This window comes from Taudactylus pleione, unplaced genomic scaffold (assembly GCF_031769625.1).
Source record: "Taudactylus pleione unplaced genomic scaffold, aTauple2 ptg000848l, whole genome shotgun sequence".
Lineage (NCBI taxonomy): Eukaryota > Metazoa > Chordata > Amphibia > Anura > Myobatrachidae > Taudactylus > Taudactylus pleione.
In genome coordinates this window covers 411341-474100 of record NW_028285250.1, presented here as the reverse complement: position 1 = coordinate 474100, position 62760 = coordinate 411341, and the positions used below count along the sequence as shown (strand labels likewise).

General features: G+C 46.7%; 3 protein-coding genes across 3 annotated transcripts; 2 read left to right on the top strand and 1 right to left on the bottom strand.

Annotated features, from left to right (window-relative positions):
* Positions 1-18308: 18308 nt before the first annotated feature.
* On the top strand, positions 18309-35327 carry CENATAC (centrosomal AT-AC splicing factor). Its single transcript, XM_088458740.1, has 11 exons — positions 18309-18480; positions 19081-19247; positions 21018-21116; positions 22892-22958; positions 24181-24243; positions 26077-26141; positions 28939-29050; positions 29584-29614; positions 30410-30499; positions 32786-32918; positions 34987-35327. Exons 1-11 carry the CDS (start codon positions 18361-18363, stop codon positions 35048-35050), a joined length of 1011 nt encoding a protein of 336 aa, XP_088314866.1. The 5' UTR covers positions 18309-18360; the 3' UTR covers positions 35051-35327.
* Positions 35328-43176: 7849 nt separating this feature from the next.
* On the bottom strand, positions 43177-47561 carry RPS25 (ribosomal protein S25). Its single transcript, XM_088458753.1, has 5 exons — positions 47454-47561; positions 46751-46846; positions 46438-46621; positions 44733-44831; positions 43177-43246 (listed from the first exon to the last, which is right to left on the bottom strand). The coding sequence occupies exons 1-4, from the start codon at positions 47454-47456 to the stop codon at positions 44737-44739; spliced, it is 378 nt and encodes a 125-aa protein (XP_088314879.1). The 5' UTR covers positions 47457-47561; the 3' UTR covers positions 43177-43246; positions 44733-44736.
* Positions 47562-47673: 112 nt separating this feature from the next.
* On the top strand, positions 47674-61203 carry TRAPPC4 (trafficking protein particle complex subunit 4). Its single transcript, XM_088458752.1, has 5 exons — positions 47674-47906; positions 49057-49231; positions 57183-57286; positions 59654-59780; positions 60432-61203. The coding sequence occupies exons 1-5, from the start codon at positions 47732-47734 to the stop codon at positions 60508-60510; spliced, it is 660 nt and encodes a 219-aa protein (XP_088314878.1). The 5' UTR covers positions 47674-47731; the 3' UTR covers positions 60511-61203.
* Positions 61204-62760: the final 1557 nt, after the last annotated feature.

Here is a 62760-nt window from a genome sequence, read left to right as displayed (position 1 = left end):
GCGTGTGACGAGGTTAGCAAATTCTGAGTAAGGTCAGACCTTCTGTAGTTGTGCGTGAGGGCCCGTTGTGTACGCAGGACTGAGAGGTATTACGGATGTGAGAACGCAGTAGTGGGCGTCTCTGTGCTGGCTGTGCGACGGCTTTGCGATTGCGGTCATTAGCATATTTTCGCAGCAGACCTGCGTGCGTAATTGCAGACGCGATTGCAATAGCGTTCCCTGCTGAATCAGGCCCAATATGTAATCATAATACCGACTGCAGGGATTCCAGCGGTTAGAATGCCGACGCTGGAATCCCGACACCTGCCAGAATCCTGGTGCCAGCATCCTGGCGGTATTTGGGTTAGGGGGAGGGTTAGAGGTTAGGTACTAGGGGAGGGTTAGGCACTAAGGGGGAGGTTAGGGTTAGGCTCTAGGGAGGAGGGTTAGGTTTAAGCACTGGAAGGGGAGTTACCCTCCCTTCCCGGTGCCTAAACCTAACCCTCCACCCTAGGGAGAGGGGCAGGGTTAGGATACTGACCGATGGGTGTCTGTATCCTAACCCTGTCGGGATGCCGATGTCGGGATTCGGGCTGCCAGGATCCCGAGTGCCAGCATCCCGTACCCAACCCGATTGGACATCGCACGTTAACCATTTACCTACTGAATGGTCATTTTAATCTTCCATGCCACCATTGACAGCCGACATTCTCCAATCCCAGCTGTCAGTACAGACAACAGGCCTGATTCAGAGATGCATGTAGTGTCAATGCCGCTCGCAAGCGGCCAATATTTTAAGTCTGCACTGCACATGCGTCCCGATGGTTATCATTCTAAGACGCAGGTTGAAATTACAGGCAGACAGATGCAAATTTCGGTAGGCGTTTCTGGGTAGTAACTGGGGCGTGGCAAGCCAGACGCGTGCGAGTCGCAATCAGCAACTGCCTCAAAATTCGCAGAACCACTCACACCGGATCTCGTGTTCTGACGGAGAAACTACGTCTCCATAGGGCTAGTGCAATCTTCGATAGTGCATCCTAATACACACAGCCAGTGGTGGAACTCGCGGTGGCAATGGAAGCGATTGCTTCTGGATGCCAAATGTGTAGGGGTACACCAATGGGAGCAGACAGAGGAAGGAGTCTGGACGGAACAAAGCACGCTTCCCTGAGTCCCCACCAGGCAGGTCGGAGGCAACTTGGCACAACCTGCAGTGCCGCTGCAAACTTTACCCAGGACTTGTGCCTCTCTTTAAATTCACCTGGGCTCCCTCTCAGCTCTCTGATTGCCAGCAAAGAGTTTAGTCCGGGAATGAAGTTGGGGCTGACAGCATGACAGATGGTGAGGGTAGCAGCAGGGAGGGGGAGGACAGAGCAGGTGTGTGAATTTGGGGGGCGGGGTGGATAGCCATGCCGGGCCGTAACTAGGGCCGCAGGGCAGGGGTCGCTGTTTGGGCCTGTCAATTTTCTGTTTATAATCATTCTCACTTGTAGCTTCCTCTTCTTTTATCCCCGGCATCTCCTGACTGCTTCTATCGTTTTTTAATTAACACACACATTTCAAAATACTGTCATACCTGAGACTCAAACTGATCACCTCTCACATAGCAGTCAGACACCTTACACGTGGAACTATCTACCCCACAATTTCTATTAGTGAGTTCAGCTGCCGGCTCAAGGTACATCCATGGATCTCCCCGCTGCTGATATCTGCAGCACATACACTACAAGTAGCGCTCTTTCTATATCTTCAGTCGCGGGGGGGAGGGGTGTTTAGCTCTGCCTCTGAGGCCAAACAACAGCCACTGTACAGAGCAAAGGATTAGCACCGGCCGCTGCATATGCAAAGACGCGGCTGAGACAAAAGACGTAGTCGGGGCTGCGACTACATCCACCTCAGCATCAGAATGAGTGTCTGAAATCTGGTAACACTGGAGATAGGCGGGGGAGACACCCACTAAAAGGGTACATGGGTGTTGGTGTACACAACTGATGACTTGGAATTAGCCTTGTAACCCAAGGTGTAACTTTTACTTTTTTTAAATTACTGTTTACAAATATTTTGAATATGGGAAATAAGGGAGGAATTCAAGATAATAACATAATAACAGAAGTTCAAATTCAACGGACAACACCTCTAACACCTGGGACTGATCCTGGAAATCGAGGTTAGAGGACACCTATACACTGCAATACGCTGCGAGTGGTGTCTCCAGGGAGTGAAGTATCCAGCATATCTCCAAAATAAAATGATTAATGTGGCACATATTCAGAAGGATTTATAACAAGAGATATGGTAAGAACTTACCTTTGTTATCTCTGTTTCTACGAAGTCTATAGGGTCCACAGGGTTGACCTTGGGGTATAGGTTGGGAACCAAATCCGGGCACCACGCAGTTAAAGCTTTTAGCTCCCAGGATGCACTTGGGTCCACTCTCCCTATAACCCCTCCCCCCAGCCAGAGGCACCTCAGTTTGTAAGTAGCCAAAGGCCGGAGGAGGAGAGAAAAAGAAAGAGAAAACTGGAACACTCAAGAACCATTCTCACAGAAAAGGAGACGGGAAACCGGTGACCAGTAACACAGCCCATATGAAGCCAGGTGCGTCAGGGCGGGCGCCCTGGGGACCCTATGGACTTCGTAGAAACAGAGATAACAAAGGTAAGTTCTTACCATATCTCTTGTTTTCTACTTCAGGGTCCACAGGGTTGACCTTGGGGATGTCCCAAAGCAGTTCAACCAAGGGTGGGGACGCTCCTGTGCTGAGAGGAGAATCCGCCGCCAAAAAGGAAGCATCCTGAGAGGCAAAGGAAACCAATGCCTAGAACCTTAAAAAAAGGTGTGGACAGAAGACCACGTGGCCACCTAGCAAGGCAAAACAGCCAAGGCGCCACAGCGAGCCGCCCACAAGGGTTACATGGCCCGAGAAAAAACAAGCATCAACAACAGAAAGGCCTACCCAAGTGTAGGCCCCTGAAGAAGACATACGAGGCCATCCAGCCAACATTTGGCCATAGGCCGGCCATCCTTTCCTGTTAAAACCAGAAATCTCAGACCACCAATAAGGAGTCCGATTTCTGTAAGGAACTTGAACGGATCACATAAACCCACAGAGGCTGGACCACAGTCAATGAGGCCACACCAGCCGAGAGGACTGGGGACTGAATGGCCGTACTATAAGTTCCAGAATAATATGGAACCTAAAAATCACTAAGAAGAAACACAGGGCGAGAACAACTCACACCCTGACATGATGCCCTCCAGAAGAGGGAGCCACATGAGAACGCTCCCAATTCCGTCACTCACCTGGACGATATAAACACCCTGAGAGAAAGAGAGAGCCAAAGCAATAGACCATGTAATGGCTATCACAACCAGCGGTTCCATTGACTGTCCCCGGAGGGAACGAAGAACCACTACTAACTCCCAAGAAGGATAAATGGAAGCATAATCCAGAAAAACACTCCAAAGGATGAACTGGATACCAGAGTGGAGCAATTCCACATCTTAACCATACTGACAGTGTAGCGATCCGCACTGTCAGGAAGGCCATGCCGAGGGTGAAACCCAAGCCAGCCGGAAGGAATGCCAGAATATCTGGAAATCCTGGACACCGGAGGATCGTATCGACAGGTACGATACCATAAGAATTATGTATGATACAGTCCGTGGCAGATGCCAGCAAAGTCTGGCCTATCTGCTCTAAACATCTCAATGAAGACAGAGCCAGGGAAGCCCTAGGACCACAGTAGGGGCGCAGTCAAAGACAAACGATCCAGGTCTAGGGAAAAACAAGGACCCTGACACAACAGGTCAGATAGTGAAGCAGTAGGAACAGAGCATCGATGAGGAGACTCCGAAAATCTTAGTACCAGTGATGTCTGAGACAAACTGGAGCCCCCAGAAGGAAAGCCCCTCCGTCTCTAATTAAACTTCCAAAGACCTCGAGGAAGAAGGGAGACCGGAGGACACAGGTACACAAAGTGGAAGGACCACTTCACTGACAAAGAGTCACTGAAGGTAGCTTCAGTACTCCTAGAGCTGGACTGTAACACCGGCAATGTGTGATAGAGTCAGAAGGCCATAAGGATCAATCACCTCAGGGAGGCCCCCTCTGCTCACCAGGAGTTGAAACCTGGCTTGAAGAGACTAGTCCCCGGAATGCACGTCGTGACGGCTGAGGAAGCCCGCTTCCCAACGGAGAGCTCCCGGAATGAACACTGCAGAGTTGGCCAGGAGAAGACCCTTGGACTATGTCAGAATGTATGACATTCCTGTCATTGCCACCCAACTACCAGTGTTGCCTAGATGGAAGCCAGTGTTGTGACACTGTCGGACTGAACCTATTCAGGTTCACTGTGACATATGGGTTAGGCCAGAGTGAAGGCCCAAGACAGCCCAAAGTTCCAACAAGTTAAGTGGCAGGGCGGAAGCGACAGACGTCCAGCTGCCCCGAAACGAATGCGGACCAGACACCGTCTGTAGCAAAGAATACCCTGGACGAGATGGCCATAGCCACCCGGACAGAGACCGACTCGCCTCCAGAGAGAGCATCATCGTGCGAACAGCGATCCGATGAAAAAAACTTGATCCATCCGGAGAGGAGTCAATTATGGCAAGGCCTGGAATGTAACTGAGCACATTCCACCCTACCAAAAGGTAGACACTCTGGTAGACCGCGCATCACCAAGAGTAATGACATATGTCGACTGCGTAGACATCCGCACACTCCAAGTTGAAGAGCTGAGATCTTGTCTTACGCCAGAAAAATTCTAAGATTCTGAGAATCCAGCAGTGCTCCCAGATTAAGAATACCCTGTGAGGGATGCAGGAAGGACTTTTTCTCCGTTGACTACTTATCTGTGCCGAGAAGAAGCCACGGTTAGCCTGACCTAGCGGTAAAGTACCTCGGTGATCCTGCTAAAAGCAGGAGGCCGCCCAGATAAAGGAGCATTCGGATACACTGAACAGATGAACTGTCAGAAAATCCATAAAGCTTGTAAACCCCGGTGGAGTTGAGGACAGTCCCAACAGGCAGAGCCCGAAACTTGCAAATGTTGCTGTGGCACAGCAAACCTGAACCCCTGCTGATGAGAGGGCTCTGTATGTACCCGTAGGTACGTATCCTGAATACTCAGATATACCATAAAATCCCCAGGTTCCAAATGTCGGATGATGGAGCATGAAGGATTCCACCTGAGTCCAGGCACCCTTGGAATCTGATTCAGGGATTTGAGACAGAGTATAGACAAATGAGGACCAGTCGGTCACTGCCCCAGAAAGAAAGTAGAACAACCAGTCCCTCGCTGAGATAGTGAGGCTGCCCGAAATAGCTCTGCTTACCGCCAAGTCTGTATAGCTTTCTGGGAATGTAAGGCCCTGATCGTCTGAAGAAGGGCCCGTGGAACAACGCCTGTGAGGAGGCCGCCTGAGCAATGAGAGGCCGTTGAGAATCAATACCTCACTCTGGAATTCCCCAGATGTAGACCTGTCCCGTGAGGCTCAAGGTTTATCCTCAGGCGTAGAAGCAGGGTCATCCGTAAGTCCAGGATTGCTCGGTACTGGATATGGTGGCCCCCGTGGAGGCCGACAGCCTAGGAAAAAACAGGCCTTTAGGCTGACCCCGAGGACAAAAAGACTTAACAGAGTTAGTCCGAATGTAGTGGGAGTAGCTAAAGACAGTATCTCTCCATTAGTGATACTGCCAATGATGCAACAATCTTGTCAAGGTCAGGACCAAACAAGATCTTCCCCATGGAAGGAGTCTGCACCTCTGCTTTCCCATAACGTAGCCATAGGGTATTGCGGCGGATACAGTCGCAGCCGAAACCCTGAAAGTTAGAAGACCGGCATCCCATATAGGTAATCCCACACGACCACTGCATATTTTACGTGAGCGGCATAAGACATTTGAACCCCAGACGTGTTGGAGGGGAAAAACGTTACAAAAGCATCACCATGCGATGGCCATGGTAGGACGGGCAACAGGCCCTGAAAACGAGTACATTGATTTCAGGCAAAGCTACCACCTACGGATCCGTAAAATCCGTCCAGGCTGGGATGGGAGGCGTATTATTGCCTGTAATCCGATGATGAACATACAAATCCACCCCAGAAGGAGATTCCATTACTTGTGAGGACCCTCAGGGAATGGGAAACACTAGGCCTTTGTGACTCCTCGTATCTGGCGACAGCCAGACTCCCGCCATGAGATCCATCCGCTGGGCAGAAATGGGAAATGTATGATACAGGTGCAGGATCGACATTCTCTATATCCAGAATGAACCTGGCTACCAGCCCCAAAGCAGGGATAATAATACTTGAAATCGGCTCCCCCCATGTGAGAGGGAAAGAGCCGAATACACCATCCAGTTCACGGCAGAGCCACTGGGAAGTAACCACAGGGCGTATATCACGCCATTTAGTATTTCGTAGAAAACGACATCCACCAGGGTGGCCGTTGTGGTAATCCCTGCAAGGGGAATGACAGACCGATCTGGTATCGGAGGTAATTCATGTACTGTGAAAAATCCCGGCAGGGAGCGATAGTCTGTGACACAGGGGTAAACTGCAAGAAATTTAGAGATACCCCGAGTTGAAAAGGGCAGTATGGTGAAGTAACTCCAAGCGAGTGACGACAATGGGGCCCGCCCGGCGATCCTCAAAAGAGAGGATCCTGAGAAATAAACCGCCCTTTAAGGGGGTCGTGCAAGGGGCCCGGCACCAGATGGCGCCGCATACATAAACCTTTCTGAGTTAAAATCCTCCGCACTAATTCCTGCAGGCTATGACTTGCAGGATAGCAATAATGGGTGCAGTATCGTGTGCAATCTCCTGGTCAGATATATTTGACTATCTTGACGGAAATATTAAGCAGCGCCATACCGGTCCTGACTAACGCTAAGAGTAGCTGCAGGGACCCATTATCAGAGTATGCAACACACAGTTCCATCTAAAATATGGCAACGTGCAGCACGCAACAGTATGTGACAAACCTCACAAATATTAACAAGTATATATATGTGAGGTCTCAGAACCACCCCAGGTACACCTGTATTAGGGCAGATAAAGAAAAGGGATAGATATACACTGACAGGTGAGAGAAAAAGCAGACAGTCAGCACTAGCATAAGTCACATACAATGCAGACATATATACTGTACATACATAAGCATGACATATAATATACTGCACAATGTCGCTACATTCAACTGCCCAGATTCAGTGTCTGGGAAGGCTATAGCGCTGTGTACACTCACCCAAAATGGCCAGGTACGCAGGGGGACTGGGCTCACTGTCATCCTAGGAGTTCTGCAGCACCACCGAGAGATAATGGCCGCTGGAGACCTCAGAAGAAGCGTGGCCCGCAGAGGAAGCAGCTCAGCGATGCCAGACTGTAGTATTGAAAGGCGCGCTGAGCTGAGGGGAGGAGCCGCTAGACAGGGAAGGCTTCCTCCCCTGGCTAGCAATTAACCCCCCGGGATGCTGGCTCCCGCTGCCGCTATAATCCCTGGTGGGCTAGTGGACACGCGGGGTATGCCTCCATGGAGGGGGAGCCCGCCGCCACCGCTAGCGCCTCCGGTCTGTCCCCAGAGACCTGAGGCAATGGCTGCATGTAAACGCGGGTCACCGCAAGCGGTGACCACGCGACTTACCTGTCCCCGTCGATCCGGCAGCAGCCCAGGGAGTCCTCCAGAGCCCGGCTAGTACAGACTCTGGGGTCCCGCTGCGATCCCCAGATCTGTAGGAGCGGCAGCTTAGACGTCCATTGGACAGTCTGATGCTGCCGCTCTGAAGAGTAGTAAAAAATAATAAAATAAAACTCTTTAAAATAAATTATAAGCTTAGGGGCTGCTAAGCAGCCCCCCTGCAGTAACGGTGACCTGACTCCGGCCGGGCACCAGCTTAAACTGAGGTGCCTCTGGCTGGGGGGAGGGGTTATAGGGAGAGTGGACCCAAGTGCATCCTGGGAGCTAAAAGCTTTAACTGCGTGGTGCCCGGATTTGGTTCCCAACCTATACCACAAGGTCAACCCTGTGGGCCCCCTATGGACCCTGAAGTAGAAAAAGAAAATATACAAACTATTTATGGCGCCCAGTAGAGAACAATAACTATAGGAAAGGTAACTGCCAATTACAAAGGAGAAAACTGGCACTTCCACTAAATCAGGTCAGACCTGGTGCAGAACAGCACAAGGTGCTGTTTTGGGGAAATTTATAAAAAAAAAGAAGTCAGTGCAATTGTTATGAATATAGGTAATTTGAACATTCGTTCCTCATTGGTTTATTTTTGTATTTCTGTGCAAAGTTTTGTTTTTTTTCAAATCTACCCCAGTGTTTATTATCTGGACTGGATCTGGCCCTAAAATGTAGCAACAGACACTGCTAATCCCCTGGAACGGAGACCTTACAATGAGAGTGACATGACCTGTGTCTTTAGATACAGGTGCTGTCAGCAACACGCCTGCCTCTGCCTGGCCACTCCCGTTCCCTTCCAGGAATGGCCAATAAAATCCACACTCCCTATCCAAATTCGTTCAGCGTATCCCAGCGGTAACCATCAGGACGTATGAACAGACTTACAACATCGGCCAACTGCCCGTGGCTGCGTTCACCTCTGTATCAGGCCCAAAGAGAGGGAGGAACGTCTTGCTGGCCATAGACCGCAGGATTTTGGAGCCGACACGGAGGAGGGCTCGATAACACTACTCAACAAAATGTAAAAAATCCTCCGCGTCTGGCATGTGAATACGTGTTCTCGCCTAATTTGGGGATGCTGAATTCAGTGGACAATCACATTTTCTCTATCACGTCACATTTACAAGATACACATAAATAATAAGACCAATACCAGATATATAATCTGAAAAAAGATAATTGAAAATTTTCAATGAATCTCTATAGAATTGAAATATTCTCATCGTATTCATTTACAAAATGCTAATAAAACAACAGAAACGCTTAATAACGACAGAAACTAAACTTTAGAAACTCTTGCAATCCAAATGAGCCGTAATGTAATTGTTAATAAACGATAAAATGTAAAGTCGCTTTGCTTTAGGGAAATAGGATGTTGACGCTTTCTGTTTGTACAGTGGCCCTGATTCAGAGCCGCTCGTTAGCGGCAGTACGCTCGTTCCGAGCGATGTTCGCACATCTGCGCATGCGTACGGTTTTTAGTACGCATGCGCGAACCAGTCAGTGCAGCCGAAAATCGTTTGTACGCTATATAGCGAGTGCCTGCTATTTTGAGTGACAGGAGGAGGTGTATGTGGGTGGTAACAGGGGAAGGTGTTTGAAAACGGGGGTGTGGAATTCGAACGCAGGCGTGCTTAAAGGTCAAAACGGGCATTTTAAGGGAGTGCATAATTAATACAGCAGCGTCATTGACGTCACTTGGTTTTTTTTAACTCAGAACTGCTCGCAAAATAGCGGATGAAAAAACCAACCACAAGAATAGCGAGCAGTTCATACGCTGTTCGATGTACTCGATTAATCTAATAAATAGCAGACATGACGTATGATGTGAGCGGCCAGGGGGCGTTTTTAACAAAAAAACGAGCGTATGTTTTGCTCGCTCGTTCAGACTTAGAGGTGTGAACAGACCGCAATGTGCGAACGGATCATTTGAATAGCCACCCCTTGTTTTTGAACGTACGACCGCAAATAGCGAACGGCTCTGAATGAGGGCCAGTGTCTCATTGGTCTCTCTAAAGAGAAACCAGCAGTAGTCCCCCATCATTGCAGGGTCCCAGCGTCCTTGGTAACAATGCTCCATTGTCAGAATGTCTTAATGAAAACAATCCCCGTTTATCACTTACATTACCCGGGTTGTAAGGGAAAAAGCCTAGATGAGAATGTAAATAGTGAATTTTAAGTGATATTCTACAACAGGAATCGGTATGTATATACCGACAGACGGGATCCAGGTGGTCAGAATCCTGACGCCTAGATCCCGACAGGGTTAACATACCGACACTTGGTGGTTAGTATGCTAACCCTCCCCCTCTCCCTACCCTAACTCTCCCTCCCTGGTGCCTGAACCTAACCTCCCCCCTAGTGCCTAAACCTAACCTCATCCCTACCCACACCCTAAACCTAACCCTCCCGCCTTAGTGCCTAACCCTCCCCCACACCCCGCTACTTACCTTCGGCATCCCGGCGATCAGGATACCGGCAACGGGATTCTGACCGGCGTCGGTATTCTGGCGCTGGTAAGGTGAGCGTCGGCATCAAGACCACCAGGATGCCGAACGCATACCCTACAACCCATGTTATTGTACTTGTTCAATAGTTTATTTACGATGGACACGTATTTGGTCTCTTTCTGTTCCCTAAGAATCCACACACAGCAGCCTTGAAAGAGGACCAAGCAGCCGACTCAATTTAGCCTTACATATTTCATTGGTAAGCAGTTTCCTTATTTGGGGGCCAACAAATATGGTTTCATTTAGCTTTGCCTCGCTTAACTTCAGAAACTTTTCATTCAGATAACTGAGAGCCTGGCCTTCTTATCCAGAGTTAAATTTTTTTTTAATTAGGCCCAGTTAGGGCCATATTCAATTAGGTGCAAAAAGCCCATTTCTGCGGAAAAGTATTGCCGGTGACGTAATTTCGCCAGGCGAAAATTTATCCCTGTATTCAATTCCAAAGACTTTTAGCCACTGTGGAAAGTTAATGCATTGGAATAGGCGAAAAAGATTCGCCTATGAAAGCTGTCAAAAAAAGTGCAGAATTGGCGTTTTCGGGTGCAAACTTGCGGGAACCACCCTGCACCCTTGGGACAGCCCACCAAAGGTAAACTGTGTAAAACAAAAAGTTTAAAGAATACTTTAGAACACCCCAAAAAATACTTTGAAAAAGGGGGCGAAAAAGTACAAAGTTGGGGGACAAACTTAAAAATAGCGAGATAGACTGCACTCCCCAAGGATGTCCCAGGTGTTTTTAAGATTGCAGGTGCTGGCAGCAGGTGGATTTTTTAAGTCTTTTAAAACTTCCCTTAAGCAACTTTAAAATATGCTAGCACCCATTATCATTTACCCCAAATTTGCTGGGCCAACTTATTTTCACCCAAAAAAACCTGCAAAACGCTATTCTTTACCTCTTGTGCAAAGACGCTAATTTGCAGCTATTGACAGCATTTAAGTACCCCAAATACCTTCAGCAGGCCTATTCGGGGATATCTATAGTGATCCCCAATGTCAGGGAATCTTTTGGGGGGTGTCAGGCTGATTTCCCCAAATCTGACAGCACTTTTCGCCAGGTCCAAATTTGCCGGGTCCCGTTTTCGCCGATTTCTAATTCAATACGGGTATAAGCGGAGACAAGCGCATTACTTTTTCGCATGGAAAACCAGCGATGTCGGCGAAAAGTCCGGCATGAGAAAAGTACGGGACTTTTTGCACCTAATTGAATATGCCCCTTAATTTGAAGCAGCAGTAAAATTATTTTATGCTGCTCAACCAAAGTCTTCCTGATGTTTTTCTCTCCAGCACCACAGGATTCTCTATCTGGCCACTTCTTGGTGATACAGGGGTCTATTCATGAAGCAGTGAAGTGTCCTGATGATCTGAGAACAGGGCACTTCTCTGCTTCGTGTGATTCATACAGCAAGGTATCGTTAGAGAAGCTTCTTACTACTGAGTGCGTTTCATAAAGGAATGGAAAGCTCAGCTTTCTGTTCCTCTGCTAGTACTTCAGGATGGCGTAAGCAGCGTTGTTAGAGGAGAAGAGTGTCATTCCTGCCTTCTCCCTGTTCTCTCTTCCCTTCTGTGCCGGCAGCCAATTAGAGGAGCCCAGGGTATATGCATATCCCGGGTCACCTCCTGCTGACTGACAGCTGTTCCCTCTGAGCCAATGTCCATAGGCAAATGCAGGGGGGGGTTTCCGTCTGCCTGGAAACCCCCCTCCCCAGCACACACTAAGGGCCTGATTCAGAGCTGCTCGTTAGCGGCTGCTCGTTCGCTCCGAGCGATGTTTGCACAACTGCGCATGCGTACGGATTGTAATACGCATGCGCGAACCAGTCAGTGCGGCCAGAAATCGTTTGTTCGCAATATAGCGAATGCCTGCTATTTTGAGTGACAGAAGGAGGCGTTTGTGGGTGGTAACAGGGGAAGGTGCTTGAAAATGGGGAGTGGAGATCCGAACACAGGCGTGCTTAAAGGTCAAAGCGGGCGTTTTATGGGTGTGCATAATTAACAAAGCAGCGTCATCAACCACGTCAGTTGGGTGTCTTTTAGCCAAAACTGCTCGCAATATTGCGGTAGGAAAAACCAACCACAAGAATAGCGAGCAGTTCATACGCTGTTCGATGTACTCGATTAATCTAATAAATAGCGGACATGACGTATGATGCGAGCGGCCAGGGGGCGTATTTTTCAAATAAACGTCCGCATGTTTTGTTCGCTCGTTCAGACATGGAGGCGGCAACAGACCGCAAGGAGCGAACGGTTCATTTGAATAGCCACCCCTTTTTCTGAACGAGCGAGCGCAAATAGCGATCAGCTCTGAATCAGGCCCTAAGACCACAATAGAAATAGTAATATAATAGAATGTTACTAGTGCTGCATGTTCTTTTCAGTATCACAAATGAAATGAATAGCACCAACTGTGGATCTTTTAAAATGTAGAAAAAGGAGGGGGATTTAACCCCCTATTGTACCTCAGCACACTGAATAATACCTGCAACAATATATGAAGACTATATGGTCATAGAAATTCAGAGATATTAGTTGCATGCATTTGCAAATACATGGGAGGCTGCTGGGCCACGTCACGGCTTCTCTGTTACCAGCAGTCCCTAACACTAAGGGGTTCACGTCCGGGGCGCAGTGCACCCCAAAAAACGTCCAGCCCAGGACCATCCCAGGGCATCACACGAAAATGGAAAAAGAGCGACAGTGCAGTGTAAAGTATAGCTGTGTGTGAGTAATCATTAAGTGTGGAATGAGAGGTTAAAATATATGTGAAAAAATACATGAATAATAAACAAACATAAAAGGTGATGTGAAAAGCAACTATGGGCCTGATTCAGACCCACTCGCGAGCGGCTGTCCGCTCGCAAGTGGGTCGATGTTATGGACTGAGCATGCGCACGACGGAGGGCGCTCCGTCGTGCGCATACGCCAGACGCGACGAGCGAAGGAAAGTCCTTCACTCGTTGTGTCCGATCAAAGGGGGCGTGCTGTCAATGTTGATTGACAGCACGCCCCCTTTGGTGGGCGTGCCGGGGGCGTGCCTCCCTGACGGGGGCGTTCCCACGGGAACGCCTCCCGTCAGAAGCCGGCCCACTGACATCACTAGTGATGTCAGTGGGAGTGATTTTGGCTCTGATAGAGCCAAAATCACTCCGGAGCTTGCGGTTGAAAACCTCAACCGCAGGCTCCGGCTCGCAAATTCGATGGTCGCGATGGTCTCGACCATCGCGACCATCACAATGCACGCTCGTATAGCCTGTGGGTGGTGACCCACAGCTATACGAGCGTCCAGGAGGACGCTCCATGAAAATGGAGCCCGGCCCTCATTCAGAGCGTGCGCTCTGCTCAGAGCGTACGGCTCTGAATGAGGGCCTATGTGTATTAAGTGGTGATGCCCTGAGGAGGCCCAGCCAGACCAGTCCCAGGGGCCCTACGCCCAAACGCTCACCCCAAATGTAAAATATACCAATTATAAGGCCTCATAATAAAGGCACATATATAATTTTGTCAAATCTAAGGCCTCATGATAAAGGCCCCTTAGTGTTAGGGACTGCTGGTAACAGAGAAGTCGTGACGTGGCCCAGCAGCCTCCCATGTATTTGCAAATGCATGCAACTAATATCTCTGAATTTCTATGACCATATAGTCTTCATATATTGTTGCAGGTATTATTCAGTGTGCTGAGGTACAATAGGGGGTTAAATCCCCCTCCTTTTTCTACATTTTAAAAGATCCACAGTTGGTGCTATTCATTTCATTTGTGATACTGAAAAGAACATGCAGCACTAGTAACATTCTATTATATTACTATTTCTATTGTGGTCTTAGGGCCTGATTCAGAGCTGATCGCTATTTACGCTCGCTCGTTCAGAAAAAGGGGTGGCTATTCAAATGAACCGTTCGCTCCTTGCGGTCTGTTGCTGCCTCCATGTCTGAACGAGCGAACAAAACATGCGGACGTTTATTTGAAAAATACGCCCCCTGGCCGCTCGCATCATACGTCATGTCCGCTATTTATTAGATTAATCGAGTACATCGAACAGCGTATGAACTGCTCGCTATTCTTGTGGTTGGTTTTTCCTACCGCAATATTGCGAGCAGTTTTGGCTAAAAGACACCCAACTGACGTGGTTGATGACGCTGCTTTGTTAATTATGCACACCCATAAAACGCCCGCTTTGACCTTTAAGCACGCCTGTGTTCGGATCTCCACTCCCCATTTTCAAGCACCTTCCCCTGTTACCACCCACAAACGCCTCCTTCTGTCACTCAAAATAGCAGGCATTCGCTATATTGCGAACAAACGATTTCTGGCCGCACTGACTGGTTCGTGCATGCAACTAATATCTCTGAATTTCTATGACCATATAGTCTTCATATATTGTTGCAGGTATTATTCAGTGTGCTGAGGTACAATAGGGGGTTAAATCCCCCTCCTTTTTCTACTTAGTCTGACCCCTCCCTTTCATGCACCTGATGAGTACTGCTAGATTGATTGAGCAGCTGCCATTTTTGTTTGTTTGTTATGAGTTGCATGAAGGAGCCAGCATTAGTAGGGCATGCTGGTTGTAGTAGTGCTAGTTGGAGTTCCCAGGGGTGACTCCCAGATAAGCTGGCTCTCAATTTGGATGCATTTATGTATGTGCCGTTATCATGAGGCCTTACATTTGACAAAATTATATATGTGCCTTTATCATGAGGCCTTATAATTGGTATATTTTACATTTGGGGTGAGCGTTTGGGCGTAGGGCCCCTGGGACTGGTCTGGCTGGGCCTCCTCAGGGCATCACCACTTAATACACATAGTTGCTTTTCACATCACCTTTTATGTTTGTTTATTATTCATGTATTTTTTCACATATATTTTAACCTCTCATTCCACACTTAATGATTACTCACACACAGCTATACTTTACACTGCACTGTCGCTCTTTTTCCATTTTCGTGTGATGCCCTGGGGGGGGTCCTGGGCTGGACGTTTTTTGGGGTGCACTGCGCCCCGGACGTGAACCCCTTAGTGTTAGGGACTGCTGGTAACAGAGAAGCCATGACGTGGCCCAGCAGCCTCCCATGTATTTGCAAATGCATGCAACTAATATCTCTGAATTTCTATGACCATATAGTCTTCATATATTGTTGCAGGTATTATTCAGTGTGCTGAGGTACAATAGGGGGTTAAATCCCCCTCCTTTTTCTACTTAGTCTGACCCCTCCCTTTCATGCACCTGATGAGTACTGCTAGATTGATTGAGCAGCTGCCATTTTTGTTTGATCTTTTAAAATGTGCCAGCCAGTAATAAATACACCTGTGCACCAATTTGGAGATGTTGAAAACATGCACTGTTAGGGGTGCACTGCTATAGACCATCAATAGGGTTAATAATTAATACTGTATAATAATACACTATCCAGTACATAAGGAGACCAATATGTACATATATGTCCTGGGCAGTGCTAGGTTCTTCTGCTGCTCCCTCAGACTCCTGGACTAGCTCCAATGCTCAGGAATGGTGCTCACATCTGAAAAAAAACATTCTGCTGAGACAGTATGGCCCTACTGATGCATCTAATGGCTTACTGTGATCGCTGGTCCTGTATATGCTGGAATTATGACACACAATATACTTTGTATGACGCATATTAAAGCTGGATAAGTGATAATTATGCTCTATTCATGGCCTGGCCACACTCACTCTAAAATCAGGCATTTGGAAACCCCCCTCTAGAAATCCTCCGTTTGCCACTGATGTCTCCACCCCCATTCCCATTCCTACCCTCCTCTGTTCCTACCCCTGCTATAGAAAAGTGACCTGGCATATGGCCCCCCCCCCCATTCCTGGCATCTGCCCCCCCATTCCCACCCCTGCCAACATTATTGTAAGGTGACCAAACATATGCCTGGACACCTCCTCCTTACTGCCCAGTGCCCCTCTGCTCTACCCTTACCTACTCCCCTTACCCCTCCGCTGCCGCTGCCGAGATGACCCGGCGTATGCGCACAAACGCCACCAGATGCCGGCGCATGCGCAGAACTATAAAGAAAAACAAACAAACACAGAGAAAAAAAAAAGAGTAGTCCGGACCGCAGAACCTGGATATACCGCTTAGCTTTGCAAAACACGTAAGTGCATGAATTACTACGGAATCGGTATGGAATCCCGGCTGCAGCATGGCCGGCAGTTCGATTCCCGGCAACGGCAGCCCGACAGATCAGCAGAGCCTGGCAGCGGAAGCCCGACAGCGCTGGAAATCCCGATCGTCCCTAAGGAAAGTATAAACTAACCTAACCCCCTAACCCTCCTTAGGGGTGCCTAACCCTAACCCCCCCTTACCCTAGCATAACCCTAACCCTCCCAGGAGGGTGCCTAACCCTAAGTCCCCCCCGGGTGCCCTAAACCTAACCCTTCCCCCCCACGGCTGTCCGCTCGTGGCGCCCGGCATCCCTTCGATCAGGATGCTGGGTGCCAGTCTCCAGGCGTCGGGTAAATGTCAGGCGTCTAGATACAGACGCCGGTCATTTATCCCACACCGGGATAAAGCAGCCAGGAAGCCGGCTATCGGTATTAAGGTAGCCGGTTTCCCGACTGCATACCATTACTACTTATCAAAACTATAGATTGCATCGAAGTGATGCAATCTATAGTGATAAGAAACAATTCTATACCGCAGATCTTCATGAATAGACCCCCTAGTGATTTTTAGTGTCTCTGCTGTCCCATAAACACAGAAAACATTGAATGTGTAATATAGCCTGGCACATCGGGCACACAAATTGGAGTGTACCCAGCTTAAGCTAGTAAGTAGGCTGCCGCATGGAAAAGCAGCCACAGAGATGTCTGACTTAGAATCTGCCCCTAAATGTTCTAACTAGTCATTCGAGCGAACGATTTGCACGTTTATCGTGCGGTGTGTGGCCAGCTTTAGCATAACTTACTGTCTGTAATGTAGGATTGCAGTCAATTTCAGAGACCACTGTATTTATAATCTTGCTATCTTGCTAGGCAATGTCCTGCTGCTGTTTCTACTATAAAAGCCACGTATTATTATTGTTTGCTGCATTCTTGAGTGACCCTATGCACATGTCAGCCTAATGGAAATATGAAGAAGTGTCGGCAGCAGTTAATGTAAGAAGAGCGGACTTTATATACAGGTCTGATTGCAGACAGCCAAGGCTTGCTGCTTGTAGCATCAGGGCCTGATTCAGACCCGTTCGCTATCTGCGTACGCTCGCTAGATGCGTGTGCAAATTTGTCAAAGTGACGCTATGGGAGGCGATCGCTCGCCAAGGCATAAGCATGCCCACCATGTCCTAGCGAGCGGCCAGAGTACGCCTAATTGCACAGGCAGAGCCACCCACCAGCAACACGTCATCTCCAGGAAGTGTATTAATACATTGGTACATCGAGCACCATCGGATGCGAACGCAGTGCTTGCGGTTGCTTTACCCTTCCGCAAGCATTGCGAGGAAATCAGTGTAAAAAAATAGCAAGTGACGTGTACTGCGCTGCCTGTTAATTATGCACGCCTCTAAAACGGCGTTGAAACACCCAGGCACGCCTGCATTCGCATCTCCACTCCCGTTAGTAGTGTCCTGCCCGTTACCACCCACAAACGGCCTCTCCTGTCACTCATTACCCTGGGCTGCCTTTGCTGGGTGGGTGAGGGTTGCGATTGCAGTGTGTAGTTCGCGCACGCGTAGAATGAAGCATGCGCGTACATCGCCTGATTGCGAACGCACAGCGCGAGCGGTTCTGAATCAGGTTCTCAGTCACACTGCAGTGCAGTCTCTCCATAGTGATACACTATACCAGTGATTCCCAACCTCGGTCCTCAAGGCACACTAACAGTCCTGGTTTTAGTGCTATCCATGATTGTGCACAGATGGTTAAATCCAAATAACTGAGGTACTAATTAAGTCACTTCTGCTCAAGTAAGGATATCCCTAAAACCTGGACTGTTAGTGTGCCTTGAGGACCGTGGTTGGGAACCCCTGCTACATACACTGACTACAGCGGCACGGGCACAGCCACCAATCACAAGCTAGCCCACGGCCAGATGGGAGGAGCCTGGGAGCGGGAGAGACCGAGCTAATTCACTGAAGTCGGACTGATTAGGTCACATGCTACGTGGGCGTGGTTAGGCAGAGCCGGAAGCGGAAGTAGCAAGCTGTCGCCGGCTAGGGGAAAGATGGTTGTTTATCTGTGCACAGTGTGTCGGAAAACCGTCTTCTGCGGCAGGAGGAAGCATGCCTACGGGAAGGGACATCGGGAGCAGCTCGCCTCGGTGCTCCGTGCCTTCAGTGACAAGGTGAGTGTGAGACAGACTAGCCAATGTAATTGCTCAGCCTAACCATGGGACCAAACGCAGTCCTAGATGTCAGTGGGACTGTCCAGTTGTTCTTAATGGTAAAAGAGGAATATTGTAATTCTGTGCTGCTGGCTGGGTGTGCTGTGGTGTAAGGCAGCGGGTTGGGTTGTTGTCATGCAGAGCCAGCCCTGAGTACAGGCCATATAGGCGGATGCCTAGGGCACCATTGTTCTGGGTGGGGGGAGTTGGAGTAGCTGGGTGGTGCACTGGACTTGCAACAAAAGGGGGAGAGACAAGGTTCAGGATGGGGGCCAAAAGTGTCCCCTCGCTGGCTTGCTTCGCTCTCCACGCTATGGGCACGGTGGCTCGCTCTGCCACAGGTTTGTATTCCCCCTCTGTGCCCACGTGGGTAGTAACACTGGTTGTGGACCGTCCCTGCCGTAGTGGTCACGTGGTTGTGATGTCAGAGGGTCCATTTTCCAACTTGGATCTAGCAACTACCCTGTGGGGGTCATTCCCCCTGCACACCCTCATTGCCCCTATACTGTGCAGCACGGTGATGTGACTTGTATTATGCTCTCTTGTGTATGTCTGTTCCAGGTGTCCGCAGCACGGAAGATGATTAAAGTTGCCACAGTAGTGAGGTTTGATCCTCCGGAGCACGAGTGGAAATTCTGGTGTCCCTGTTGTGAGGAAGAAGTCCAGAGACACACAAGTGACGGCAACCTGACTGTACTCTATGGGGGGATGTTAGAGCACTTACACAGGTATAGCCATTGCTTTATGGTGCTGCCATTCTGTTCTTCTGCATTAGTAACTTACTTCAGTGAAGTTAGTGTTTAAAAAGAAAAAAAAAACAAAAACTTATTTCAGGTACTTAGTAGGTGTATGCTATTGCTTATGCTTGGTGCTTACTTTTTTTTCACCGTCTTTGAAATAACAGTTAATAATGCAGATTTGTCCACCTCTTTGGTATAGTATGTAAATGTTTTATATAATGGTCATTTGCTTTAAAAAGCATTCTACTGCTCAGTATGTATTTTAAGCACTAAGAAGGGTGGGGGGATTTTATCAAGTCTTGTAGAGAGATAAGGTGGAGAAGTTGCCTATACCAACCAATCAGTTTTTAAAAAGTCATTTTACAGACTGTGCTAGATAAATGACAGTAGCTGATTGGTTTTTATGATCAACTTCTCCACTATAGCTCTCTCCAAGATATGATAAATCTCCCCCTAAGTATAAAACACTCTTACATCCATTGTTTCCTTTTTGCCACCTGGAACCACAGATAAAACGGAGTCTGACAGACTTTGGTTATATGTACCACTTACCCTCTTTAAAGAGACTATATTCTGTCACACATCTACGTATCATCTGAAGGGTAGCTGTACTGACACAGGGCCTGATTCAGACCCGGTCACAAGCGCTGTGCGCTCGCAACCGGGCCGATGGTGGGCCAGTGCGCATGATGGAGCCGGCTCCGTCGTGCGCATGAGCGAGACCCGGATAGCAACGGGCGCTCCGGGTCTCGCAACAAAGGGGGCGAGCTGTCGATGTTGAGTGACAGCTCGCCCCCTTTGGTGGGCGGGCTGGGGGAGTGGCTGCCCAAACTGAGGCGTTCCCATGTGAACGCCTCCGTTTGGGGCGGCCCCACTGACATCACTAGTGATGTCAGTGGGAGAGATTTCGTCTCTGTTTAGAGCCAAAATCTCTCTGGGGCTTGCGGTAACTCGACCCTACCACAAGGGTCTCGTCGCAAGCCTGGTGGCCGCGATGGTCTTGACCATCGCGACCATCTTCCTGGCCGCTCGCTATAGCTGTGGGTGGTCACCCACAGCTATGCGAGCGGCCAGGAGGCCGTTCTAGAAAAAAAAAAAAATAGCCCAGCCCTGATTCAGAGCGAGCGCTCTGTCAGAGCATCTGGCTCTGAATCAGGGCCACAGTGTGTGCCTTTCTTCCTTCTAAAGGTAATGCTGGGTACACACTAGGATGACTGATCACTCAGTAGACTGATCCGCTTACAGAGTGGCCAATTGGTCAGCTATACACACTTACTGATCGGCCACTTGATGTATCTGGGCTGACATTTAAACTTGCCCGCCCATTTGTGACGTCAGTATTGATGGTTCCTGCAAGCCAGTGTAGGGGCGGTCGGCGGGTCGTCTGTACACACCAGCAGATGCACCGATATATCTTTCATATATTGGCATCGGTAGTGCTGCAAGGCTGACCTGATATATCTGTGAATGGCGTTGTCCAGGGACATATTGGGTGTACACACAAGGCCGATGCACTCGTGTTATATCGTTCATCGATCGATCGATATACCGACAAGTGTGTACCCAGCATTAGTTGGTATAGTGTATACCCAAATCTGATACATAGTATTTTTGTATAACCGTACATTCTAGATCACTATTATACAAATGCATTGTAACTATCCTCCCAAACTCCTGGGTGGGTACATTATGGGAGGTAGTATGATTAAGGCATTGTGATTGAACGCATTATAAATCTTATTTACATTTCTCTGGCAGGCCAAATCACATGAAGGCAGTGAACAAGTTTTGGTGGACACATCAGGCTGACGGAAAGCTTAAGGCGCAGTTTGTGCTCACCGGAGAAGAATTTGAAACGTGAGTTGTTGTAATTTTTTAAAAATTCTAAATTTGTGTATCTATTTTTATTTTTTTTTGCAAATTGAAGACCGAACACCTAGTTCTACAGTTGTGTGCGTTATGCCAGAGTTTATTGAGATGCATATTGTGGGGCAGATTGTTGTAAGCGCTAAGACCCGTTGAAGCCTCATGTGATGTGTCTGTACGTGGTGTTGCTGGGACTCACAAAATTGAGCAATGTTTCTGTACGGTAGCTTGCCCAAAGCTACAACAGGACCTTGCACTTACTTGAGGTTTCCTGTAAGCATTCACTTTAAGGCCCCATACCCATTTTAGGTTTAAACAGATGTGTTTACCAATAGGTCTGACATTGGAACCCATGTCTACTCATATATTTTTACTTGTGTGCTAGTGCTTTGCTTTGTGTCACAGGTGTAGGAATGCTTCTTAATCCATTTAATGTGTTGAATGCCATGAGGTCAGTGGATGGGCTTTTGAGAGCGCAAGTAAAAATGCTAGCTAACACGCGCAAGTTTAAAAGCATTAGTGGTTTTAAATTTTTACATGTAAGTCCGATGCCAGAAACTTCCTCCTCCTTTTATGGGTGGGGTCTCCTCCCTCCACCTGACCTGGTAGAGCCAAAGACTGGGTAATACAGTCATAGGGCGGAATTCAATTGATTCCTGCCCCCATCGTGCATGACGGAGCTATTCAATTCTTGCTCCTGTCGGGCACGATCAGCTGCCAGCGCTACATTAAAGCTCGCAGCCCCAGGGGGATGAGAGCCGAAATGTGCGAAAAGTGACCTTTTTGGGCACCCAAACATCACTTTTCGCGATCGCGCCCAGCACTTTGGTCGGGTTTAGCTGCTTTACGCGGCTAAACCCGATAAGCACGAAAATCTAATTGCATAGCGGCCCACGATCTCCTGTCACTTTAGACAGGAGATGCGGGCCGCGAAAACTATTGAATTCCGCCCATAGAGACAGAGACAAGGTAAAAATGGAGGCAGAGATGAGGGTATCAAAGAAATGAAAAACCCTTCATCGCTTGGCACAACAGCTACCGGCCCGGCAGACGGGTAATATGTTATCCATATAAAATGATGTATATGACTGCTAAAGCCCTAACTGTCCTGGAAATATAATTCGCATGCATATACTTTAAAAATGGCAGCTCAGGCCAATGGATGAATATGTGCAATCAGCAGCCCACACAGATGACCAAATCTGATGGCTTTGGGCACTCGGCTTGGGCATGGTTAGTACCGTTAGCCTATAATCACTATCTGCTGTCATCTAACAACCAGATTTTTAGAAGTAGTTGTTGTTGTTTTTGAGCCAACTTTTGCTCTAAACCAAATGACTGCAGACTTGGGCAGCTTTACTATAATATCAGATAAGGTAAAGTTTTTGAATGTTAAATTCTTAGTTGAAAATTGCGGTGTGGTTGCTTTTTGTTTGCAAATGTATTTAAGACTTGTCCAGTTTGTTGCAAGCACTTGACGAATATAAATTATGCCTTCAGTAATGCATTTGTCCAATCATTGGTTACATTTAATTTTATTTGCTTTTATACATTTTGGTTTTCTGCAGCGGTTCTCAACTACCTGCCACAGCCTACGTAAAGGTCTCTATTCTCCGTTCTTGTCCATTTAGTTTAATTCATATGGACGGATGGAGGAACTGCTGCAAACGTAACCTATTTAGGCTACCTGAGAAGAGGGTTGAGAATGATTGTGAAGCTTTGATGTTTCTCAACATAGACCACTTATACTATTGTTGTGCCAATAGGTTCAAGTCATCAGTAACCAAAGCACTAGAAAGTTATGAAGAAACCGAGGACATTCTTATTCAACAGGTGGGTACAAAATGGAAGATGACCAAATGCTCCTCTCAGTTTTGTGTGGTATTTCGGACCCAGAAATAGGGGTTTAAAGTGGACATAAAGTTGTTTTCCAACTTGTTTGACATAAACTGTTTTCTCATACTTCAGATAGCTGGGATAGGTCCTGGTGATGTAATAACGATGTTACTTGCCTTGTTCCCAGTGTCTGTCATTTCCACAGTATTCTGATACTCGTTCAAATATTTTATGTTGGATTCTTTTGTTTATTTTTTACATGATCTTTATCTGTGATAGACGCCCATTAAATCTGCTGCTTTCTCTTTCTCATACTTTTTATTCTTTTGTCCCCAAATGTGTATTCGTTGTTAGGATAAAGCAGATACATTTATGCCCATGCATCATAATGATTGTTTTTAATTAACCAGAGCCAGCAACCTCAGGTCAGGTTCTTACAATAATAACTGAGTACAGAAAAAACAGAGGGTCTGTTGTAATGGGTAACCACTGAGCAGTTACAGACCCTTGTAAGTTTTGTACACACTGGATGATATATCGATTCAGTGTTCTCCCCAGGCTGTTTTCTGCGGAGGATCACCTGGCAGAAACAGCCTACCCACCTTAAACTATAATTATACTTTTTTTTTTTTTATTTATTTTTTTAACTTTGCTGAAAATAGAAGTAAAGCACATTCTCTACATTTAAACTGTTTCCGTAGCCCTCATTAATGTAGATATGCTACAGTTTGCCAACGCTTTGCGTTCCTATTTACATGAATAAGGCAGTAGCGGACTAAAACTGTCAATGACCACTACGTGTATCCGGGACTAGTCACCCATTGAGACATTATTATCGAATATGCATTCTTTATTGCACATGTATATACACAACAAGTGTCATCCTTCAGGTAAATGTTGTTAACGGCAAGAGCATTCTCCCAAATTCATTGGAATATAAAACAAGTGCCCCCTTCCCGTTCCGAGCTTGCTTCTCTTGTCAAGGTCTGAATTTCACCATTGAGTTAAAACGGGAAAATTTTAGGGCCCTTTAATGTTCTTACTACTATCCATAATGCCCATATTATCTGCCACTGATATAGGTTACTTTCAGTGACATAGAGGGTAAAAAATGGTCATTGAGAATTGTGTGTGTGTGTGTGTGTGTGTGTCTGTGTATAGATGGATAACTTGCTATCTTTAGCATGTGCAAAGCCTAAATCGCTACTTTCTCTCTCAGATTGCTGGTCATATTCGGGAGGTTGAACAGACCAGGCTGGATCTATTACAGAGAGCCCTAGAGGTTTGTTATCCAAGATCCGCAGATCAGTATCCACATGAAATTAGTATTGGTCATGTCCCAATATAACAATTTGGCATTTTTAATTGATTGAGCTGTTGTGCTGGGAAGGAGATTAGTATAACAAGCAGTGAGTTTGAGGGTACAATATACTAGTTACAGCTATTGGAGTATTTTGTCTAGGTATAAACCAGCTGGATATATTTATATTTATTACCTATATAGGATATTTGTTAACCATATTAAGAGTTTACATCTAGCTGTACATATCTAACCATAGTATTTGCAATCAAGCTAATTCTATTTAAATTAATTACCTTATTCATATTCCCTTTTTGGGGTATCTTATTGCAAAAATGTTTTACCTCCTATGCCCATGTAATTTGTAATCTATATTTAGGGATTACTAAACCGAGAATACAAGTTTGATTTATCTATTTAGAACATACATCTCAAGTATTTAATATATGTAGAAAAGTACTCTCACCTAGCAGAATATCAAGGTCCCTTTTTTTTGGTTCCTCCTTTGTTACTTACACCGTATACTGTCCAGGCAGCTCATCCTTACTGGATGGGAAGTAGTTACAGGATTAACAGTGATGGTCGGTCACAAAATGCAGGTGCCGGCATATCATCTAGATTAATATGCTACTTACAGAATGTTAACTGGATCGTCAGTGCAACTTTGTAATCATGCGGGAAAAGCAGCATATTTATAGTTGCACTGACGATCCAGTTAACACCCTGTAAGTAGCATATTGGCGTTCTAACTAATCATGCGGGAAAAGCAGCATATTTAGTTATAACGCCAATCCAGAGAACATGCTCTAAGTAGCATATTAAGTTAACCTTGTCGACGCCGTGACTGACATTCACTATTGACATAGTGAATGTCGATCCCACGTATCCAACCCAATTGCATGGTTGCCGTGGCTGTACATCGACAGATGCCATAGCTTTGCCTGGACCTCTCAGGCTCTGAAGTGAAGTGGCGAAGATAACAGTGCTCTGGAGGTCTATCGTATCATCATGCTGGTTATGTGGGTATTATTATAGCCTGAGACTCGGTCACCCACCACCACCAGGATAACCACTAGTAGATTAACTTTAAAAGATGAGCAATAATGTTTTTAATATTTTTTGCAGAAATGAATAGACAGTACTTTAAAATTCACTTCTTGTTTAATCATTCGATAAAAATGTAATTTTGTATGTTTATGAAATGTCTATTTAGTTAGACTCTTCCAGATTTATTTTGTTTTGGCTATGTACATGGACCTTTTCCTACACACGGCATTATAGCGCTCCAACCACTTACACACAAATTTGGTACAAATTCTTCCACAAACCTAGCACAATAGTGGGGCTCCGGTGTATAATTATAAAAGGTATGGACAGCACATATAGTCAGAACTCTCCTGCAAAGTGTCTCTTCCAGTTACTGAATACCAAATAGTTGTTGTTTTGCAAACATTAGCTCAGGACCTCCCTATATCTGCCATTTGCGGAGGGAGATGCTATATACTATATAATTGTGTGCAGCTCTTTAACAATATAGACAGCTCTAACAGATTGGAGAGAAGTGTTCAGCTAATAAAACCAAGGCCACGAGGTAGAGACTGGGGTGGGAACAGTTACTTTTTCAGCTGCCCATTTGTAATTCGGGGTAGAAAGCCTTGATTGTATTGAGTAGTTCCACCTTTTCTGTCTGTCAGTATCTTAGTAATTAAAGGGGCAGGCCAGGGCGCATGTATTTACCACACAAGAAAGGGGCACTTTGAGAACCGTAAACACAATAATTGAGAAAATTGTTAATAATTCCTGAATCGCACCCAGCCTGTGACACAGCCTGCCGGAGAGGAAGAGGAGCTCTGGAGCGACAATGTGTATACGCCATGCGGGTAAGTAGACGATATCCTCTTCCTCAAGATCAAAATTGTATATATGCTCTGTAAAATTACATGCATCTTATCTTCAATGTGAAGTTGGCTAAATATCTGTGACCTATAATAAAAATTGGCTTATTGCTTTTAGAATTTTAGATTTGTACGTTTTCCTGATCTGAAATTCAATCAATTATATGCAGCTATTTTTGCTCCCATATTACGATGTATAAAGGAGGATTTGGTGCGATGGGCTTCCCTCTGTGTATCCTGGACTGGTAGAACTAATTCAGTCAAAATGAATGTACTGCCCAGATTGCTCTACCTGTTCCAAACAGTTCCTCTAGTTGTCCCAGTCTCCTTCTTTTGTGCGGTTCAATCTCTGTGTGGCGTATTCATTCAAATAAAAAGCCCAGAGAACTAGTTTAGTTAATTTGGCTGTTAATCGGGGGGGGGGCTGGGGCTTCCTATTTTCGTGTATTATTTTATTGCCACCCAACTAAGCCATATATTGCCCTGGCATATGAGTGTAGGGTGTAAAAAAAAAAAAAAAAAGAGTGTCCCTCGAGAACGACTTAGTTGACACTCAGTTGGTGGGTTTCCTCCCGTGGCTTCTTCCACATCTAAGGCCAGCCTCGGTACGAGAAGTTCCCTGTGTTAGTTCTGTACTAAAAGTCTGGGACAAAGTTTACAAAAAGTTAGATCTAGCACCCTACCCCTCTCCATTGACTCCTCTCTTGAGGCACCCTCATTTCTCATTGGGATGTATGACTTCATATATTCCCCCTTGGGCCGCGGTTGGTATAATCAGTCTTCTGGTGACTTTTCTTCCCCTAAAGCTGCCCATCCACTAGGCGAAGCGGGAGACGACGGCACGATTACGACGCCGTCTCCCGCGGGGTGAACTTCATACACTGAGCGTTCAGTGTATGCAGATCAATCATCCCCGAACATGGCAACCTGACGGCGGTCGTCAGGTTGACCGTCATGTTCGGGTGATGATTGATGTTAAAAACGACCAGCGGGCGCACGCATCGCTGGTCGTTTTTAACCTTTTTACTGCCCGATTTGCGGGCGATTACCAAGCAATGGAGCGATAACAACCGTCGTTAACCCTCCATCGCTAGGTTTAATCGCCTAGTGGATGGGCAGCATAAGTTTGAGGGACTGTGCGAAAAGTTATGCTCTTCGGCCCATACACCACTTCGAGTTCTTGCAAGTTACTGACTTTATACGGTCAGAGAGCAAGGCGAGTAAACTAAGGAAACCTAACGCATTTGAACGTTTATGCATTTACAATCCGGGTCGCAGGGGTGCCATTTCGATTTTATACTCCCTCTTGGCCGCCCCTATAGCAACTTTAAAGAACATTTTGAACAGGTCTGGAGACAGGATTTGGGTATTAAACATCTCTTATGTAAACCTTAAAAATGGCCTCCAAGTTCTACCTAGTTCTGTGGGTAGCATTTCTTCGTGTAGTGTATGCCAAGACTCCCAAATCCCGATTTATTTATTTTTTTTTCTTCTGTGTTCCCCTTTTCTTTACAACCCCTCCCCCCGGCCCCTAGTTACCACATATTTTTGTTGACATTCACTGGTTGATGCGACATCAATAGAAACAAAAAACTAAAGTGGTTTGCCAGTATTTTATTGTATTTTAAGTGTAATGCATGAAGGATTTATTTTTTTTTTCCCCATAATAAGCGAAAATTGAAAATACAAATGATACCACAGCCTCGGAGGATGAGAAGTAGGGGGTTTGGGCATTCGTTTTATTCAGTAATAAAAAATCTAAAAGCAATTGTTATCGCAAAGGTCTGTAAATGAAATACTACACCTCCCAATTTGACTAGTATTCCATGTAAAGCCTATTCTAGTGATGAATGAGAGGTAATGTGTGTTTTCTAATCATCCACGCTCCTCCTATAATTTGGGTATTCTCCCCCCCTTGTACTGATTGCTTTGTGGTACTGTGTCCTACTGTATGTTCCGTATACTCAGTATGTGCTGGCAGTTACTATAACAAGTAGTGTAATTAGAATATCCCCTGATTGTTGGTTGTGTAATTCATGCTTTTGGAAAACCTCTATTGGGGGTCTCGGACCCTTGTCATACTAAACCTTGCGGTTTCCAAAAATAGAAAAAAAATGGTGCCAACCTGTAGGCTAGAAGACGCAATGGAATACGAGAGAGGAATCCTGTGGACGCACCTTCGACCAGTATTCTAGAATCAGTGACTGCTATACTGGCAATTGTCTTGGAATTGGATATTTATATTTGTGGTTATATTGCTTGTTAATGCGTATGTTTGTTTAATATTTGGAATTGCGTTTATTTGTCCATCGAAGCCTGTGATCCACTAAATGGGGGATGTCTATTGTTGTTAGTAGGTCTTACAGTGCTAAGTGATTAGTGGTGTGGTCTCTTACTGGAAAATGCTTTTATCTCCAGTAGAATCTGGCAATACCAATTAGTGCACAATTTTAGGCACATGTGAACCAAAATAAACACGTGGCTTTAATTCATAACATGTTTTGGGTGGACGGACCTATGCTGAGGTGAGGTTACCTATAATTTGGCTCCATGATTCAGAATGTTGCAGTATTACAGCCATGTGCTCAAAGTCCTTTGCTTGTGTGTTTATTTTGCTATATACGGAACTTGGTAGTTCGGTGAGCTGGCGTTATAGAGTGCGTCAGCGTTCCTCTGCTTTTACCGAAACATCTTATCTACATTGTTTGATAACTTAAAGAAGAAACAATGTGCACTAAAGTCACAAAACTACAAGTGTTTATTAAGGACTGTTTCTTACCAGAATGACACCAGTTTTAGACATGGAGGATCCCGGTCCCAGCAACAGACAGACTCTGCCCCATGGAAACCAACCCGGGGGATCCGATCCACTTCTCACATTTCTTGGTCACCAGGTAATCCACATTCTGAGCTCCTTCCTTATCCGATTGTGTAAGAAATGTGAGGTTGTCCAGATATGTGGCTGCCTTATTTTAAGCTGGCCATACACTGTGCCATATGCACCGTGCGAGGTGATGGGGATTCCGACGTCCGACACATCGGGCGGTCCCCACACACTGTGCGATCGGGTAGCCGACCGCCTGATATGCCGGCGCCCCCCTCCCCCACTCGCATAGCGCTGCACGGGATCACACATCGCATCCCCAGATCGACTGAACCGATCCCGCGCTGTCCGATATCATGCCCATACACGGTATGATAGAGCAGCCAAATCGTACCAATCCGTCGGATCGGCTGCTTTATCGCACAGTGTATGGGCACATTTAGGTGTATTTCCATTCACTTACCATTATTTAATGAAATGCAATCTGTTCCATTTTGTAGTATGAATACAATTATTGTGTTGGAATTCCTCCCAGATGGTTATATATTACTACAAGAAGTTCATTATTTAGTTAGTAGATTATGATTTTCTTTCTCTCCCTAGGTGACGTCTAACCAGGGTAACATTCACACAGGTGAGAATAAATGTCTCTAAAGCTCCAGTCATTGGAAATAATTATGCTATAATAATTCCAAGGGAGATGATAGATTGTTTCCTGCTGAATATATTAATGAAAATCGCTAAGCAAGGGCTTCTATATTCTTTGGCAATGTTTATTTCATTAGCCTACAAGCTACATCGGGGTAGATAGCCTTGATTCTAAAATACACTGAATAGCCCATCGTCTTCTGCGTTCCAGCCTGCGTGAGAAATATTCTGTACCTTGTTTACGGATTGTCATTAGAAATGGCTCTGAGTGACAGCCACAGGCTGTCGAAATCCACTGTGATTGCATGATCCTCACCTATTACTGATCCATCATTTAACTCTAAGTATGACCAAGCACTATACAAATGTCTCATTATGCAAATTAGTAGGTGTGACTTTTTTTTTCCCCCAATAGATAACCTATTGGCTTGCATATCAATTTTAATTGTGCATTTACTGTATGTACTACAGTACATGTGTATTGCATATTATACAGTGTTAATCAGGATGCATAGGCACACTACTAGGGGATGCTGGCCCTTCTTTGTGATGTCTGCAGATGGCAGACGCTTTGTCTCTGGAAGATATACGCAGACCTCCCACTTTCACATTGTTTTATTGCACCATTGAAATATGGCCGCCTCCGAGCTTTTCATATGCAAAATCTCCTGAAACTTTGCAAGTGAGAAAAGACTGCGTAATGCATTGTAATGCGCTCTGTGCAATGATTCACATCTGTGTTAAGACCGCAGTTTATCATTCGCAACTTGTAACATTTCAGGTGCCCTCCCTCCCTGGATGATCCCTGATGAAGAGGACACTGAAACGCACCAGGGGATTGGACCATCTCTTGAGGACTTTATAAAGCACAGTAAGCAATCTAAGGCAGCATTTTTAAAATGCCATATTAATGTTGGTAAAATGCGTGTCTGACTAAAGAGACTATTGTTGGCATTACAGCTACCCCAAAATCCATCCACTACGTTTTTTTTTTTTTATTCGGTTATGAATAGAGTAAAAGCAGCAATGTGTACTAGCTGGATTAGAGCAAGAAATCTACAGTATGTATTATAATATGCTGGGTTCTTAAACTTGAAAAAAAAAAAAAATTCATGGGCAAATCTAAATCCTAAAACCAGGAATGACCTGGGAAATTAGGGACCGTTGATACATTTGTAACATTAATGCATCATCTGCCATGACAGAGGGAGAGCCCTAAGTATTTCCAATCAGTGTAGATGGTACACATTGTATTCATTACCATTTCTGAAATCCTTTACAAAAAGAGCGGGGAATATATGCTCCCTCTATAGTTAAAAACTGAAGTCATAGCTAGGGTAGCCTCCTAAACAAGGTGAAATAAATCCTAGCCATTTAATTTAGGAAGAACACAGTAATACATCTAGCGAGGGTAGGGTGCTATGCTTATGCTATTAAAAATAAAGTTTAAGTCCTCTTTGCATTGTATGTTCTATAAACCGGGCAGGACAGGCCATCTGGCATTTATGGCAAATGTCAGAAGGGCTGATGGGCCAATCTGTTCCCAAAGCCTGTCAGCAGGTCCGCGCCATCCCTATGCTCTGCTCGGCTGGCATGCAGAGATGAGGGTGCGCTGTGGGGCCACGCCTCTTTGTCTCGTGTCACGCCCCAGTGAGGGGTGGTCACGCCCCTCTTTGTGCCCAGTCTGTCCGGCTATAATTAACTATAATCTTGTATTATTGCACTGCTTTTAAATGAGGCCAAATGGGTATTACTGGGCAACACTGTCCTCCTAAATCAAGCCTCTTGAAGGAGACTAGTGCCATCCCGGATTTGCATTTTAAATTATTGCTGTTTTAAATTTGCAGCTGAGATTGCAGAAATCATACCGCTTCACACACTCGCACCCTATTATACATAAACCCCCATAGCTCCTCTGTGATGGGGTTGTCGGTGTTCGGTATGGTATGGTATGGTGTGGTGAACACCCTGGTATATTGTTTGTTTGTAAGGTGCTTAAGTATCCTTCAGTGTTTTTGTTTCAATAATGGTTTGCTCTTGCCTGGATACTTGCAATGGTGATTTTTATACCTAATCATCTTACCAGATGAGCCTGGCTTGTGTATAAGGCTGCCTTTGGCACGGCAAAAGAGCTAACCGTAAACCTGATATCCTGATGATGAACCCGCATCAGAGATGTACGCTAATGTAGCCGCAATCCCGCACGCAGCTGCTGGCTGAGAATGTGCAAATGTCGCCGATGCTGGGATAGGTATTGAGGCTCCCTGTGGCTGCGCAGAATGGCTGCCTGAACTGAGACCTCAGAATCAGAACTACTCTTATCTGCGTACAGGATCGCAGTTGTAGGCTGAGACACCCCGAAAATGGATGCGACTCTTTTGCCACCATTTTCCCATAACCGCCCCAAACGGTCAAAGAATGTCAATCACTGCGAACGGCATCGCTAAGATACCATAGCGCGTACGCAATACGACCGTGACGTGCAGACTGACGATAATCGCTCAACTGCGGAATTATCGGCATTGCGTCATTATCTGAATCAGGCCCTCCTGTCTTTAGGTTTTGTTTTTATTATTTACTAACACATACAATAAAGGGACATTTGTCGTCTTTTTGGAGTTTACATTTTATGTAACTTATTTTATTTTAACGTGAATGCTCCAAACATAATTTCTCTAGATCATAGGTTCTCAAACACTGTCCTCAGGACCCCAAACAGTGCATGTTTTCCAGGTCTCCTCGCAGAATCGCAAGTGAAATAATTAGCTCCACGTGTGGATCTTTTTAAATGTGTCAGTGAGTGATGACTACACCTGTGCACCTGCTTTGTGACCTGGAAAATGTGACCTGTGTGGAGTCCTGAGAACCTGTGCTCTAGATTAGTAACTCTTCTTGTTGTTGAAGTCCTCTGATTCCCATGCACCAGGTTGCACTAGGGGGGTGGTGAGCAAGCCCTCGTCTTTATCAGCTGTGATAATTAGTGTTTCCACTATTTGGACATCACAGTGAAGCAGGATGAGTTGCTCTGTGACCGGATGGTTGCGTGTGTGTGTGGTAATTTCCCATATAGTAAAATATATGTATATAAGTGCAATAAATAGAAAATCAGGATTTTCACAGCCTGCGACTGAGTGCCCCATCTTATGTTTTCTATCAGAGGAGAAGATGGCGCTGAAAAAACTTCCTCCAAACAGAGTGGGGGCAAACTTTGATCATAATGCCCCAACGGATGAGGGCTGGCTTCCGTCCTTTGGTAGGGTGTGGAACACTGGCAGGAGGTGGCAGTCCCGGTGAGTATAGTGATATCTGCACTTATACCGAACCTTTGTCTGGCTTCAAATAGTGCTCTCCCCTCCCTTCATTGTTTGCTTTATATTGTGTACATGTGTATTAGAATACATCTAAAAAGGTGTTTTTTTTTTTTTTGTTTGTTTTTTTTGTTTAACTGTTTTCTAGTCATCCTGTTTTCCATAGTGCAGCAAAAAGCATGATCTAAGTAGTTAACACAAATACTAAGAAATCATTTAGTTATCACTTTAAGCTGGTTATACACTAGACCAACTTTCATCCAACTAGTAGGAATGAAAATCCAGTAATGCATGGGAGCAATGACCATCAGCAATTTTGCTCCCAAATCCCCCAAAAATGGACAAAACCTGTCATTCAGACCAGTTGTTTTTATCGAAACAAATTTAACCAACAACCATTTTAGTCTGTTTTCTTGTGTTTGGGAGCAAATTGTTGATTGTCATTTACTCCCATACATTACCGGATTTTCATTCCAACCAACTAGTCGGATGGTTGGATAAAAGTTGGTCTAGTGCAGGGGTGGGGAACCTTTTATCTGCCGAGGGCCATTTTGATATATATAACATTATTCACGGGCCCGGTGCAGGCCACACCCCTTCCATGTGATGTCACATGGGGCGGGGCCACAATGGCTGGTGCTTACAGCAATGCCTGGAGTATCCTGAGGATGCTCCGGGGAGCTGTAAGGGCAGCCGTGTGACCATCTGAAGTGTCCTAAGGACGCTCCAGGCGGAACTGCTGCATAGATTCTGGCTGCAGGGTACCATTATAGGCACCCTGCTAGCCAGATGAGACTAGCAGAAAAAAAGCTCAGAGGGCCAGACCAAATGATTCTGCGGGCCTTATACGTCCCCCGGGCCTGAGGTTCTTCATCCCTGGTCTAGTCAGTGTATGGCCAGCTTTACTCTAATTGGCTATAGATCAGCTATCCATATCCAAAGTTAGCACCACTGACTGAGCCGCTATACTGTAAGCTGCGGTTCCTCTATGTACACATGTAATGCCCTTTGAAAAATGGAAACACTAGGTCCTCTGAAAACTTCTTTTTTTTTTTTTTTTGTCTTCTATTTTTGAGTATGTCCCTTTTTGCCCATTAACTCTATTATAATATAAAAAAATCTTTGGAGCCCATTCAGTTAATAACTTGTGTGTTCAATGAGGGGGGGGGGACTTCTTCCATATATGTCCCATGACATCACTGTGACAGCAGTCAGGAGGGCCTAGTATAGAAGGCACTGAACAGCAGCTATACCAATTTCATTATTTTCACACACTTCAATGTATATTTGTGGGCAATGTGCCATCGGAACGCCAGCAGCGACGCCCTCATTACCTCTAATTCACCTCTGATTTGCACATTTTAGTTTGTAGCCCCATAGGGATGTGCATTAAAAAGCACAACTTAGGGGGCAACCATGTGTTCTGCATGGCTGCGCAACTTAGGGGCAACCATATGTTCTGCATGGCTGCGCAACTTAGGGGCAACCATATGTTCTGCATGGCTGCGCAACTTAGGGGCAACCATATGTTCTGCATGGCTGCGCAACTTAGGGGCAACCATATGTTCTGCATGGATGCGCAACTTAGGGGCAACCATATGTTCTGCATGGATGCGCACTGCATTGCACATAATTGAATCAACACCTTTTGGAATGGTGGGAATAACAAGTTGGTCACAATATGCAGCCTCTTAATGATACTTACTGGCAATTTAAAACTGCTTTATGTATGTATACATCCATACATTGAAATCTGATTTAAGACCCATTTGTGTTAAGAAATGTTTCACAGAAACAGGACAACTTCCTAATAAAATCTCCTTGCATTTACCATGCTCCCCTGCTATGTATGTTCTCAACTGCATGACAAACTCACTGAAATTGAATAAGGAGAATTTAAAATAACAACAGATGTTAGAAAAAATAAGTTTGACTCCTGTAATAGAATATATCGTATGCATTTACGCATGTTGTCACAGGTGTTAGAAATGCAGGGAGAGCACAAGTAATACTATGGCTATGTAGCCTTATGCAGCCCTCTGTTTTACAGGCACCAGTACAGAAGTGAGGCAGGAAAGTCTGGTACAAAAAGGAAGAGGACTGAAGACCAGTAAATGTCGGCAGAACCTCCCAGCGCTGGAGAGAAACTGTTTTTTTTTTTGTTTTGTTTTGTTTTATCTTTTTGGCATATTTATTATATGTAACTATTAATGTGATGCAGTTTTGGCAAATATCCTGTTTGTGAAATACATTGACTTGCTCTTTAAACAAACAAGCCTGCAGTTTAGCTACTTTAATAAATTTAAATGAGTTTGTTCCCTAATCTAATAGTTTGCAGTAAATAACTTCCTTACCTGGAGCAAATGCTTCAGCATAGTCCATGTTTGGACTCTTGAATATTGTTTTATTTATGATTGGGTTTCTCCCTGAAACTGCACATTAAATATTAATGATGGTAGTATAGCTTGGGTCTATTACAGCAAATTGAATCTTTATTACCAATTAATACATTGTTTCACCTTAAGTTAGTAACTATTGGTTCTCAAACTCAGGACCCCAGACAGTTCATGTTTCACAGGTCACCCAGCAGGTGCAGTCATTACTCACTGACACATTTTAAAAGATCCACAGGTGGAGCTAATAATTTCACTTGTGATTCTGTGAGACCTGGAAAACATGAACTGTTTAGGGTCAAGAAGACCGTTTGAGAGCCTATGTTCAATCTAAATCAAATCAGTTTCTTCAGTGGTAAAACTTTGCTTGCAATTTGGCCATCCTTTGTTTTACCTCCTGCAACAGATGCTGGGTGAGTGCTGTTCCTCCTCTTACTGTCTATTCCACAGGTTCTCAAACTCTGTCCTCAGGACCGTAAACAGTACATGTTTTCCAGGTCTCCTCACAGAATCACAAGTGAAATACTTGGCTCCACTTGTGGATCTTTTGAAATGTCAGTAAGTAATGAACACGCCTGTGCACCTACTGGGTGACCTGTGTGGGGTCTTGAGGACAGAGTTTGAGAACCACTGGTCTATCCTAAAGTATTTCCAAACCATTTTTCATGTTATGATTTTCCGACCTAGATGTATAAACGCAAAGTTTCCCAAACTCTGCCATTACAGTACAGGTTTTAAGGATATCCATGCTTGAGCACAGGTGACTTGATTAGTACTGCAGTCAATTTGATTTAACCATCTGCGCTAAAGCATGGATATCCTTAATATCTGGACAGTAATGGCAGTGGTTGGGAAACTCCATGGCATATATACACTACTAGATACTGTGAACCTGCCATGTGTTGGCCCAGTTTAACAAATGTTTCTGTAGCGACTTATTGTACCGCCCTCATCTGTTAATTACCTCAGAGTTCTGGGGCTATTACAACGGATTCGGTATGATTTACTGCCGGCAGCATGGCCGGCGGTTCAAATCCCGGCAGCCCGACACAGGTTGAAATCGCGAACGTCGGAAGATAAGTATAAACTAACCTATTCTACCCCCTAACCCTCCTTGAGGGGTGCCTAAACCTAACCCTTCCCTCCCCCCCATTGGAGCTTACAGTCTTACATATCCTAACACACACTAGGATCCATTTGTCAGAAGCCAATTAAGTTAGTTTATTTTTTTTAGATTTTGTGGAAGGAAACGCATTCCAACATGGAGAGAACATACAAACTCCACCCAAATAGGGAACTGGTGATAAATCCAAAACCCCAGTGATCTGAGGCAGCAATACTAGCCACTGTGCTGCCCTATTCATATCACTTTGTTCAAACAATTTACTATAAATTCAGATTGGTCCATTATTAGTCTTTAGTTTGCTATGAAAAAAATGTGTTATGGTAAAACTTACCTTTGTTAACTCTTTCTGCGAAATCCATAGGGTCCACAGGGAGACCTTGGGTGCAGGCACCACGCAGTTAAAGCTTTAGCACCCAGGATGCATCGGTCCATCCCCCTATACCCCGCCCCCGAGGCACCTCAGTTCGTGACCAGCTAAAGGCCGGAGGAGAAGAATAGAGAAGGAAGACTGGTACACACAAAAATCGCACTCTCACAGAGAAGAAGACTGGAATCCAGTGACCAGAAACATAGCCCATATGAAGCCAGGTGCGTCAGGGTGGGTACCCTGTGGACCATATGGACTTTGAAGAAAGAGTTAACAAAAGTAAGTTTTACCATAATTAATTTTCTTCTTCAGGGACCATAGGGAGACCTTGGGGATGTTCCAAAGCAGTCCTTTAAGGGTGGGGACGCTCCTGCGCTGAGAGGAGAATCCGGTGCCCAAAGGAAGCATTCTGAGAGGCAAAGGCATAGAACCTCAGAAAGTTATGGACAGAGCCACGTGGCCGCCTTACAAAGCTGCTTAGCTGAGGAGCCATAGCAAGCTGCCCACAGAGCGAGTAGAATGAGCAGTAACCTCAACAGGAAGACCTGTCTGCGTGTAAACCTGTGGGATAGTCATGCGAAGCCATCTAGCCAATGTTTGTTTGTTGGCTAGCCATCCCTTCTTGTGAAATCCACAGAGCACAAATAAGGAATCAGATTTCTGAAGTGAACTGGTACGTTCCACATATCATGAGGGCACGGACCACATCCAAGGAGGCCTCACCTGCCGCGAGGTCTGGTGATTGAAAGGCCGGGACTACAATTTCCTTATTAATGTGGAAACTAGTAACAACTTTTGGAAGGAAACCAGGGAGAGTCCGAAGCACAGCCCTGTCCTGGTGGAATATTAGAAATGAGGAGCGAGAGGACAGCTCTCCTAATTCGGACGCTATAGCCAGAAGAAAGAGTCTTCGCTGTTAGCCACTTGAGTTCTACAGATTCCAGGAGTTCAAATGGAGGACCCTAGAGGGCACAAAGAACTACTGACAAATCCCAAGGAGCCACTGGAGGGACAAAGGGAGGTTGAATCCGGAGGACACCCTGCAGAGACATGCACTTTCAGTGAGGCCAGGCGTGGTGCAAGGTCCAATCCAGCTTGAAGGAAGGCCAGGACTATGGAAATACTAAACACTTGGGAGTTGTATCTTCTGGTACAACAACATTGGAAATATGTATGCTACACTCTGTGGTAGATCTGAGCAGAGGCTGGCTTGTACTCTGAGCATAGTTTTGACTACAGCGCTAGAGCATCCCTTGGACCTCAGGAGGGATGTCTCAAGAGCAACGCTGTCAAAGACGACCCAGGTCCGGGTAAAGGCAAGGACCCTGAGACAACAGGTCTGGTCGTTGAGGCAGCAGGCATGGAGTGCCGATGGAGAGACTCCAATGATCTGAGTAACAATGACGTCTGGGCCAAGCTGGAGCCACCACCAGGTCAGTGCCTCCGCCTTGTGTGAACTTCCGAAGAAGGAGGTAGACTGGAGGGAATAGGTACGCAAACTGGGAAGGTCCACTTCACTGATAATGTGTCTACAAAGGTTGCCTCAGCATCTCTTGTCCTGGACCTGTACACTGGCAGTTTGTAATTGTGTCGGGAGCCCATGAGGTCCACCTCTGGGAGGCCCCATCTGTACACTAGGAGTTGAAACACCTCTTGGTGAAGAGACCATTCCCCGGTATGCACGTTGTGACGGCTGAGGAAGTCTGCTTCCCAATTGAGAACTCCCGGAATGAACACTGCAGAAATGGCCGGGAGGTGACACTCTGTCCATGTCAGAATGTGTAACACTTCTGTCATTGGTGCCAAATTTCGAGTGTAGAAGCCACTGTTGTGGCATTGTTGGACTGCACCTGTATAGGTTATCCGTGAAGTAAGTGCTGGGCCAGTTTGAGGACCCTGTATTTATTCCAATATGTTGATTGGCAGGGTTGATTCGACTGATGTTCAACGGCCCTGAAAGGAGTGTGACCTAGTCATAGCGCCCAGAAGACTGGCGTCTGTTAGGATTACCCAGTCTGGGATTCAAAAGGGGTGACCCTTGGTTAGATGAGATGGCTGTAGCCACCAAGATAGAGACAAACGCACCTCTGGAGAGAGCACCATCGTCTGAGCTTTGAGCCGATGGGGTAACCTGTTCCACCTGGAGAGAATCAGCCTTTGCGAAGGCCTGGAATGGAACTGAGCATTTTCCACCATGTCGAAGGTGGACACCATGGATCCCAGAACCTGCATTGCTGAGTGGATCGACACTTGGCTACATCTGCGCCCTTGTGCAAGTGTGGAGATCTTGCCTGATGTTAGGTAGATTCTCTGATCCTGAGAATCCAGCAGGGCTCCCAGCTGAATCATTCTCTGTGAGGGATTCAGGGAGTACTTTTTCCAGTTAATTAACCATCTGTGCTTGTGCAGGAAAGCAATGGTTAGCTGCAGATGGCGGTGAAGCACTTCTGCGGACCCTGCTAGGAGCAGGAGGTAGTCCAGACACCCTGACCATGTAAGGTGGGCTGCCATAATTTTGGTAAACACCCATGGAACTGTGGATAGTCCAAAGGGCAGAGCCTGAATTTGGAAGTGTTGCTGTAGTATAGCAAATCGGAGATCTTGCTGATGTGAGGGCGCTATAGGTACGCGTCCTGAATGTCTAGAGATAGCATTTTGTCCCCAGGCTCCATAGCTAGGATGATGGAGCGTAGGGTTTCCATTCTGAACCTGGGTACCCTGAGGAATTTGTTCAGGGATATGAGGTTAGGCCGATGAGACCCATTTGGATTCTGAACCAGAAAGAGTAGAATAACCAGTCCCTCGCTGAGATAGTGGGGCTGGGACAATTACCCCTGCTTGTAACAAGGACTGTATGGCTTTCTGGATATGTAGGGCCTTGCTCGGGTCTGAAGGAGGGCCTGTGTAGAAAAACTGCTGGGGTGGCAGTCGAAGAAATGTGAGGGCATACCTCTTACCCAAGCATCCGTGGTGGTTTCACACCAGCACTGGGTGAACTGAAGAAGTTGGCCTCCCACTCTAGGATCCCCCAGAGGGCAGCCCATCCTGTCAGGTTGAGGGTTTATCATCAGGTTTTGATACATGGTGTCTGGTGTTCCAGGCCCTGGCGGAAGCAGACTCCCTAAGAAAGGACTGACCTTTAAGTTTTCCTTGAGGATGATAGGACTTAAAGGATGTAATCTGAGGCTTTGCAGTAGTAGCGTAAGGCAGAAATGCTGTTTTTGACGCTGCCAATGTGGTTACAATCTTGTCAAGGTCTGGGCCAAACAAGATCTCCCCACTGTAGGGTAACCCTTCTTGGCCTTTCTTGGAATCTGCATCTGACTTCCATGGGCGTAGCCACAGGCTATGGTGGGCAGCCACGGCCAATACTCTGGAGGGTGTCGGAGTGGCAGCGCAGACAACCTGTGGCCGGTCTGCTGCTGCACGCTCAGTATACAAAAATATAAGCAGCCCACTGCATAACGGTGACCCAACTCCGGCCGGGCACCGACGAAACTGAGGTGCCTCGGGTGTGGTATAGGGGGATGGACTGATGCATCCTGGGAGCTGAAGCTTTAACTGCATGGTACCCAGTCCTTAACCACCACCTACACCCACCCCCCCCCCCCCCCCAAGCTCTCCCTGTGGAGCACTATGGACCCTGAAGAAGAAATATCTGCTGGCCAAGGATTTGAGGTGTGCAGGGAGCCTGTCACTTTCAGGTATATTCTGGCTCCAGCATTTCCATGGCTCTGGAATGGAGGAGAATGCAGGGCTCCAATATCTTTTATAACGGTTAGGATACATCTTAGGCAGTGCTTTGAGAAACAGCAAACCAATCTTGAATTATTTTTTGTATATAAAGAACCAGTAATGTGTGATAATCTATACCAGGGCTCAACAAATCCCGGTCACCATGGCGACTGAGTTTTCCAAGCCACCCTCTGCAGGGAGACTCCATTTGCCAGACACCCTCTGAAATTTTACCAGTGGGTGCTCAACTCCAAACAGTGGCAGCCGGAGCGCACTCCTGAGCTCCCCCTATGGGCACTGTGGGAGAGAAGTTATGACGTCGCTCCCATAGTAACGAGGAGCTGCGGACGCCCGAGCTCCAGCGTCCAGTTCCCCCCACAGGCACTATGAGAGAGACGTCATGATGTCCCATAGTTCCAAAGAGTAGCGGATACAGGATCGGGGCTTAGGTAAGTATTCTGTGTGGTTTTTTTTGTGCGTGTTCGCACAGCTCTATTACAAGGGGGCTTACTACTGGGCGCACTATTACAGGGGCTGGTATGGGCATGTTGCAGAATCTGATGGCCCTTAAAGAGGCATGTGGGGAGATTGAGGAGCACTGAAAGGGCATGTTTGGTGGTCTATACAAGCTTTCATATATTTTGGTAATGGACGATGGTCTGGCTCCTAGATTTTACAAAAATTTGTCGAGCCCTGATCTCTACAGTCATTCTACACATCTATATTATATGAAAGTACTTTTTTTTTTTTTTACTCCAAATAGAAGACATTACAGTAAGCCAAAGGTTCTCAAACTCGGTCCTAAGGACCCCAAACTGCATGTTTTCCAGGTCTCCTAGAATCACCACCTGTGGATCTTTTAAAATGTGTCAGTTATGCTGGGCATATACTATACAATTATCTGTCCAATCTGGCTGGCAGGCATGAAAATCAGGTAATGTATGGGTGCAAATGACAACCAACCATATGGTCTTAAACATTACAAAATGGGCAAAAACAATTTGTTAAATTCATTTGATTTAACCAATTTATCTGGATGACAATTTGTCAGTTTTTCAGTGTTTGTGAGCAAATAGTCAATTGTCATTGGCTCCCATACATTCCCAGATTTCCATTCCAACCACCCAAATGCAGGCGTGCCAGTGCATAAATTATCCACTGACATACGCAGCCTGAACTCTCAGAAATTGCTATGCTATGAGTAAGGTCTGACCTTGCTTTTGCAGTCTTGCTAAACATTACAGATGTATGTAAGGCAGGGATTCTCAACCACGGTCCTCAAGGCACACTAACAGTCCAGGTTTTAAGGATAGCCATACTTGAGCACAGGTGACTTCATTAATACCTAAGTTAATTTGATTTAACTGCCTGTGATCAAGTATGGATATCACTAAAACCAGAACTGTTAGTGTGCCTTGAGGACCGGGGTTGGGAATCACTGATGTAAAGTGTGCGTCCCTATGTAGTGCTGCGGCAGCATAGCATTGCAGTGGATTAGCATACTATCACAGTGGACCTGCGGGTGTAATCACTATTGCATTCACAGTTGCAATCCATAATGAATCAGGCCCACAGTGCAAAGTAGTCAAATCCCAAACTCCCGTAATATAGAATATCTCCCCTACATGTACGACTTACACACTTTTAGCTGTATACAGGTTTTGCGTGGCTCTTGTGCTAAATTGGATGCTTATTAAATAAAAATTATAAAGTTATTTTTTTCACACATGGGACAGATGCCAAGACCTTTGTACGTTATAAATCTTAATACATGCTAATTTTACCCATGTTACTTTTATTCGAACATGTCAAGGTACCTTCAGCTTTGTTTTTTTTAAACATGTTACCTATTTACAAGAAGCTATACCAATGAGATATGTGATGAGTTACCAAGTGACAACCAAGCCAACGGAGATGTCAAAAGCACTGCAGGAAACAAAGCTTCCCAACCAAACCTGGATATATTCTCAATGTGAAGTGGTATTACATGAAACAGATATTAATGCCTTATTAAAACCCTTCATAGTGTAAATTAGGTAGGAATTACAATGTTTTACTATTCCTCATGATACGCACTACATCCATAGATCAATATCCATAATTGTCCAATATTGCTGCTTTGACTTACAAGGCGAATGCCTTTCCTTATATAATTACAATGTGATCCTTGTGCAAATAGGTGGCTGTAAACAAAGTATTTCATTTCAATAAGACCCCCATGCACCCTCCCACTGACGGGTCATTTCTGACTATGTTCACCACTCCGTGGCCAGATGTCTTGCTGTAAGTGGCTTCTCTACCAGAGCAGACCGAATGAGCGAGACTGTTAGGCGTGCAGACTGCCCTGACCAGCGATGTCACAGTAGCACAAATATTTAGTCTGATTTTTGACCTGTATCAAAATCCTTTTGGGACAGAATCCTACACATGTGGAATGGGCTTATAATGGTCTAACAGCATGGGCAGGTAATGTGTGGCTTTTAAGCAGAGCTGGAGATAAAGGCAAAGTCCAATTGTAACAATGTATATTTAGCCTTCATGGGTCACATCTGAAATTGGGTGGTTAATTAACCTTTAGCTTACCCAATAAAAACAACAAAAAAAAGTATTACAGGAAACGACTGGGTCAGAACGGTTTATTTGCATTAAATCATGTACATAGAAAATCTGGTTGCTCCCAATCCAGGTCCTGCAATGGAAGAACATGGTATTAATACTTCTCTGCAAAGCCGTCCTCACATACTATACAGCTGGGAAGGACGTCTACACTCCAATTCTAACCCATTACATTTGCCTCATGAGCTCAGTATTCATAAGTGATTTTCAAAGCGTATGCAGGCACAAGTTCTGTGCTTAACATGTTGACATTCACAATGTTGGCATGGTTAAAATTTTGACATCACCAATATCGACGCAGGCAGAATGTCAGCATTTCCAAGAGGGTTAGGGTTGCCATTAGTGTTAGATGTAATGTTGACATACTGATTGTATCATTCTGTCCCTAAGTTGACATGGTCAGAGTCGACATTACGTACGACCAGGTCGACAGTCTGATGTCAACATGAACATGCATACCAAATCCTTCCAAAGAACACACCAATAAACTGACGCTACTAAATGTGAGCGGCATGTAGTTGCATTTTCTAGCCTTTAATTAGAATCAAAGTGCTGGGGTCCATTAATTATTTAAATTCAATTGCATCATAATATATAAAATTACATTATGCCAGCTTCTTTAACTAGCAAAAAAAGTTTGATTTTTACAAAACTAAAAATTTTTAATAACTGAATTAGGTAAAACTCTACTTAGGGTTCGGTATGATTAGGGTTCAAATCCCGACAGCGGCTGCCCAGCCTTAAACCTAAACACACACACACACACACACAAACACCCCCCCCCTCCACAGCTGTCCGCGCCCGGCTTACCTTCGATCGGTAAGCCGGGTGTCGGGCTCCCGGGCTTAGGTAAAATGACAGGCGTCAGGAATTCGACGCCTGTCATTTAACCCTTGCCGGGATTAGACAGTCGGGAAGCCATCCGTTGGCTCCCGACTGCTTCCCTCTACTTAAAAACATTTTAATGTTGACTAGCACCACACTTGGGGATAAAGCTACAGGGATCTGCTAGACAGATTTCTCTCATCACCCTGTAGTAAATATCTCCCCCTGCAACATCCCCCCCACACTGTAGTCTTGATGCCCCTATAGTAATTGACCCTCCCAGCAGCAACCCCCCCACCTTAGTCTTAATTACTCTATGGCCACTGGGATGGTAGGATAATGCCACAAATACCCCTGTTCCATTACCTGCAGAGCTGCGCACTCAGAGGATCAGCACAGCCTGCATCATAGTGCTCAGAGGGGAACTTCAACTCCCCTCTGTGTAAGTTTGTAATCCGTGCGCCAGAATGCGGATTGCAAGGCATTCTGGGGTGCATGGGACCACTACATAACAGCCCTCCTCGGAGTAGGGAAAGGAAATCCATTCCGCACATGTACAAAATTGACTTTCAAAATCCTGAGCTGGATGAGAGGCTGCTGTTACATGAGATGCAAAGGCAGCAAGCAAGTGGTTAAGAGACCATGATTACAGTGCCAGCTGAGACTTGTCTTACGAGCTTGTGGTATAAGGTGGAATAATGCATTAAGTGAACTATAATTCATATGGGACTCACCAGTTTACTGTTCCTCAGTTCCTGGTGGTGCGTCACCTCCCTTGGTATTTCTAGTGTAGATAACCTGGGCTCTGTGTTTGGATACCAGCTTGATCAGGCCTGTGAAACAAGGAGGGTTAAACTGGTTTCTATATTATACAGTTTGATGTGTATTGGTCCCCTGTACTCGGCACACAAACTTTAGTAGCTCACTTCAAGGGAAGATTGGCTCTAACCTTGTTCTGGACACCCCATAAGCTGGGTACACACTATACGATTCTCACCCAACATAGCAAATAATTGTGTAACGTGCATGCAGCACTAGGGCCAGCTGGTCTGTCTACAACCTGTCAGATTGGCTCCAGATATAACATGTGCTGCACACAGTCGGTCCTGTCAGAAAGGCATCGTTCAGAATTTGTAGTGTGCACAGAGATCGGCCCGATCCTGCACATAGCAAACGTCACCTTGTTTCAAACGATTCAGTTATTGTGTACAATCCACATAGGGTGTTACAAGGGTTGTTTTGGTCGTCCGAATCTGTCTAATCGTTGGCAAATCTGTCAGGTGTTTACCTAGCTTTAGACTTATCAGGACTTTACACTATTATACTAACTACAGTATGAACGCTTAGCACTACCTTCAAAGCTCCAGGAAAAATCCATTAAAACGGCATCTGATTTCCAGGTTCTGCACCAATACACGATGGAGAGCAACTGGAGAATTGTCTTACCACAAATGCCCAACACAAAGGCAGCCAATTCTGCTATATACTGTGCAAAGGCCCCACTAGGAACTTAAAAGTGTGTCTCTAACAACTTTTTAAAACCACATTGAACTGACAAATGTACATAACGGTTACAGTTGCTATTACAGCTTTCTGTAACAAGTGACCATAAAACTGCACAAGCTCTACAGAGATCAGTCCCATCAACTACATTACTATAAAAACTCAGAAGCTTTATGAAGGGGAATTCAATTTAGTGCTACGTCCAGTAGTAGCCTTGCGGGATGTTACAGGTAACAAAGTTACTTTTCCTCCCACATGCAAAAGTCAAGTTTACTTATCACACATTGTGCAAGGCTCTGGCGGGAGCTTACATGGAATGTAGTCTGACCCCATGAACAAAGCTGAATGCATCCTTCTATGCATACATTTCCACACAATTAGTCCAAACCTGAACAATACACTAAACTCAGACAACACTCATGTGACAGTATTATACATCGTACTTTCCCAGGTAACGTGTGAACGAGCCCTAGGAGGGGGATTCAAAGACCCATGCCCACCTTACCACAAGAGTTGTATTCCTGCCTTCCCCAAAAATCCAATGTGTGCACAACAATTCTCATTTGTGCTGAAGAATATTGTAGCAGCTTGAAGCCAAGAATAGTCAACAGTAATATTAGGTGGCGATTCAATTAATTGCGATGTGAATAACGCCAGGATGTCGGTCCCAGAGCTATTCAATTCACAGCGATGTGAAGTCCGACTAGAATGAGAATGTTGGTTCTCGCGGCTTAAGCAGGGTGTTTAGTTGCGAGAATCAGCGTTCTCAGACTAAAGTGCCGACCGCAAGGCTGTTAGACTGACAGGTGCTTTGTTTCTGCTCGCTGTGCTTCCCACAATACTGACATCCACACATAAAGTGGGATAAGAGGCAGACTAGGAAAGCTACATTCCGCATACTCACAAGCAGCTACCATCATGCCGGCATATACTCACCTTTGTTTAGTAGCTCCTGGAGGGCAGCTCTGGCTAGTGAGCCCCTAATCTTTAGCCTCTCAGACACCACGGCTGGAGTGATGAGCTTGTAGTTGGGGACTTCTTTACACAGCTTTTCGTATGTGGCCTTGTCAAACAGCACTAGATTGTTCAGCTTGTCCCTCACTTTCCCCTTGGACCACTTCTACTCAACACAAGAAAAGAATGAGAGTTACTAACGCAGCAATTGTACAGCTTAGGTTCCATTCCTGCATATCGTGAGCACAACTAGCTCCATAAAAGTGACATGAGCACTGGCTCGGCCACAACTTACCTTCTTCTTGGCCTTGCCCCCAGACTTATTGACGGGGTCTTTGTCCTTCTTGGCGGACTTGCCCGCATCTTTCTTCTTCTTATCGTCTTTAGGCGGCTGCACAAGGTAATACAGTGTTAATACATTACGTGCCGCTATAGCACACGTCTCCGCACGGTGTCATTAGTCAGGTGGCGCCATAACGTGATCATGAGGTCTCAAGTCAGAGCTGATACACAACAGAGAAAGTGTCATTGGGAGAGCTCACGTCACATGGACATAGCAGCTTCCAGCATTGCAGACTATACTGCAACAGACACTGCAGGGGATATGTACTGTCCAGAAAGGGGACCAATGAAAAAAAAAAAAAAATTATATATAATATATATATACACATACATACACACATACATTACATACTAAGCAGGGGAAGACAGCCAAATATGTACTAAAGGAGGCTACAACACCCGGCAATGTCTGACCTTAGAGTTAGACCCATCACAGGTAGGAAGCAAATGCCTACAGTACACACCGAGGGCTACATGGAGGCCGGCGCACTGGGCCCAGCGTGCTCGCGTGATCTCCTCCCCAATCTGCAGCCCCCGGCCCGCATATCGCCATGGGACATGCCCCGGACACTGGGTAAAGCGGCCGCGTTGCACCCGTCACACCACCGGGGAACCGGCAACCTTAACTCCCCCACCACCGGTCCCAGAACACTCACCATGCTGCTGCTCCTTCAAAGATGTCGCACAGAAAGGAAGAGACCCCGTGCCAGCAGCATAGGAAACCCCGTTGGAGGCGGGATCTTCCGCCTGACAGGACTACAGCTCAGCAACATGGAACTACGTTTCCCGGCATGCCCCGGGAGAGGAGTGTGATAGGTGTCACGTGGCATGCGGGCGTGCGTGCTGCGAGCGAGTTGCCATTGGCGAGGGTGGAATATGTCACTCCCAGCATGCCCCAGCGCCAGCCCCGCCCCCTGGCTGAGGCTCCGGAAAGATGGCGATCTTCAGTGTTTATGTGGTGAACAAGGCAGGCGGGCTCATCTACCAGCTGGACAACCAGAACCCGCGCTCTGAGACAGAGAAGACGTTCAGCTTTCCCCTGGACCTGGTTCTCAAAGTCCACGACGAGCGGGTGTTGGTGTCCTTTGGCCAGCGGGACGGTATCCGGGGTGAGGGGGTGCTGCATGATCTGTGCTGCCACAGTTATTCCCGGCTTCCTGTCCTCTTACTTAGCTGTCTATGGAGAACTTATTTGTCAGTTGTGTCATTTTACTATGGATGCAGTTATTATATTGTGGATATATTAATTATGGGTACACTTATTCTGATTGATTATGGGTACGCTTTCCACGGCCACGTTGATTATGGGTACGCTTGTGATAGCCACGTTCATTATGGGTACGCTTGTGATAGCCACGTTCATTATGGGTACACATGTGATGACCACGTTGAATATGGGTACGCTTGTTGCGGCAAGGTGGATTATGGGTACGCTTGTCACGGGCCACGTGGAGTATGGGTACGCTTGTCACGGGCACGTGGAGTATGGGTACGCTTGTCACGGGCACGTGGAGTATGGGTACGCTTGTCACGGGCACGTGGAGTATGGGTACGCTTGTCACGGGCACGTGGAGTATGGGTACGCTTGTCACGGGCACGTGGAGTATGGGTACGCTTGTCACGGGCACGTGGAGTATGGGTACGCTTGTCACGGGCACGTGGAGTATGGGTACGCTTGTCACGGGCACGTGGAGTATGGGTACGCTTGTCACCCCTACGTGGAGTATGGGTACGCTTGTCACCCCCACGTGGAGTATGGGTACGCTTGTCACCCCCACGTGGAGTATGGGTACGCTTGTCACCCCCACGTGGAGTATGGGTACGCTTGTCACCCCCACGTGGAGTATGGGTACGCTTGTCACCCCCACGTGGAGTATGGGTACGCTTGTCACCCCCACGTGGAGTATGGGTACGCTTGTCACCCCCACGTGGATTATGGGTACGCTTGTCACCCCCACGTGGATTATGGGTTCGCTTGTCACCCCCACGTGGATTATGGGTTCGCTTGTCACCCCCACGTGGATTATGGGTTCGCTTGTCACCCCCACGTGGATTATGGGTTCGCTTGTTACCCCCACGTGGATTATGGGTACGCTTGTCACCCCATGTGGATAATGGGTACGCTTGTCAGGGGCACGTGGAGTATGGGTACGCTTGTCAGGGGCACGTGGAGTATGGGTACGCTTGTCAGGGGCACGTGGAGTATGGGTACGCTTGTCACGTTGATTATGGATTATGTAACCTTTTGTCCCTATACAGTTGGACACGCTGTGCTGTCCATTAACGGGATTGATGTGAACGGCAGATACACTGCAGAGGGAAAAGAGATTATGGAATTCTGTGGGAACCCCTCCAACTATCCCCTTTCCATCCGTTTTGGTCGTCCCCGTCTGACTTCCAATGAAAAGCTAATGCTGGCCTCCATGTTCCACTCGTGAGTCATTGCGTTGAGCACGACATATATGCTCAAAACCATGTCATAGTGATTCTGAATGCTTTTTTCTACTTCAGGGTCCATAGGGTATCCACAGGATACCTTGGGGTATAGGTGTGACGTCAGTCGCTGGGCACCATAGAGTTAAGCTTTTCAGCCTCCCAGGGTGCACTAGGGTCCCCCTCCTATACCCCGCCCCCGAGCCAAGGCACCCCAGTTTAGTTTGGTGCCCGGCCGGAGTCTGGTGCACCTGTCGGAGTGGGGGCTAGAAGAGCCCCTGAAGCTTTCTTCAGTGCAGCTGTGGCTGCACATCTGGATGTACAGCATGGACAGTCAGTCCTGACGTCCATGCTGTCTTCCCTACAACCCCGCCGGTACCAGAACGCCGGTACCGATCCGGGGATGCTGGTGAGCATCTGGGGTCACAGCTAGCGGTGACCCCAGATGTTCCGGACCATGGCCGGATTCAAGGGGGACAGAGGTAAGCAGCGGGGTCCCGCGGTTGGTCCCCGCTGAACACATGGTCCTAAGTCCCCAGGCAGGGAGCTCCCTGGGGACTGGCTGCAGCGTGGAGCCAGGCGACCAACCTGCGCTTTCCACTACCCCCTGGGACAGCGGACCGCAGCAGAGCGGTAGCGCTGCGGCGTCCCAGGGGTTAAATGCATGCCAGGGGAGCGCGCCTTCCCTGTCTCACAGCCGGCGCCTCCCCCGCTGCACACAGCCCTTTCTGCACGCTGCCGACTGGTCCTGTGGCAGCGCTCCTCCCCCAGGCCAGCCTCCTCTCTGCTCCTCGGCGGCCATCTTCTCCAGAACGCATGGTGAACGCTGCTGGAAGCGCTGGACGGAAGCATCGTGGTCTGGGTCCCCCCGCATACCTCTCCTCCGCTGTGGTCAGGTCTGTGTATGCAGCGCTGTGTCCTACCAGGCCCTGTGTCTCCGTAGTTGAGTGATCAGCGCTGTTAGTGCAGGAATTGATTTTCTTTGCATTGTTTGTGACTGTGCTAGCGCTGCTGCCTGTAACTTTTCTCTAAACTGTCAGCTTCATTACTGTCCCTGTTCTTTCTGCTAAGCCCTTGCGGTGCGGTGCTGCAGGGTGGTCTCTCGCCTATTTAAGTTATAATTGGTGAGAGAGGTCACATACGTGGTGCCATCATCATCAGCAGTGTTTGTCCATGGCGCGGCCTCTTACGGTTACAGCACCGGTACAGGAGCCACCCTGGGCTTGTTTCGCTCAGGCGCTTACAGCCTTAGTGGGCCAGTTAGCTCCGCAGCCCGCGTTTACACCGATGGGTTTATCCCAGCAGTCAGTGGTGTCGTCACCCATGCAGGGTTTCCCACGACAATTGGTGGTACCCCACAGTCTCCCTATTTCCCCGCTCCCGGTTTCTCAGGAGCCAGCGTGGGTTAACTCCCTGACGAGTTCTGTACAGCACTTGTCGGATGTGTTGCAAGGGGAGTCTGTGATGCGGCCGCATAAACGGCCGGTGGCGTCTCTGTCGGCTCCTTATGAGGATGACGAGGGGACGTCTGATGATGGGGAGATTCTGGATCCTTACGATCAGGAACCTCTCCATACTAAGGACGCTGATGCTAAGTCCAAAGTATATATTCCTGGACTTGTTCGGGCGGTCCGCACAGCCTTGGTGATTGAGGACGAAGTTCCCCCAGCGGCTAAATCTAAGTATGCCTTTTTCAAAGATGTGAAGGGCGATGCCACAGTCTTTCCTAAATTCGGGTCAGTTGGTGGACCATTTAGAGGAGGCGTGGAAACAGCCTGGCAAAAGATATCAGCCGCAGAGACGCCTGGCGGTGGCTTATCCGTTCGCGGATAATTATTTTGCAAAGTGGGAATCCCCTCCACAGGTGGATTCTCACGTGACCCGTCTTGTCCGTAGTGCCACATTGCCGATGCCATCTATGTCCTCCCTTAAGGATGCTACGGACCGCAAGGTGGAGATCTGCTTGAAGTCCGCTTATTCCCTTGCGGGGGGGGGCAGCACGACCGGCTATGGCCATTTGCTGGGTTGCCAGAGCGATGGAGCGCTGGGCGGATTCATTAGAGGCTTCTTTTGATTCCGACTGTCTGGCCGAACAGGCGGAGTTGATTGGTAATCTCCGTGATTCGGCCACTTATATCAACGAGGCGGCCCTAGACATTAGTACTCTGGTGTCTAGAATTTCTTCAGCAGCGGTGGCTGCTCGTCGCACCTTGTGGCTGCGATCCTGGAAGGCGGACGCAGATTCCAAAAAGGGTCTGGAGGCGTTGCCGTTTACCGGAGAAGTTCTCTTCGGTCCAGATCTGGATAAGATTGTGGCCACGCTGGCGGCAGCCAAATCGGCTTGTCGGCCACTGCTCCTTCTGGTTCTGGACCATCGTCCTTTCGGTCATCTAGGGCCCAGGGCAGGCCCAAACCACAGTCGTTTCCTCGACAGGCTGGTCCTAAGAAATCAGCCAAGCCCCGGAAGCAGGCATGGAGTACCAGACGTCCGGCCCCCAAGCCAGATGACAAGCCTGCGGCCTGACGGTCCGGGCCTCCCTTTGGGGGATCCCAGGGTGGGAGGCCGCCTGCTGCAGTTCGCCCAGTGTTGGTCGGCCACTACGACAGACACTTGGGTTCTGGAGGTGGTTTCCCACGGATACGCCCTCTCCTTCCGGCACAGACCCCCGGCTCGATTCTTCACCACGGGTCTACCATCAGACCGGAACAAGGCTACGGAGCTGCGGAAGGTATTGCACACTATGCTCCAGGCTGGAGTTATAGTGCCTGTTCCATTCTCCCAGAGGGGCCAGGGTTTCTATTCAAATCTATTTTTGGTACAGAAACCCAATGGGTCGTATTGTCCGATTCTCAACCTCAAAGCACTCAACAAGTCTTTGCGGGTCCTGAAGTTTCGGATGGAGACCCTACGGTCCATCATTCTGGCGCTGGAACCTGGGGACTACATGGTGTCATTGGACATACAGGACGCTTACCTGCATGTCCCTATTCTTTTGCGCCATCAACAGTTCCTCAGGTTTGCAATCCGCAGCGACCACTTCCAGTTTCGGACGTTACCTTTTTGCCTGGCGACAGCACCACGTGTTTTCACCAAGGTGATGGCGGTCATGGCGGCTTCTCTGCGGCTGCAGGGAGTCCGCATGTTGCCGTACTTGGACGACCTGTTATTGGTGGCAGGATCTCCAGAGCTCCTGTTACGCCACTTGGACCTGACCATTGCACTGCTGCAACGGCACGGCTGGCTAATCAACTGGCAGAAGTCCACTCTACTCCCGTCTCTGAAGATTCTGCATCTTGGAGCCTTATTGGACTCGGGACAGCAAAGGATCTTCGTGACGGAGGACAAGATCTCTGCTTTACAGTCAAGGGTGCGCAGTTGTCTGCACAGCCGCCGGGTGTCCCTACACTCGGCGATGAGGTTACTGGGCTCCATGGTGTCGGTGTTCGACATGGTGGAATACGCCCAGTTTCACTCCAGACCTCTGCAGCACCTGATCCTGTCCAAGTGGAACGGGCAGCCTCAGTCTCTGAAGTCCCAGACGATTGTGATCACCCCGGAGGTTCGCCTGTCCCTTGCGTGGTGGTTACAGACGACCCACCTCAACAAGGGACGTCCGTTCTGGGTTCCAAATTGGGTCCTGTTGACAACGGACGCCAGTCTTCGGGGCTGGGGAGCAGTTTCGGGTCCACACTTGTTCCAGGGCAGGTGGACGCCGACAGAAGCGGAGCTTCCAATAAATATCTTGGAACTCCGTGCGGTCTTCAATGCTCTCCAGCAGGCACATCGGTTTCTCCAGGGTCACCCGGTGCAGGTCCAGTCGGACAACGCTACCACCGTGGCCTACATAAACAGGCAAGGAGGAACTCGCAGTCGGGCGGCTCTCGTAGAGGTCTCTCGGATCCTGGTTTGGGCGGAGCGCAATCTTCCGGCCATATCAGCGGTCTTCATCCCGAGAGTGCTAAATTGGGAGGCGGACTTTCTAAGTCGCCAGGACGTTCATCCTGGGGAATGGTCCCTGCACCCGGACGTTTTTCAACTGCTGGTGGACAGGTGGGGTCTTCCAGAGATCGACCTCATGGCGTCCCGGCACAACAACAAGTTGCCGGTGTACGGATCTCGCACAATAGACGAAGGGGCGTCTCTGGTGGATGCTCTGTCCGTCAGGTGGACGTTCCGGTTCGCATACCTGTTCCCTCCGGTCTCCCTTCCACGGGTAATCCGGAAATTCAAACAGGAAGGAGGGACGCTCCTGTTGATAGCTCCCGCGTGGCCCAGACGGCACTGGTTCTCAGACCTTCAGGGTCTGTCCGTGGACAGTCCTCTGCGGTTGCCGCTACGACCGGACCTTCTGTCTCAGGGTCCTTGTCTTCACCCGGACCTGACTCGGCTGTCTTTGACGGCGTGGCTGTTGAGACGGCCATGCTGACGTCCCGGGGGTTTTCCAGCTCTGTGGTGCGTACCATGTTACGAGCTCGGAAACAGTCTTCCGCGAGGATATACCATCGCGTGTGGCATGCGTTCTTCCAGTGGTGTCGACCGAGAGGTTATGCACCGCGGGAGTTTCGTCTGTCTCGGATTCTCGCCTTCCTGCAAGCGGGACTAGATCATGGGCTTCGCCTTGCTTCTTTGAAGGTACAGGTTTCGGCCCTATATGTCTGGTTTCACCGTAGGATTGCTACAATCCCGGATGTGCGCACCTTTATGCAAGGTGTTCTCCGCATTCAGCCGCCCTTTGTTCCACCTGTGGCGCCTTGGGATTTGGCTGTGGTCCTGAGGGCTCTCCTAGGACCGCCGTTTGAACCACTGGGCTCAGTGGATCTTAAATGGCTAACAGCTAAGACTGTTTTCCTTCTGGCCATTGCTTCGGCCAGACGTGTTTCTGAGTTAGGGGCTCTTTCTTGTAGACCCCCTTTCTTGGTTTTTCATGGGAACAGGGCAGTGCTCCGCACTCGGCCCGAGTTTCTTCCCAAAGTTGTTTCCCAGTTTCATGTTAACGAGGAAATCGTTGTTCCGGCCATTAACTCACCGGGTCTTTCCGTGGGTGAGGCCTCTTTGGATGTTGTGTGGGCCTTAAGGACTTATGTTGACCGCACTTCTTCGTTTAGGAAGTCGGACGCTTTGTTTGTCCTCTATGGCTTCCGTAAAAAGGGTTGGCCTGCTTCAAAGCTAACTTTGGCAGCCTGGATCCGTATGGCTATTTCTGAAGCTCATCTTCATGAAGGCCTACCGGTCCCTCCTTCTCTGAAGGCTCATTCCACTAGGTCTGTGGGTCCTTCGTGGGCAGCTCGACGTGGTGCCTCGGCAGTTCAGATCTGCAAGGCAGCTACGTGGTCCTCTGTCCATACCTTCGTGAGGTATTTACAGGTTTGACACCTTCGCCTCTCAGGATGCTTCCTTCGGGCGGCGGATTCTCCTTTCTCCATAGGAGCGTCCCCACCCTTAAAGGATACTGCTTTGGGACATCCCCAAGGTATCCTGTGGATACCCTATGGACCCTGAAGTAGAAAATATGAGATATGGTAAGAACTTACCCTTGTTATCTCTATTTCTACGAAGTCCATAGGGTTCCACAGGACTCCCGCCCTGTCGCACCTGTGCTGCAGATGGGCTTTGCTCTGTTCACCGGTTTTCCATCTCCCTCTGGTGAGAATGTGATTCTTGTATGTGTCCAGATCTTTTTTCTCTCTCTTCCTTCTCCTCCTCCGGCCTATGGCTTGATAACTAACTGAGGTGCCTTGGCTCGGGGGCGGGGTATAGGAGGGGGACCCTAGTGCATCCTGGGAGGCTGAAAAGCTTAACTCTATGGTGCCCGGCGACTGACGTCACACCTATACCCCAAGGTATCCTGTGGAACCCTATGGACTTCGTAGAAATAGAGATAACAAGGGTAAGTTCTTACCATATCTCATATTATATATTTTTCTTGTGTTTCCCCCCCCCCCCCAAAAAAATTTTTTTATAAAAATAAACAAAATAACAGCCGTCACAGGCATTTCTCATAGCAAGCTGTAAGCTTCTGAGGGTTTTAGGATGTTCACATAATGGCACTTTTGATCCTTGATTATCACCACACTGGGAAGAATGAGGACAGGGTCAGTGATAGTTTGTGGAAGGAATTAATTGCCAAGCTCATTATGTTGGTTCCAGGGACCCATCATTTAACACATTTGGGGTCCTACTTCATTGTTTATGGATCCTATCATAATTTATGGTTTTGACATTTATAATGTATATAATACCATCAGACCTCCCTACATGCCCCTTAAAAACCTTTAGACCTCAACACATGCCCCTTAAATGAACCTGAGACCTCCCCAGGTGCCTCTTAAGTGCACTTCAGACCATCCCACATGCCCCTAAATGTCCCTCATGCCTTTAAATGCCTGTCATATCTCCAACATGCCCTCACACCTCCCCATATATCCCTTATAGTGCCCAACAAATGCACACATGACTTCTATATGGCATCAGACCTCCTCTGCCAACAAGCACTTAGTTACTGTAGTTATTACTGTATTATTTTTATTCCACATGTATCTGCCCAAAACTACTCGGTCCTCCTGCTTTTTCTCGTTTTGGCAGCGTAGACAAGCGCCAATTTCCTGCACTGATGGCACGTGTCGCACTCTATATCCTAGTTTCACAGCGTCATTGCATGCCATTTGTTCAGGGAATACATCCTGATACCTAGTCCTGACTGTCCTGTGAATGGCCATATTACTGAAGGAGTTTGCATTTGATCCTGCAGAGCAGAGCAGAATGGAGGGCGGGAGAGCACAATAACAATGTTTCATCTGCTGATTCCATGACCAGCTGCGCCCGCCCTTGTTAGGAGCATCAGATTGGTAGTTGAGGACGGCACTGCTGATTGGCTGGAGCGTGTAAGTGCTAATACTGGGAGGCACTAGCATGATTTCTCAGAAGGGAAACCAAAAGCTGTTGTAGAATACATGTAATACTTAGCTAGGGACATATAGTGGGGGCAAAAGCAAGATTTTTTTCCGGATTTGCTTTCACCCTTACTTTATATTATATCACAGGGGTAGGCGACCTGTGGCACTCCAGCTGCTGTGGAACCACACATCCCAGCATGTCCTAGCAGGAAAACTGGCAGGGCATAATGGGATGTGTGGTGGCACAGGTTGTCTGCCCAAGAAATTGTCCTTGTTGCTGGATCTGCTCCATTGTCCTTTAGATCACAGGTTCTCAAACTCTGCCCTCAGGACCCTAAACAGTGCATGTTTTCCAGGTCTCTTCACAGAATCACAAGTGAAATAATTAGCTTCACCTGTGGATCTTTTAAAATGTCAGTGAGTAATGAATACACCTGTGCACCTGCTCGGTGATCTGGATAACATGAACTGTGTGGGGTCCTGAGGACCGAGTTTGCTAACCACTGCTTGAGATGCACTGATCGAGACCATACATGACATTAAATGGATATTTATTATGGAGACGGGGACTTTGACAAACCCCACCAGGTTACTATTATCAATGTGTGGGCAGTTTTAGATGCAAGCTTTTCCTTGGCATCAACATCTCTTATTTGAATGCCTATGTCCATGCCTGATGCATTCACACACAATGGATTACAGCATTCCACCCAACCTACTGATACCCTTAGAAGACTTCTTTAATCCAACTAGCAGGACCATAGAGTGCCCACAAGGTTGTCGCAGTTGATTTAATGACCCAGTACTTAGGGGAAAATAAAGGGGCTATTGAAATAGAAGATGTAAGTTGGGGGTACTTCATTTTAATATTTATGTAAGAAATATTTTTATTATTCTCACGAAAGTTTTATTAGATTAGTGCATACAAATCTAACATCTAGATGATGGAATAGAAATATAACCAACATTGGGCATGGTTCCTTCCATTTGCTGAAATAAGACCATCTATGCTAGAATATACAGAAGCCTGAATCCGAACTCTCATACTGTGTCTTTAGATTATTTGCTATTGGATCTCAGCTCTCCCCAGAACCAGGGAGTTCTGGCATCGAAATGCTGGAAACAGACACCTTCAAGCTGCACTGTTTTCAGACTCTGACAGGTGAGTAGCTAAATAATAGATGAACATCTGCTGGTGCTTTACAACTTAACCTGCACATTCATGACAACCTTTGCACCACTGTTATGAGGTCCGCTATGGTTTCTTATATATAATTCTAACTTTTGTACTTTACAAAGTATTGTGCCCTCTACTGTCATTTAGAAATATTAAATGTTACATTAGGAGCTCCATATCTTGTTTAACCGCTTGGTTACAGACCTCATCCTTTCACTAGTGGGTATATTTACTAAAGTGAGAGTTTTTAGAAATGGAGATGTTGCCCCTAGCAACCAATCAGATTCTACCTAACCTTTAACTAGCACCTTCTAGAAGATAATAGCTAGAATCTGATTGGTTGCAATGGGCAACATCTCCACTTCTAAAAACTCTCACTTTAGTAAATTTAACCCTAGGTGTCTAAAGCATGGTGATCTGTATTTCCTTTTCAAACTCCATATCGGCCAACAAGAAGAACGCGTTAACACCTAAGCAAGAGTAGAGATTGGAAAAGACGTCCCCCCCTCACCCCCCTTCCTCTCCCTGGAAGGTACATAGTGCCCCTCCTCCTTCCCTTCCGGTCACTCAGCTGAGTGAGGTGAGTGTACATGAAATGGCTTACCTGTTCCCAGAGAGTCTGGATGGTCCCTTGTACACACCTCCAGGAGTGCAAGCAATCATTTCTGGGTCTCGCTCCCTATGCTGCCAGTGGGTACAAATTGCAGCGTTAAAAATAATTTATTCCCCATGGAGCATGAATCCACCCCATAAAGCTGAAGAGCACCCTTCCTAGGTAAGCCTCTTGTTTGGAGGAGCATTGTTGGAGACCCTAGAGAGCCAGCTAAAGGAGGGGAAAATACTAGCAGCGTATGATAAATCTTTCTAGCTGATGATCATGAGGGATCTTTGTGTGGCTAAAGACAATCCCACTCAACCTCCTGAGCACATTAGTGTAAAGGAATGTAAAACAAAACAGACGCACCCAGAAAAGCAATATACAGACAACTTGTAACTTAATAACATACAACAATGTATCATCCAATCAACTGTGGTGATTGTATCAAAATGTAAAGGAACCATAACTGGCCCCGTAAATGATGTTGATAAATGATCCAATTGGCAATAGAACGAAATCCTTGCACAAAAATAATTTTAAAACCACACTGCTACAGCCTGACATATATGCAGGAAATATTTGCTGAAACAAAACAACAAATCGTGTACTGATGGTGACATGTATATGCTAGTCAGTGGAAATGAGGATAATCCATTTGGTATAGGCAGTCATGAGTCGTAAATGAAATATATCTTAGCATAGCCACCTCTAATATGAGCTGATAATTGGGATAAGAGGTCACCCAGTGGTTCTAAAATGCACCAATGAAGATTATGCTGCCATTAGACTGTATAGTCTCCCAGTAGGTCTAGATGTAAGTTGGAGCTCAGTCGTTAGTGCCGGTAAGGCGATAACTCAATGGAAGGTTCCCGAAGAGCGACACACACTTCCCAGACTCGACCTCTCCATGGTGAGAGTAATGATGCAGCCAATCAGATGAACGGCACAGAGCCGTCGTGTTGATGAATGGCCGGCTAGTTTGCAAATGGCTTGTGCTTGACCTTTAAAGATGTGATAAATGACAATGGCTGCTTATGCTAGAGAATTGCACTAATGGGTGCAGGCAGTGATGTAGTCTGTGCAGCATATATGAGGTCTGTGTTAAGCTGAAGAGATGGGCACAGTAGGCGGCTGCTGTTGCTCAGTGGACAATCTAATACATGAAGAGTCCCCGGATCAGCGCTGTATGTTAGTGCTGGAGCAGTGGAAAAGAATGTAACAGTCTGAACAATTTATACAGTTCATTTCCTGGGTGATGACCCCTACAGGATAAGTTTCTCACCTTTTAAGTGCTTAATTAACCCTTTTGCCGCTGAGGCCGTGACAAGCCTCCTTTTTGGAAAACTGAGGCCGTCGCTGCCCCCCAAACAGCAGCAGACTCTCAATCACTGACAGTTTGCTGCTGCTCTGCTTGCGTTCACACAGGACCCGTACTGCACATGCATAGTCTGTGTTAGGCATCTGCGCAGATTCCCGACCATCGGCACTCTGCGTTCAGCAGCTGAATCAGGCCCTAAGTGTTAAACCATTCTATATGGCTGCCATGGACTATTTCAAGGCAAATATTGAATGGAAAAACCTTGAGATTGCAGATATCATAAAGGTCTCAATTCGTTTCTGCTGTTGAAGTTTAGTTAAATTTCTCCTGAATGTACAGAACATCTCTATCTCAATCCTTCTGTACAAATATTTGCGGTGGTAACTTCTGTCTGTCGTTTAGGATCAGTAAATAGCTGATGATTCTCTCTTTGCAGGTATAAAGTTCATGGTGCTGTCAGATCCACGCCAGGCCGGCATAGACTCCTTACTACGCAAGATTTATGAACTGTATTCTGACTATGCCCTGAAAAACCCATTTTACTCACTGGAAATGCCAATTAGGTAATCAGAAAATGTATCAACAGACGAATTAACTTATATATATCTCTCTTCAAGTAGGTCCACACTCACGTCTCAAAAAATTCTTGCTGGGGTGACTAACCCATATAAGATCAGATCCTAATCACAAAAATATTGGCAAAACTCTGGGGTGCACTCACCAGTCTTCTAAAATCAAACCTGTATTACAAATCCATAAAAGATTACAGCAACATAGTGTTCGACGTTTCGGTCCTAACACGTGTCAAGATTCAAGTACAAGCAACCCATGAGACATATTTATACCCAACCTTGCTATCATAAATCCCACCCCCTCAACTAACAATGGTGATATAATGATAACAGACATTAATCTATTATACAAACAAACTACCAGCATTAAGAACCAGTATATATCAAAAGACATATATTATAAACACATCCCTTTAACGATCTGTAGTCGATAATTACTCACAGCATGTAAATGTCATGATCGATCATGTTGGTAGCTAATGAGCTGGAGAGTATTATGTCTGTCAAATATATGGAATATAAATTTAGAGTTGGGAGACGTTGACTAGCAGTAGATCTTATTTCTTTTGCTACAGTATGAAGTATTAAACTAAATAAATGTCCAAAACGTTAATAAACTTTTTTTTTTTACTTTTTACATAGATGTGAACTTTTTGACCAAAACTTAAAGTCTGCTCTGGAGGTAGCAGAGAAAGCTGGAACGTTCGGACCCAGCTCCTAGCCTTCTACGGACCTGGTATATCTACGGTAAAGGCACATCTGAGGAGGGTGCTCTTCTGTGGGAACATCAGTGGAAGTTGTTGCTGTCCCCACCCACAGCACAACTGTCCCTCTCCTAAGAGTAACACTTTGCATTTCCTTCATTGTATATATTGTAAACTTAGTAACTTAAGTCTGATGTTTGATATGAGGCAAATGTGGAAGGAGACAGCAGTTTTCATCATCCCAAACCCTGATATAATTGGAGCTTAAAGATCCTTCCAGTTGATGAACAGTAAACCTGATAAATGAGCGATCAACATTGAGATATCCTTCCAATTATCTAGGTTCAAGATAGATACAAATCTTTATTTAAAAGTTCACGGCGGTATCTTGGTACGAAGTTGCCAATGTATACAAATCTACGCTTTCCATATGGTATTTGTAATGCAATAGTCACAATATCAATGGAAACCACCAATGAATTGCTCTGTGTATGTCCTCTGGAGCCTATGGGGAAGCTCCGCTCTCCCTGAGCTGCACCTTTGGGTCACCTATAAACAAAAAACAAATCTGTGACCACCTGGCACCGGCCATATGTTCTGTAAATGTGGAAGAACCTTCTGTATTGCTAGCTGGTTGTATTTAAATATATTTTCTTTTATTTGGCACTTTATTATCCTGTTAAATAAAAAGGCCAAACATGTTGAACGTATTTGCTTATTTTATTCACCTATATATACACTTTATCATGCATCTTTTGCCTTGAATCTGCCATTTCTAACATTCCCCATTTTGACGGTTCAGCTTCATGATCCATCCAATATGCAGTTGTAACGCAAAAGGGATGTAGTCAGCATCCCGGCACCGGAATTCCGACAGGAGTCAGAATCCTGACGGCTGCGATCCCGATGGTTAGTATTAGGGTTAGGTGGGAGGGGGAAGGGTTAGATTACTTACCTGCATATGTCAGGATTTCCAGCGCTGGGATTCTGACCGTCGGCATTGAGTGCGCCGGGACCGTGTCATCAAACCCACGCAAAGGTTTTGCTCATGTTGTGCGTGAGTTCATTTTACTGCTGGGACTTTGCAGTAGGTTTGCACACACTGTACTCAGATGCCAATATATTAGGTACACCTACTCAATAATGCAACATCTATGTGGTAGCAACTTGGGGCATAAAAGCATGCTTACGTAATAAATGTGATTTAAGTTGCCAGGGAATAAATGCTGGTGCCTAATGGGGGGTTGCTTGAACATTTCAGAAACTGCTGCTCTCCTGGGATTTTTACCCACAACAGTCTCTAGTGTTTACAGAGAATGGTGTGAAATACAGCCAGTGAGTGGCCGTTCTGTAGACAACACCACCTTAGTCAGAGCCAGAAGAGAATGGCCAGAATGAGGACCTGATTTAGCATGGATCGCAATTGCAACAGCGTACGCAGATCGACCTTTGTTGCTTACTGCGCATGCGCGGCAATCGCACTGCGCTTACAGATGAACCGGGGAATTCATCGCAGAATCAGTGTCAGGCAGTGAGTGTTTGGGGGTGGTGACGGGGAAGTGGTCGGAGAAACGCAGGTGCGCCTGTCCTTTTGAACGCCGTTGCATAGTCCTGCATAAATTAGCCACTGTGATTGCCTACGCAGCTTGAGTACTGCGAGGAGACTTGCAAATTCTGAGACAGGTCAGAGCTGCTGTAATTGTGCGTGAGGGGCCGATGTTACCGATGTACACGCAGGACTGCGAGGTATTACGGATGTGAGAAGGCAGTAGTGGGCGTCTCTGTGCTGGCTGAGCGGTAGCAGACATTAGCATATTATCGCAGATGCATTGTGTGCGATTACGCAGCTGCGATCTGTGCTGAATCAGGCCCTCAGTCCAGATGACCGAAACTGATCTAGCTATGCTTTACAGCAGTGGTAAGCAGGAGAGCATCTCTGAGTGCACAGCACATAGGATTCAGATTTCAGCTTCAAGGTACTAACCGATAATGGGAGAGGATAAACAATGTACAGGGGATTATATGAGATAACTAGAGCAGCATATTTCCATCATGTCTTTAGGCCTCACTGACTGCATTATTTGTGGATCTCTTTACAAATGGATTTACTTTTATTTCCCATGAATGTGTTCAGTTGGATAAGCCACCGAGGAAACAACACTTGGCCTGTAGAGGTCCACAAACACACACTACTGATGAAGGCAGGTTAGAGTCCACTGAACTAGAGTAACCAAACTACTAATGAATAATCTCTTAAAAACCATGTC

What these genes read in the sequence shown, in the direction of transcription:
- CENATAC (XM_088458740.1), top strand. Translation starts at nt 18,361, where the DNA reads ATGGTTGTTTATCTGTGCACAGTGTGTCGGAAAACCGTCTTCTGCGGC. An exon ending in TCCGTGCCTTCAGTGACAAG is followed by an intron (nt 18,481 to 19,080) that starts GTGAGTGTGAGA and finishes TGTCTGTTCCAG; the next exon opens with GTGTCCGCAGCACGGAAGAT. An exon ending in TATTACAGAGAGCCCTAGAG is followed by an intron (nt 24,244 to 26,076) that starts GTTTGTTATCCA and finishes AATCGCACCCAG; the next exon opens with CCTGTGACACAGCCTGCCGG.
- RPS25 (XM_088458753.1), bottom strand. An exon ending in GGGGCAAGGCCAAGAAGAAG is followed by an intron (nt 46,622 to 46,750) that starts GTAAGTTGTGGC and finishes TGTGTTGAGTAG; the next exon opens with AAGTGGTCCAAGGGGAAAGT. An exon ending in CCAGGAGCTACTAAACAAAG is followed by an intron (nt 44,832 to 46,437) that starts GTGAGTATATGC and finishes CTTGTTTCACAG; the next exon opens with GCCTGATCAAGCTGGTATCC.
- TRAPPC4 (XM_088458752.1), top strand. Translation starts at nt 47,732, where the DNA reads ATGGCGATCTTCAGTGTTTATGTGGTGAACAAGGCAGGCGGGCTCATC. An exon ending in CTGGCCTCCATGTTCCACTC is followed by an intron (nt 49,232 to 57,182) that starts GTGAGTCATTGC and finishes CTGTGTCTTTAG; the next exon opens with ATTATTTGCTATTGGATCTC. An exon ending in TCACTGGAAATGCCAATTAG is followed by an intron (nt 59,781 to 60,431) that starts GTAATCAGAAAA and finishes CTTTTTACATAG; the next exon opens with ATGTGAACTTTTTGACCAAA.